Source organism: Crinia signifera, chromosome 1 (genome assembly GCF_055691185.1).
Source record: "Crinia signifera chromosome 1, ASM5569118v1, whole genome shotgun sequence".
Classification (NCBI taxonomy): domain Eukaryota; kingdom Metazoa; phylum Chordata; class Amphibia; order Anura; family Myobatrachidae; genus Crinia; species Crinia signifera.
Window position 1 is genome coordinate 247,427,056 of NC_139217.1, and position 72,089 is coordinate 247,499,144.

The window sequence follows — 72,089 nt, forward strand, 5'->3', positions numbered from 1 at the left end:
TGCTCATTCATGCATATTTACTAGCTCTCTCTGTTTTACCCTTTAATCTGTCTGGTCATGTAATTAGTATTTTGGTGGAAGCTCATTAGTGACTGTTAATTATTTAATTCTTAATTATTATTTCATGTTTCGCCAAAGATCTTCATTTCCTAGAACATGTAGCAGTAGTAGTAGTAGTAGTACGTTTATTTATAAGGCGCCGCAAAGTGTCCGCAGCGCCGTACATAGCAAACAAAAAAAAACAAATTACAAGGTAACGTACAGGGTGTGTAGAAAGATACAGTATAAATAGGGGTATAGCTGGTAGAACTAAAATCAGCATCAGTTCAGAAGTAGGTGTCAAAATAGTCAAGGAGACCGAAGATGAAGTAGAGGAAGGGAAGAACAGGACAGGAGCACAGGTGAGGTAATGAGGTAGGGTGAGTACGTGAGGAAGGAGGGCCCTGCTCATAAGAGTTAACATACTAAAAATAGGTGGGTGGACGAACGAAATACAATAGGATAAGTAGGAACGGAGGGGAAGGGAGGCAGGATAGGAGGATCAAAAGAGGTTAGGAGGAGGGATAGGCTAGTCGAAAAAAGTGGGTAGCAGTCATTAAATGACTATCCACTAACAAAAAAGATTATCCCTAAATATATAACCCATGAACTCCAGCATCAAGTTAAAAAATAAAACATAGAAAAGAAAAAAATAGCTGGTAACCAAAATTGTCAGATGCTTCAGCACCATACGCTTGTAGAAAACCTCTCTGCCAGGTTCTATAAAATGCCTGTGCAGTGCTATTTTTCAGCAGGAACCAGCAGGAACTCAGTTCCTGAACCTGTTCTGGGCTAAAATGTACTTTTGATAAGATAAGTTTTTTTTGTAAAGTCCCCTGTGAGTGCCTTTGTTTCTAAATACAATATATACATCTCTCTCTCTTTCTTTCTCTATATTTAATTATTTCATCTATCCACCCCAGACCCGGTGACAGGGTTGCCTACCCTCCCTGAATGGCCTGGAGGGTCCTGGAAATCGGAAATCGCAACATTTTAGCCCCGCAGTGCAATGCCTGATATGAAAATTATGCGATACCTCTAGACACGCTTCCAATAATGCAGCCCGTCCAAGGCTCTGCCCCCCCCCCCCCCTTTTTTTCCAAGGCTCTACCCCACCACCCTGCTTCACTGAGCTGGATGCCCAATGTCCCCCCCCCCCCCGGACAGTAGTAGTATTTCTATATAAGCAACAAAAAATCCTGTCACTTACATTTCTATAACAGATTAATATACATACATTTGTTGCACCAAATGACAAGAGGCTCATAACCTTACCAACTGCAGAAATTTCCAAAATTTAAATATAAAATCTAAGTACAATAATTATCAACTTTTAAAGCATAATATTAATTAAGCAGTTTTATCATTTATAGAACAGACGCTTACATTGACTTTTAAGCACACAGTAGATGCTCTGCAATGCAATGTAACTTTATTTCCTTTTATAAGACACCTTCCCAATAGTTCTGTATAACAGCCCAAGGTGCTGCATGTAAAAAGAAATCACAGATTTCATTGTTACCTACCTCTGACAGTGGCATAACCTGCCTCAATGTCACCCAGTACATATCCATAAACACCTATGTATGGTAATGAGGTCAGTCATTTTAGCTGTGCTTACTGAAGTGGCAGCATCTACCAGTAACACCTGCTGTAGTAAGCCTAAGGATAGGAACAATACACAGGACAATGCAGTTTCATTTCCTAATTCTAAATAAATGTTAGAAAACTAATTTCCCAAAGAAATTGTTTCATTTTGTTTAAACATAGGAGGTTATTCTGGTTGGTGCGTTAATTTCCGAATTCTTTCAGAGCGGACCGCACGCCACGCTGTGCGGACATCGTACGAAGAAACGCCCAGCGGTCCTCCGCATTCGGACGGACTCACACTTTAAGAAGAGGGCATGTTTATGGACGACATCCAAACCTTGCGTGTGCGGTGGACACACACATATTCTGCACGGTCTTACAGCGTCTGCACGGTCTTACCGCGTCAGAACGGACGGGAACCTGCCCGTACGCACGGATGCGGTGTATTAACACCAAACATACTACTATCATCGGAACTCATACATCACACACACGACACACTTAAGCAATTAGGCTACCTCATTAAAAAGGGATTGTTTTTAATGGTCATCTATTATTTTTCGAATTGATAATTAAACACTTTACTACCACTTTAGATTAACCCTTACATCATGCAAAGTTCAAAACATTCTTTCTTGGCCCTTTGCGCCCATGTGTTATATATGCATATTACATCATAAATTATTCTTCAAATGCAAACACACACATACACATCAACACACTATGTACATCTTTACATTACCCTTCACTTTCAAGCACTTGTATGCAATAAACCCATCTATATACTGTATATACCTTTTGCACCTTACATAAATATACAACACTATTAATACCTATACTGTAAATTGATACAAAAACACACAGACCACTTCTAACTTTCATATAAACATTTATTGAAATAGAAAAAAAAAAAAAAAAAACATTTAAAGCAGCAGGTCACAGAGGTCCTGCACATCCGCTGCCAGGAGGAGCAGGTGCTGGCGCAGCCTTTGGAGGGCCCCTCGCACACCCTCGCCTTCTTCCCTCTGGTCATCTGTGCGCATGTTAAAGGGGATTCAACATTAAAGTATGCTATTCAGGTTGACATTGCACATTGTGATACCTACATTCAATCCTAACTACCTACAGCATGATAAATCATACATATCCACAATTAAATAGCCAATAGTGTTTTAAATTCAAATAAATACTGTACTATGATGGTGACACACACACACAGTGGCTTATACTACAGAATATGTTACTTATAACATTGCCAATGTATGTTTCAAAATCACACCAACACTTGAGCCTCACTTACACTTGTCCTGCCTTAACACTCACCAATGTACTAGAAAGCAACATCCACTAGAACTTGTCACATTTTGACATATATATATATATATAAACCTGCATGTCACTGCTCAATGCTAAACTGCATGATAGATAGACAGATAGATAGATAGATAGATTACATACATACCACATTAAAAGGCTGGGCTAGTCCCTCTACCCCTTACTCCATGAATCATTGTCACATTGCCAGATAGGTGAAGGTGCAGCACTAATCCTCTCCCATGCACCAAACATTTTCTAAGGAAAATCCATCCTACATAATTGCTTTAAAAAATACATGGCAACAACACAGGCCCACTGGCTAGAGGGGGGCCCAGGGGCACTAGCCACTTGTGACTCCATTATAAATCAGGCCTGGCCATACTCCATTTATGTATTATTTGTTCTTGTATAGAAAGACCCTTCATAAATAATCACTCATCACCTACATGAGAATCCAGATGCTACGTTTGCAGCAGGGCCCTATTACCCCAAAGTGTGTCTGTTGTTATCCATTTGTTTTTACTAGTCTTTACTATATTAAAGCAAAATGTAATCAGCTGTGCGACATAACAAACTGTACCTAAATAAGTCAGTAATGAGGCATTACGTCTACTTACCACTGCCTGCCAGCTTCACACCCATTTCAGGCTCCACGTTGCTGGGTGGTGGGTAGTTGGGTAGGGGTAGGGATGGGTCATCTTGACCAGGGTAGATGGGTGGGGAAGGAAGGGAAAATGAGGAGGTTGGTGAGTGGCTAGTGTTCCGCCTCCTGGCGGCCCTCCTCCTCCACCTCCACCTGGCCCGCCTCCTCCACCTCCACCTGGGCCTCCACCTCCACCTCCTCCTGGGCCTCCACCTCCACCTGGGCCTCCACCTGGACCTCCTCACGGGCCTCCACCTGGGCCTCCTCACGGGCCTGTCTGGCTCTCTCCCGCGCTGTGGGTAAAAATAACAAAATGGATGAGTGTCATTTAACAGTCAAATTTATATTACAATTACATATTCTATCCACATTACTGCTTGTGAAAGAGGAAGTATCACACATATACTATATGCCATTTCTAAATCATCAACACCCACTTGACCTCATGTAATATAATTAGTTAATAAGGTCAAAATGAAAGCATTCACTGTTAATTATGTGTGATTTGCATCAATACTTACAGCGTTCAAGACGCCGCCTCAAAAGCTGGAGTAATTCCGGCTGCCGCCGACGCAGGTCGGACCATCGCCTCTCCAGTTGGGCGACGGTCCTCCGCACCTGTGTGCGGGTGAAGATTCGGCGCCGGGCAGCAATGTAGGCCCTTGTCCCTATTAGAAATATAGGGACCTGCCCGTCCCAGCCTCCGCTCCATAACGGAGACTAATGCCAGCAGCTCCGCAGTACTAAAGGGTGCTGCGCACTGATAAGTCGCCATTTTAGCACTGGCACATGACAAATATTCATGTCCTGTGATTGGTTGTTTTTTGTAGTATTTGGTATTAACTTTATTATTCATATTGACATGAGCATTGTGTATGTGCCCAACAATCGGCTAAAATATCGCATCGCCAAACAACCCTTGCCATAGGTTGGCATCACTGACCTGGCCTTCGCCACACATACAAAGCAGACAGGGTGAAAGAAGTAGGAGATCCAAAATACTCACCAAACATGGGTGAAAACAACAGGTTAAATAGTGTGCCACAACTACGCCCCTGTGTACTTCCGAATGACGCCCATATTACGCCCATATTTCCCGGGTGAATACAGTGCACTTTTCTATACGGTATTAGTGAGAACGAGTAGCGTTGCCCATGCATGCGCAAACGGCTAAAAAATGCCATCCGAAAGAATTTGGAAAATTACGCATCGACCCAGAATAAGGCCCATAGTTTTTTTTTTCAAATATGTTTATTGAGGACAAAAATGAGTATACCATCAAAAACATTTGAATACAGTTGTTCATCAGGTGTTAATATAGTCCCAGTTCAACTGGGTCATTAATATGTAATGGTAGCACTTGTCATACATCCCATTGAACATGGAATAAACCAATAACATTCTTTATCCTACGTTTTTCTCTATTTTCTTTGTCTGAATGGTGGAACAGGAAGAAAGAATAAGACAAGAGGGGGGGAGGGGATAGGAGAGGAGAGAGGGGGGGGGGAGGGGGGGGGATGCAGTTACCTCAATCATCACATTTTTCGATACATCTTTGGTATACATTTACAATGAGTTTTCTGAAATCTCAAGGATTGTGCAAATCTCGGTTTTCTGCGGCGGCGGTCGACTGTTTATGAATGGGCCCCATGTGGAGCAAAATTTCCTGGTTGAGGAAGGAGAGGGGTGTTTCAGAAGATCATATCTATCATAATAAAGGTACTTTAGTAGGAGGGACTCCACTTCCAGAGTCGTGGGCAGGTGGGGTTTTATCCATGCGTTAAGTATAATTTTCTTCGCCACTGTAACAATAAGGGTGAGAGTTGGGATCAGCTTAGAGGCTGGAGGGGGAATGGGCCAGGAGTCGAAGTTGGCAAATAATAGGGGTAGTGGATCAAGGGTTGCTTGGAAGTGGAAGTGAAGTCTGATATATGTCACAATCTTATTCCAGAATCTCATTATGTGCCTGCAGGACCAAAAGTTGTGGGCCAATGAGGCCTTAGGGGAGTGGCATTTCAAGCATTTACCATCTTCCTCTGGGACAAAGAAACTGCGCTGGTGTTGGGATATATATGCTTTATGGAGGCATTTCACATGAACCTCCTGTAGCACAGATGATTTTAGAATTTTTAATGTTTTGAGGTGATATTTAAATAGTGCGTTGGAATCCTGTAAACTTGTCAGGTCTCTTGACCATGACTTATTGACCTGTTCCTGGTGTTTGGCTCCTGGGAGCGCTGCTATGGGATCATATAACATCTTCGACTTAAACTTACCCTGTTGAAACTTGGCCAAGACTCCGGATAGCATCAATGTGACAGGCTCATTGGGGTTGAGTGAAGGTAATGAGCGGGTGTAATGGGTTAGTTGGACAAGAGGGAAGAATGAAGCGTAGGGTAAATTATATTTCTGCTGTAGTTCAGGAATAGTATAAGGGCGTCCTCCCGGATCAAAGACCTGGGAAATGCGTTTTAGACCCTTATGGAATAGGCGTCTGAAGCCTGCACAGTCTACGCTTGGGGGTAGTAAAGGGTTGCCCCATATGGACAGCCAGGGAGATATCTGAGGTGTGTGACCTAGTGTTTTTGATACTGACCACCATGCCGCATGAATCTCAATGAAGAGTCTATTTTGGGCTATGTGTTTGGGCTGTTTGGTTTTTGGGGTGTGGAGGAGGGCACTTGGGGAGTACGGGGCAAAGATAGCACAGTCTAGGTCAAAGTCTGAGTAGGTTCCTAGTTCAGTCAGCCAGCCTATTGCAAATCTGCATAGTAGGGATTTGGAATATAGATTTAAGTCAGGAATGTTAAGGCCTCCCATGGCTTTGGGGAGGTGGAGTTTATGTAGTGATATTTTGGCCTTTTTCCCGTTCCAAAGGAATTTGGAGATCTTGGAGTTAAGTTTTTTGACATCCGCATTGGATATTTTCATAGGGAGCATCTGGAGAATATAGAGTAATCTAGGGATAATCATAGATTTGATTACCTCCGCTCTTCCGAGCAGGGACAGTGGTAGGTTTGCCCAAGCTTCCAGGGAATTAGCCATAGAGGATAGCAGAGGGTCGAAGTTGCTGGAATACAGTTTATCTAGCCTATTTGGGATTTGAATACCCAGATACTTTATCTGGGACGTTTGTGATTTTATAGATTGGAGATCTATGCCGGCAGGGAAGATCGGAGGGGGGCCTTTTAACATCATGAGTTCTGATTTTGTTATGTTTATTTTATAGCCCGAGAATGAGCTAAAACTCTGGATTAGTTTGAGGGCCACGGGTAGGGAGTGTATTGGGGAAGTGAGAAACAAAAGCATGTCATCAGCAAACAGTGAGACACGGAGATCAACCTTCCCCACCCGGATCCCCCCAAAGGTTGGGGTTTGGCGCAGTGCTGTGGCCAGGGGTTCAAGGGCCAGGGCGAAAAGGAGGGGTGACAGGGGGCAACCCTGCCTCGTCCCTCGAGCTATGGGGAAGGGGTCCGAAAGAGATCCATTGCACATGATTCGTGATGAGGAGTTGCTATATAAAGAGCGTATTAATTTAATGAATGTGTTCGGGAAGGAGAATTTTCTGAGGGTGTCGAATAAATGGTCCCAGAGGACCATGTCAAACGCCTTTTCTGCGTCCAAAGAGAGGACCGCCATCGAGGCATCCGACCTGGCCCCCTGGGAGATGTGGAGGGTTGATAGTACCTTTCTAATATTTGTCACTGGGTTCCGACCCGAGACGAAGCCGGTTTGGTCTGGGTGGACCAGGGAGGGCAATAGTTTTTTAAGTCTCTCGGCCAGAATCTTGGTTAAAATTTTGTAGTCTATATCCAGTAGGGATATAGGTCTGTACGACCCCGGGTCGGATAGATCGCGTCCCTCTTTTGGAAGGACCTTAATAGTTGCTAAGTTAAAATGGGATGGGACCACATTGGTCTGCATAATTTGGTTATACATATTTACTAGGGCAGGTGATATTTTAGGGGACATTAATTTATAGTATTCTGGGGTGAACCCATCAGGTCCTGGAGCTTTCCCCAGATGTAGGCCTGCTATAGTTTTTTGAACCTCTTCTAATGTGATTGGCTCGGAAAGGGTTTCTGCATCTTCGGGAGATAGTTGGGGGATAGATAGGCCTTCCCAGAATTGTCTAGCTTGGTCTGTATCTGATTGGGGAGCAGCATAAAGGTTAGTGTAGAAGGAGGATAATTCTTGGGCAATTTGAGAGTTGGAGGTGGTTATAGTCCCGTCAGAGCGTTTCAAAGGATGCACCACAGATGGGGCGTGATGTCCCTTGAGCAGGTTAGAGAGTAGCTTGCTGGACTTATTCCCAAATTTATAAAAGCGGGCGTTAGAGGCAAAGGTGTGGAGAGATTCCGATTTGATAAATAAGCCTTCAAAGGTTGATTTGGCTTGTTGGTACTCTAGTTTGGTGGCTGGTGACGGTGAGTTTTTGTAGCTTATGTATTTGGCAGATAATACAGTTTGGGCCTGGGCAAATTCCTGTGCAATGGATCTCTTCTGGAAGGAGGTTTGGGAAATTATTGCACCTCTCACTGTGGCCTTGGAGGCCTGCCAATATAGTGAGGGATTGTTCAAAGCAGTAGGGTGGTTATGGGATGCATAGTCATCCCAGGTTGCCTGTGCAGTTTTCTGTAGGGAGGGGGAAGTCGAAAGGTGAGAGGGGCATCTCCAAGTGATGATCGATCTTTTTTCAGGGGATAGGCGAATTTTAAGCCATGTTACTGCATGGTCGGACAGGGCAATAGGTGCGATAAAGGAAGTTATGAGTGCTGGAAACAGGGAGGTTGAGAGTAGTAAATAGTCTATTCGTGATAGGGTTCCGGCGGAGGCAGAGAGACATGTGTATTCTTTCTCTGTGGGGTGGAATACTCTCCACACATCCATCAGTTGCAATCTGGCCGCCAGGGCCGGAACCCCCAGTCTGGGTAGTGATCTGTAGGTCGGTATTTGTTTGTCTAGGTCTGGGTCAGAGATTAGGTTTAGGTCGCCACATAATATGATGGGTAAGTGGAGGTATGGGGTGAGAACGTGTATGATATCTAGGAAAAATTGTCTAGAGTAGGTGTTGGGGGCATATACATTTAAAATTACATATTGAGTCTGTGCTATTGTGATGCGGCATAGGGTATATCTACCGTTCGGATCTGAATACAGGGGTTCGGCCGTGAGCGGTGTTTGTTTCTTCGCAAGAATCACAACTCCTCTGGATTTGGAGTTTAGGGAAGCTGATGCTAGAACCTGCCAGTTGAGCATCCGGAGCTTGGCCGTCTCAGGCTGTGTGAGGTGGGTTTCCTGCAGGCACATAATATCGACATGCAATTTATTAAGGTACATTAGGATACGCTTCCTCTTTTGAGGGGAGTTTATCCCGCCCACATTCCAGCTACCTACAGTCAACGTGGACATGGGTATGTATTGGAAGGGAGCGGGACAAAGTGGCACATAATAACAACATTATCAGCGAGATATGCAATCATTTTGAAGGTCTTGTAACTGCAAGGGAGGGGTTTGTGGGGATGGATAGGGTAGGAAGAGATAAAGAGAGGGGGGGGGAGAAAAAACAGTAATGTATAGACTTCCGGAAATATGGACCCAGCAACCATACCGTATCACTGGTAGCTCGGGTCTGAGAGAGGAGAAATCTGGAGAGGTGCCTCCACCAGAGCACTAGCTCCACACACACAACCTTAATTATTAATATTATGCAAATAGTAACAATGGCTATAACAACAGCCAACATCAATTTAAAGTGACTTAACCAAGTGAGTGTCACGCCCGCCACAGGCGTAAAAAATGGGAAGGGGGGCTTCTGTAAGTGAAGTCGGGATAGAGGGGGGATGGGGGGGTAAGGGAAGTTATGGGATTTGGGGAAGACAGACAGGGAAGGCATTTTGATATATAAGTGGGAACAATAGGATCTGGTTACTCGAGAGGCCAGGTGGGCCCAACCAAAGAGTTCTCTATGTATTTTCCAGCTTTGAGTAGTCCCATTTTACTTATAGATTGAATTGGGGGGGGGGGGGGGGGGGAGGGGGATGGGGGGGGTATTTGGATTTGGAAGTTTCAAATACCGGCATCTTAGGGTAGGGAGTAGGAGTTGAAGAAAGACATATAGGTGTATGGGGTTCGGTGAAAAATTTGCTTCTGGGTTCTCCTGGATCAAGGGAAAACAGTTCTCCAAAGCGTTCATGTGAGGAGTGAATCAAAAAGGAAAAACTTGCATAACCAATGATGTACGTATGGGGCATCCCCCTTCAGGCAGCTCTGATTTTTATAAGCTTGTTGTTGGAGGTGATCATGATGGATCGTCTGCCCAGGAGTGGGTTGGTCTAGATGATTCTTCCCGCTCTTGCAGGTAAGCTTCAGCGTCTAAATGTGAGCTGAAGTCTTTGAAGGAGTTGCCCTGAAAGACACGTAATCTTGCCGGATATAGCATGGCAAACTTTACACCATCCCTTATTAGTTTCGCACACGTGGGTGCAAAATCTCTGCGGGCCTTAGATAGTTCAGCGGAGAAATCTTGAAAAATCAGGATTTTATTGTCCTGCCACTGGATATCCCTCTGTTTCCTGGATGCTGACCATATTAATTCCTTGTGCAGGAAATTTAGGGGTTTGAAAATTACTGCACGTGGTTTGGCGCCATCTTGTGGTCGAATGGACCCCAGCCTGTGAGCCCTCTCTATCACGAGGTCTTCGCATCTATCAGAAATTTGCAGCAGTTCTGGAAGTGTCCCCCTGATAAAGTCAAATAGTGCTTGCCCATGTACAGCCTCTGGCAATCCAACAATGCGCAGGTTACATCTGCGGGAGCGATTCTCCAAATCCTGCACTTTATTGTGCAGGTATAATATTTCTTTCTGAGCATTTTGTACTGTGTCCTTTAATTCTGCAATGTCAGCGAAGTTTGCCCCCACTGTCTGCTCAGTGATCTGTGCTCTCTGCTGTAGTTGGGCAATCTGTCGATTAATGTCAGCAGTCTGTTCCTTTAAGAGGGGTCCTATGGCTGCCCTTATGGCTGTCACCATGTCCCCATAAGTAACTGGAGCAGTCAGTGGTGGTAGGGGTGTTTCAGGGGGACAGTACTCACTGCGCTGGGCATCAGTGTCCGCTTGTGGGGAGCTTGGGTTGCTGCACACAGAGGAGGTTTTGGAGACAGAGGAAGGTGAAGCTGGGGAAGTTTTCTTAAGTCCGGCGTCCGGCGCCATCTTGGAAATCGGAGCAGGCCGCTCTCTCTCCCGTTTTGTGCGGCTGGAGGTGCTGGGCATCGCGCTGGTGTAGCGCTTCATACAGCGGGGGGCTTCAAACACGGTTAGGAGGTGGCGGGCGGGTAATTGAAGGGCTGTTAGCCGCGTTACATGCGGCGTGGAGTGCCCTGGTGTCGGAGCTCCCCTTTCCCGCTACCGCTGCATTCGGGGGCGGGGCCGGAAGTCTCATAAGGCCCATAGTTATGGCATCCATGTCAACCATCTCATCTTTTAGAATTGCAATAAGATTACCAATAGTAAACATGTTTCTCTATATTTCTATATTCAAAGGCTCCTCACACTGATTCTAGGAGAGAGAACATAGGGGGTCATACAGTTAGAAACTGCATCCAGAAAAAAATCTGTAACTACATTATGTACAATATGTTTGCTGAGCTGCACTCAACATACAGCATACTGTCACATGCACTTGCTGCATGAGAATATACATACAGCGTATCAAACTATCAGTGTATGATGCATTTTAATGTATATATATATATGTGTTTATTTTAGCTATGATGTGCAAACAGTTGCCAGGTTCCCATGAAAACCAGTTGTTAGTGTATAGTCCAAAAGAGGTCACAATATCACATTCAGAATAAATTGTAACCACTGTGATGTCACCCACAATACACTCACAGAAAGAAATGTTAAGGTACTTATGTAGTATCTGGGCTGCCGATTTCTAAATCGGGTCGGATCGGGAGATCGCATCGCATCGCATGCGACCATGCGATTCGATGCGATGCGATGCGATGCGATGACCCGATTTTTCCATAGGAATCAATGTTAAAATGGACTGAGTCCATTTTAACATGGAATTCAATGGGAAAAATGGGTCCTTTTCATACCCCTACTATCCAAGTGGGCATGGAGTTGGATATAAACCTGTGGCGAGCGTAGCGAGCCACCGAGCCCGAAGCGTGGCGAGCGAAGCGAGCCCCGCGGGGGGACGAATACCGTCCCCTCGCGGGGCTCGCTTCGCTCGCCACGCTTCGGGCTCGGTGGCTCGCTACGCTCGCCACAGGTTTATATCCAACTCCATGCCCACTTGGATAGTAGGGGTATGAAAAGGACCCATTTTTCCATAGGAATCATTTTAACATTGATTCCTATGGAAAAATCGGGTCATCGCATCCGATATCGGATGCTATGCGATGCGATGCGATATCGCATCGCATCGCATCTGATTGTATGCCTTAACTTAAGGCATACAATCAAAAAATCGGCAGCCCAGATACTACATAAGTACCAATGTTAATTATAGAAATGGTTAAAGGGGGGTTAGGGGAACTCACCAGCAGCAAGTAAAAGCAAGTTGTATTGTATTTTAAAGCATAACCAAAATAGGACCTTCATCCTTAATAGGACCATCATCAGGTAGACCAACCAGCAAGCTGCTGGATCTGTTTGGTCTTTTCACCTGTTGCACCGCTGCATCTCCACCGCCGGAACCCACTCACCGCCTGCTCCCGGTGGCACTCAAGCACCTCTACCACCCGGCGTAACACCTGCCAACTGCCTCAACCTGCCGCACGGCTGCTTCCTGCCCCGATCCCCCAAGTAAATCAATGTGGGGGACAGGGGTGTGTTTCTTTTATGGATGCCAATGCCAGGATCCCCAAGATTGAGCATTTTTCAATCCTGATACCCGGGATTGAAAAAATGCCCCAGGAATGGCATCCCTAGTGAGTACCCATTCAAAACTTGGAGGACTGAGTTTGAGAACTGCTGCATTAACCACTTTAGTGCCAACATTGCAGTGAGAGATGTGCAACATATCTGCTTAAAATGCCAGCATCACTCACAGCAACTGGTCTTTTTTTGGTGCAATGTTTAACAAGACTTCAATGAATTGACTTCAGACCATTTGCCGGCAATAACTAAAGTGCTTCATAGTCCTCGACTTCAACCCTGGCGTTTTTAGTGGATATTTTGCACATCTCTGACAGGAAAGGGTGATGATATTATTGTTATTTTAGTAACATCAATAAAATGTCTAATGCATTAAGCTGTTTAACTGTTAAGGCCCCATACATTATGCGATTTTGGGCCGATTTCACCCGATTTTGGCACTTTGGGCCGATAAATCGGATGAAATCGGCCAAAAATCACATGTTTGTGACATCTGATCCAATCTGATGCGCGTTCCCGTGCGCATCGGATTGGATCAGGTTGTCGGACCTGCTGAACATAAGATATATCGAGATCTGACCCATCACAGGCACATCGTGGGTGCTTTTTAGCACCCACGATGTTTCAGATCCGATATATCTATATGAAGAACTCCGGGTACCTTCTTCAGGTGCGCGGCCATCCTCCAACCCCCAGTCAGTGTAGCAGCAGCAGCTGGAGCACGTCACAGGCGCGACAGGAGAGGATTGCAGAGGGCAGAGGGCGGCAGTGATAAGACTGTTCCGTGCTGCTGAAGCGCGGCAGCAGAGCCCGGACCCCCCTCTCCCCAGCTAAATGTGAGCGCGGGCAGCAGAGCCCGGACCCCCCCTGTTCTCCCCTGCTGAATGTCAAAACTGTCAGCAGAGCCCGGACGTATGCAAGGTATGCAAGAGCCACAGAAGGAGTTTTAAGTAAATAGACAGTCATTACACAATTTTGGGATCTGCTGCTGGACTGAAGATGCAGCTTCAATTCTACTATAAAACATTATACATTTGAATAATCCTCAGGTTACTTGGGTTGTACGGCAATCATACTGAACATGCCCCATTTTCTAGAACGCTTCTTGCCGCTGTCCTCAAATCCCAGTGGCATGTCATGATCAACAATTGTAATAAAGGACACATGCAAAATGCTTCAATTTTTTCAAATAATTATAACACTGAATACAAAAAACAAGTAGAATCAGTAGGTGCCTGGGTGCCTTCCAGTATTCAGAAGCAATATGTAGCAGTGGATTAGCGGCAGCACTCACGGGACTTGTACCAATGAATTCTAGCTAGAAAACGGTTATTAAAACCGACACGTTGCCTCCAGACCAATGTTTCTGTGCATTAATTGGTACAAGTCCCATGTGTGCTGCCGCTAATTCACTGCTATATATATATATATATATATATATATATATATATATATATATATATATATATATATATATATATATATATATATATATATTGTATGTATGTCCATGGTGCATCACTCCAATAAAGGGAGCAAAATGTTAAAAACAGTTCCTTTCAGATGACAGCAGGGGCGGTGGCGGCACAGTACAAAAAGACACCAACATGGAGTATAAGCCAACGTTTCTGAGCCAAGTGGCCCCTTTATCAAGGTGCAGAGAGAATCGAACCTCTCTTATATAAATACCTGAGTGACTTGTTCGTGTCTCCCACTGCGGCACCATGCCTGGTTAGCCGCTGATTAGCCGGCCGCTGATTGGCTGAGAGTGCGCTATCTCAGCCAATCAGAAGGCGGATAGTCATTTGACATGATATTTTAAAGATGTAATAGCCGCCGCTGCCCGCCCGCTGAGTGACAGCATGAGGATTATCACCGCTGCCCTCCCCACTGTCACTGGCATCCCCCGCTGCAAGAAGAGACGCTGCTGCCAGCAAGCTGCACAGTGAGAGCACGGTGATGATCACGGCCGCCCGCCCCACTGTCACCGGCATCCCCCGCGGCACCCAGAGATGCTGCTGCCAGCCCCCACTGCCGCCGCTGCTCACCGGCACCGCCGGTGCCCGCCCCCCCCCCCCCTGCTCCTCACCGGCCGGCAGCTCCCTGGTTTATTTTATATGTGATAAATCTTATGCGATTTATCACATGTAAAAAATGGCACATCAAGTGCCACATTGTATGTGAGCTTCCCGGGGAGCTGCCGGGCGTCTCGCAGGAGAATTGGGTCCGACTTGTCCCTAGGACAAGTCGGCCTAATGTATGGGGGCCTCAATACCTGCAAGGTATAGCCGATAAATCTCATGGCACATCCAATATGTAGGGGATGGTAAAATGCGCTAAAAGAAAAAATTCTCTGCAAATGAGCCCTTTGTATCTGGATCTGAAAGCCAGCATTCCCTGTGCTTGTTAGGAGTTAGGCAGCACAAAACACTGCTGCCTAACTCCTAACAAGCACAGGAAATGCTGGCTTTCAGATCCAGATACAAAGGGCTCATTTGCAGAGAATTTTTTCTTTTAGCGCTTTTTACCATCCCCTAAATATCTTGTTATAAAGAAGCTGCTTAAACCACATAGCGCAGTAACCACCCAAATAAAAATCTCATCCAATATGTGTCAGATAAATTACGTGATTAATCACATGTGATAAATCACATGTGATTTATCTGACGCAATTGGATGTAAAAAATGGCACATCAAGTGTCAAATTGTATGTATGCCTCCAGGGAAGCTGCCGGGGAAGTTCAAGGGAAATCAGATGCAATTTTACAGGTCAGATAAATCTCATAGTGTATGGGGGCCTTTAACTTACATTAGGTGTAAACAGGGCTGCCGAGAGGTATGCCAGGCCCCGGTAAAATGTGGCCACCTCCATGATTAGTCCGTGCCTCCAAAATTATTACGAGCAGAGTGAAAAAACCCTCTAAAGTCGAGAGGGGGGGGAGGGGGGGGGTGTTATTATCTCCCTACCCCTTCAGCAGCAACATACACCTGTGTGTATGCTGTATGCCATACGTGTGTGCTGCTGCTGCCTGGGAGTGACGGAGGGGGTTTGGACGAGGGCCCCGCGTGGCCCCTCCAGCAAGCCCAGGCCCAGGTAATTAGTACCTGCTCTCCCTCTCTCGGTGGCCCTGGGTGCAAAAGAAAAAGGTGCTTAAACAGATTTTTAAAGGCATAAAATGATAAAAGGTTTGTATACTGTTATTGTATACAGTTAGTTTCTATATAATTGTTCAAAAATGTGTTACAAATTCTCATTTGCTTTTACAGTGTGACCTTTTCCAGCTCTGTGTAACTACATTTAGGGGATCCTGAATGTTGCCAAATCATTTATTTTTCGTTAGCGATGCATTCATGGTATCTTTCTCCAATATTTCTCCATATTACTAATTATACTGATTTATTTGATCACATAAACCAGTGAAACAGATTTAATACAAACATTTAATAATCTAAAATAAAGATAATTACATTTCATAATTGGTGTTAACTTTAAAAAACCTGATTGAAAATAGCTTAATTTAATTAACATCATGATTTCAAACCATTATTTTGTAGAGTATTATTTCTGAGGACAACATTTCTATTCAGTTTTCAGTTGCTGTAGATACTGTAAGTAGATAAGACATCTCTTGAGCCCTTAATCTGTATGAGAAATGGATGTAACTCACTTGAGGCAATCTCTGCAGATAGCTGAATGTGATTAAGGCGTCACAGGGGTAAATCAGTCCATATACACTGTAGTTTATAAAATATATAAATGAAATAATAATTTGTATAATCCTAAATGTGTCAATTGTGTTTCCAAAAACTAAAGTAAAGGTTTCTCATCGGAGATATAAAGGCTGATAATGATAGCTGGAAAATAAGATGTTGGACAGGACAATCTTGGTAACAAGGAACAAATCACAGAGCACAATCACAGATAGGGGCATTTTGCTTTATTCTGTTGCCCAATGCAGCCCTTATGCATTGATCATGCTCATTGATTGACACAGTGAGCGTAATATGGGCAGGAGCAGAAGAATAATGTGCTTAATTTCCCTCTCAGAGCTCAAGGAAGCTGTGAGGTAAATGTAACAAATGCCATTATGGGGAAGAAGTATTATCAGCGCTGTTATACAGTATGTGCTAATACTGCTTCTGCACCATGTATGAAGGAGGAGATGTGCAGCAAGTGACAGGAGCGCCAAAATAACATCACTGCTGGCACATTAAATCCAAGATGGAGCAGTGCATGCATACCTGTCAGGGATGTGCAGTCAGGGGAGGCAGGGGAGGCAGAGCCTCCCCTGTCATAATGATGTGAATAATAAAAAGAAGATATTTATATATCTTCTTTTATTATTTTCATCATTTCTACCCCTCCCGCTGTCTCCCACCCTCTTACACTGCTGCATGTGAGGGTGGGAGGCAGCGGGAGAGGTGCCTCCCGCTGTTAACATTAAAACACCGGGCGGCGGGGGGCGGGTAGGGGAGGGCAGGGGGAAGGGTGCAGCAATGGGCTATAAAAGCCCATTGAAAATGAATGGGGAAGCGGCACTCATACTGGTGCCGCAATGACTGGGGCACCAGTATGAATGCACGCCCCCAGATGTGATTGGGTCAGCGGATCCAGTGATGGATCCGCTGTCCAATCACACACATGCAGGGCCCACCTGCATAGGATGCAGCAGCGCGACAGCGTGGAGTCCGGCGCTGCTGTCACCGCCGAGGAAAGGTGAGTCCGCCGGGGGAGGGGGGCACATGTACGCCCTGCTGCCTGTGCCCGGCCGCTGCATATACCATATAGCATGGTATGCGGGCGGGCGAGGGGGGGGTGTCCCGTGCGGGGAGATCAGTGCCTCCCCAGGCAATGACCTCACCGCACGTCACTGATACCTGTGGGAGCCACAGCTTTCTGTAATCACAGCCATCAGGACAAAAGGCGATGCTGGAAATTCCTGCTGCAGCCAGGAGAGGGATTGCTGGCAGCAAGGTCAACTGATTTGTTCCCTCAAACATGAACTCATATCAGATCAAAAATTTTAAAAACTGTCTGCCAATGTGCATCTGGAACACATGTAAGAAAGCTGCAAAGTCTGAGACAAAATGGGCTCTTCACATACTGTATATAGATATACAGGATATGCATATACAGGTTGAGTATCCCGTATCCAAAATGCTCGGGACCAGGAGAATTTTGGATAACGGATTATTCCGTATTTCGGAATATTTTAATATTCCAATTATGTATTTTGAAGTATCTTGCATGTATGCTGTATAAACACATAAAATACACACAAATATATTTTATTACCACATAAAATACACACAAATATATTTTATTTGTTCAAAAAACAAGGTTTCAAAACATAAAAAAAAATTTGTGTACTATCTCAGATATTGAATTTGAATGCCAAGCAATCATTTTCTTGCACATATATAGTGCCAGTTACATATCATGTCACCAGTAGTGCTGTTACAAATGTCCCCAGTGGGTTTTAAGCAAAAAAAAATAAAAAATTTCACTTTCTGGAATGTATGGTTTTCGGAATAATTCGGATAACGGATACTCGGATACGGGATACTCAACCTGTACACATGTTGTGGCATGTGAGCCTAATTAGTGCCACAGGATGTTAAACTTTAGGTAATTAGTGATTGTAGGATGGAAAAGAATGAAGCAAATAAATTAATTTATATATATATATATATATATATATTAATAAAAGTGTTAATAAACTAAGGGCCTGATTGCCATATGTAAAGTATTGCTCAGGCCACATGTGGACCCCCTATTAGGTGTAGCGCATACATTTGGATAGCTCATTTGGCTCACTATGCTTCGGGCCATTCGCCTCAGTCAGCTACTGCCACACTCGGCTCACTTTACTATTCGCAAAGTTAACATACTGTAGATAAAAAGGTACAAAAAGTCCCCAAAATTTAAATAATCATGCATGAGCGATCGTCTAGGACTCATTCTTCTAAAGGTGCCCATACACTAGTAAGATTTATCTTCAGATCTGGCTGGTTGGAACAAAAACATGGTTATGGATGAGTGCCAGTTTGGCAGTTTTCCAGCATTTCCAAGCAAATGGTCAACTGTCATTTGCTCTCATCCATAACCATGTTTTTGTTCCAACCAGCCAGATCTGAAGATAAATCTGTGTGTGTATGGGCACCTTTAGACTCATGCACAGAACAACCATCACACATCGGGGGAAATATATTAAGCTGGGAATTCTATTTCACATGGGATGTTGCTATGGGCAACCAATCAGTACTATCTATTATCTTTTAGAAGGTGCTAAATAAATGAAATGTAGTGTCATGGGCTGCAACCGCAGCAGGTACTGTATGTTCTTTGTGGAGTTTCTATGTACTCACTGGATCAGCACTCCACGTTTTGGCTGATAAATCTTGCCTTGTTTCCATGCATACCTTAGTCTTTGGTTTATAGGTATCCTGTCAGCACTGAGAACCTGCCGGTTATGTTCCTGTAATACTCTTAGTTGGTTCCTGGTTCCTGGTGATTGCTATCGGCAGTTGGCAGAGGCATTGGTCTAGCCTGGTGACAGCATCGCTGAGGCGGTTAGGTGGTAATCCTATCTGTAATACCTTGGTTATAGTTTTGTTTATTGCAACGGATTTGCATTATAGCAGCAAGGGCCGCAAATCCTGTGTTCAGCTCCTGTTTGCAAGGTTGCATATTCTTATGTATGTACTGTATATGTGCGGTGCCTAGTTATCTTTTGTTATTGAGTCAGTTTTTCCTCTTACCAGTACCCTGACTCGGTTGGGACTTTGTGTCACCGTTAAAGACCAGGTGGCATCTGAGTACAGGGTGAAGCTAGTATGCCCTGTAAAGGCGGCTATTAGTGGCAAAGTCTAAGACCAGCAGAGGTGCCAGCAGACTCAGGGTATAGTAAGAGAGTCAGGGTCAGGCTCAGGTACTGCTTTGGCTTCACCACCTCAGCCACAGAAGCACAAATCAGGCTGTAATCAACCTCTTACAGATCTGCCAGTCATAGTAAGGGTCACCCCAGATTATCATTACATGTAGATTCTGATTGGTTGGCCATAGCAACATCACATGTGAAATAGAACTCCTTTCTTAGTAAATTCCCCTCATCATCAGATTTGTACATAGAACATTACATACAAATCTAAATCAATCACTGAGAACATTGTTGTTAATATTCTCAATAGAATTGCAAAATTGTGTTTTATTATTGATTAGTTCAGCACATGTAACTATAACTGTAAATACAGGTATGTTTGGACACAAAACATTTAGTATTTGGTGCATGGTCTTAAATGTTAACCTTCCCTCTGTATAAGTGACAGGGGTACATACATCTATGGTAGTCAGTGGCGTGCACCATGCATGTCTATACATGTACTGAAGTGTGAGAATTGCTTTTCGCACATGTGAAATAGAAAGATGATAAATAGCTGGTACAATTTTTGATAGTAACCTTCTACTCTGCTTATATCATTATCACATTTATCTATTCATATTTCATAAATAACTTGTGTTGTCATTTTTACACTTTTTGAGTGCACATGACAACACATCCTATGTTATTGCCTCCAGCTCATATAGTGCCGGTTGAGTAATAACCCATGTGCTGTTACTAAATTGTGATTAATCATTCTGCCTTGCATCTGTGTAGAGCCAGCAGCTGGAGCTGCGTAGTAAGAAAGCGGAGTAGAGAAACAAATGTAAAAGATATTCCTAACGGGACTGACGCATGCTGAGATGAAACGTTCCCTGAGTGAGCCCATCAACAGAAGCTATTGGCACTGAAAATGTTACGCACTGTTTGTTACATTGTATATTTTCAATTGAGAAGATTGACTCTACTACTCCACACCCTTGTTAGGATATAACAGTCATCTACGGTCTTTACAAAGAATCTACTAGCAACAGTCAAAACAGTACTTATTTTTATTTTGCCCAGTACTATATTTTCATGGACATAGTATCCCTTAGTGATGGTTGTTACAGGACAGTCCAAAGTTTAGGTACCCAAAGGGGCATGAACTACAGGATGGGGGGTATAGCCGTATTTGACAGATCTAGGCATCTTCAGTACACCTGAAGGTTGGAACTCCTTCATCTTAAAGTAGTACCTGATCTGAATTTTTTTTTACCAGTTTGGTCCCTGGTATCCAGAGACTGCAAACTGAAGGCACAATGAAGGTAAGACCTACAAATTTACTGGTCTTAGGGATGAATTTGGGGTTGCTCCCCCTGGGTTGGTGTTGCTGAGTTGCCTTCGGGTGGCACGCCTTAACATTTATTTAGCACTATTTATTTTCCACTAGTATACTTTCTAGCACTTTCAGTTACACAAGGGCCCTTGATGAAGGAGGTAAGACTCCGAAACAACTGTCAGGCTGGATGGGATGATATGTTATTGGCATGCAGCTCTCCCTGGGATTGATAAGTACTTCCTTCATGTTTTTTTGTGAATTTTTGATATTTCACACATACACTTTTCTATCTGTGAATTTACTGATTCATTGTTTTTTGCATGTAAACGATTATCTCTCTTTAATTCGTTTTATTTCTTACCAATGAATTAAAAAGGCAATTTTTATAGTTTTACCCCTTTCACACAGAAACTGAAATTCCCGAGTGAAGCAGTTCCTCCCGGGAATTTAATTAAACACAAGGGTAGTTTTTCTGTGTGAAAGGGTCGATCCAGATCTTAAACTCCAGGTCTCCAACTCTGCAAATGACATGGGTTGGAGACCCAGAGTTTAAGATCCCGACCAACCCTTTCCCACAGGTGTAATAGATAGTGATAGATAGTGTAATAGAGCAAATCTTCGGGTCTAAAAAATGTATGCACATAAGCTGGGATATACAAGATGGAAAAAAGTCCGGTACCTTGTGACTGGGGTATTGGCCTTGTACCCCAATCCGTAACCATGTACAAGCAGTATTCCCAGCAGTAAAAACAGCAAGCACGCTCCTCTCCTGGAGGAGAGGAGCGTGCTTGCTGTTTTTACCTCCATCTTGTATATCCCAGCTTATGTGCATACTTTTTGAATAAATTTATCAACATTGAAAGAGGGATTTCTGTCTTTTTATATCTATATATGCGAGTTGACACCTTCCATGAGAGGAGATCCCCAAAAAGATACAGAGATGCGTCTGTAATATTAGTTCTATGGTACGCATCCTCCACCTTTGAAGATTCTGTTATATACACGGGATTTTTATTTATACATGCCTTTATTTTTTTTGCATATCTTACACCTCTGAGAAACACCGAATAGTTGTGTCGACAACCTTTCATCGCCCTTGGTCCATTTCTCCAAACAAGCTTTCCCAATACAGGGTTGAGTGGTGACCCTTCTTCTGTGGACTCAGCTGAAGAAAGGTGTTTGCGCCTTGGGACATTTTTCTCTGCTTTGTTTGTGTAAGTCTAAAAGCTTACGTATTTAACTTTGAAACAGCCAAAAAGCCCATATACTACCCAACTATAAACAATATTCTCAAGATTTCATTGCTCAAAACTTCAGCAGGGACATAGTAAAAAAGTACAAGATTAAGGACCTTTCTCTAGAAACATACAGTATGTCTAGCAAATCTGTAAATTAAGCATTAATGGGGCAAACCTTGAGGCAAGTACAACTGTAAAGCATAAGGTATTACCGGACACCAAGAAGCAGATGTTGGCAACATGTAAACTAATTCAAAACTCATTGCATGCTCCACCGGATGTGGTATAGCACACTCAGAGCAGCAGAGAGGAATGCCGGGCCCCAGTAAAATTTGGGGGGGGTGGCCTAAGTGTGGGAGGTGTGGGCACCTCCCGCACTTAGGCCATGCCCCCAAACTGTTTAGAGGAGGGGGAAAGAAAACTCTAAAAACTGTAATCTCAGCAGCAGCACACACCTACAGCATGTGCTGTCCTGACAGCAGGCTCAGCATGACCTCACACACTGTCAGTTAGACACTCATGCTGAGCCTGCCGTCAGCACAGCACATGCTGTAGAAGTGTGTGCTGCTGTTGCTACCTGGGAGGGACGGAGGGGGAAGGGAGGGTTTGGACCAGGGCCTGCAAGCCTGGGCCCAGGTAATTAGTACCCACTCCCCCCCACTCTCGGCTGCCCTGAGCACACTGACAGTCAGGATTCTGACAGTCATTAGCCCGATGTCGGAATCCCGACTGCCGGAGCTCAGACAGTGGGGCGAGCAAAACGAAGCCCCTTGCAGGCTTGCTGTGCTCGCCACGCTGCGGGCACAGTGACATACTACGCTCACCACCTACAGTATTCTATTCTCCCTCCCTCTATGGGGGTCATGCCTGTGTGTCGTGGGTTTTAACAGTCGGGATTCCGACGTCGGTGTAATGACTGTCGGATTACCGACTGTCGGTCAGTCATCCGGCACCTGCTCCACCAGGATTTACAACCATCTTAGTATATAATGACACTATACTTATCCACCCAAGGCAGGGCAATATGGTCACCCTTAACTGTAATATGCTCTCCTGTACAAAAAGCCATAGCCACCTGAATGATGTATTATTTATTTACAGTTTCTTATATAGCGCAGCATATTCCGTTGCGCTTTACAATTGTATTGCCAGGGTCTGGCATAATGGATGTTGTGTGCCCAGGTCTGTGCTTGTGGCACACTGCACACAACACTATTATGTCTCACTCCTGGCTCCAGAGTATGAGATGAGCCAAGCAGTTGATCAAGTAGTTGATTTAGGGGCCATGAATCTGTTGCAGATCAGCAATTTAGTTAATGCCTGTGTTTTATGTATATATCCTCAATCCTCATGGGTTTGGGCCATAAAATAACTGAAACCACTTATATAAAGCAAAGGAGTCTTATGTAATCAAATATGGAAGGATATGGCACTCTATGTTTTAGCTGATAATAATAATAAAACATAGGACAAAGCTAAATTGTCTATTTACAATTTTGTCTCCAATGACAAGGAGATTATTAATTATTGACATCCTTCACATTTTTTTGTGCTTTAGTTACATTTGCAGTTTGCATTTATTATTCAGGCTAATATTATTATCTTTCTATATCTGTAAGGAGTCATTGTAGTTTTGCAGTGCTTTATAAAGGGACCGAAGGAGGTTATTCACATCTGATCACTATTGTGTGAATTTGCAATCCTATTGATTATTGAACAACTGCTCATAGGGCAGCACGGATGGTGTAATGGTTAGCATTACTGCCTCACAGCGCTGAGGCCATGGGTTCAATTCCTACCATGGCACTAACTGTGTGGAGTTTGTATATTCTCCCCGTACTTGCGTGGGTTTCCTCTGGGTACTCCGGTTTCCTCCCACAATCCAAAAATATACTGATAGGTTAATTGGCTCCCAACAAAATTAACCCTAGAATGTATGTGTGTGTGTGTACATGTGGTAGGGAACATAGATTGTAAGCTCCTGGGGCAGGGACTAACGTGAATGTTCTACTATACTCTGTAAAGCGCTGCAGAATATGTATGCGCTATATAAGAAACTGTTAATAAATAAATAATAGTGCACATGAGCGAGACCAACTAGTGACAAAAATATCTAATCGCCCTCCTACCTCTTTGTTCGTTTGTTTCTACCCAGTTTGTTTACTCACTGTTGTTTCCAATTGTAAAGTGCAACGGAATATGCTGCGCTATATAAGAAACTGTAAATAAATAAATAGAAATAATCACAATCCCTTTGCAGTTTCATGGACAGGAAGTCGCTGTTTGGGGGTGGAAATCTACTGTTTTCTGGAATGTCATAAAAAATGCAGGCCTGGCCAAGTGTTTAAAGGGAGGGTTTCTGTGGTGACTAAAGCAGAGTTGTGGTAAGGTCAGCCTTTCTCACATTTGCACAGACAGGGAAAGTCATTAAATGGTTAGTGAATTGCGTATGTACTGTATGTGCAACAGTATCGAGGATTGCAACATTTTTGCAATTCACTAGCAGATTTACACAGGGTGGGATTTCACTCTGGGCAGCAGATAACCACTCCGGTCTTCTGCAAATTTGCTGATGAGCGATCACGTCTGAATTAGGCCACAAGAACTAAAACAGCATCAGTGAAGTTTAACAGCTGCCCTTACTCACTGCAGAAAAATAGACCAGAGGAAGGTTACATATCCTAAAAAAATTTCATTTTATTGCACATTTATCTGGTTTTACCTAGAAAATGATTAGCTACAGTAGATTAGATGCTTTGTGCACCACGTTCATTTTGGTAAATATATTAGCATGAATGATGTTCAGTGGCGTAAGTTCAAATGAGGCGCCCGGAGGCAGTATAGATAATGGTATAAATATATATATATATATATATATATATATATATATATTACACACACCTCAATGCTCTCCAAGTTCCTACTGCAATATACACTGCACTCACTTGGCATCACGTCAGGTGGTGGTCCCCCTGCTGCAGAGCTAGTGTGGGCAGCAATGATAATTGAACCTGAGGCATCATGATTGACTGCCCGGAGGAGGAAAGACGTGGATCCCTGTGTGTGTGCACAGAGCAAACTCAGCGCTGCCGCTGCGTGCCATCACCGAGTATGCTGCTCACAGGGATCCACGTCCTTCCTCCTCCGGGCAGCCAATCAGGGTGCCGCAGGATCAATTATCATTGGACAGCTGAGCCGTCGCTCAGCTGTCCACACTACGAGCTCTGCAGCAGCGGCACCGTCAGGATGCCGACTCAGTGTGTATTACAGTAGGCAGTGGCGTAACTACGGAGGGTGCAGGGGGTGCAACTGCTATGGGGCCCGGGGCTTGGGGGGGCCCGAGGGCCCAGCAGGCAATCCCCTGCACCCTTTAGAATTAATATACTTTTTTTTTTCATTGATAATGCGGCCGCGGCGCCGAGTTCAGGGCTTGCAGGGAAGGAGGTGGAAAACAGAGAGGCCGGGTAGGCACTGCGCAGCTGCCTTCTCTGTTTTCTATTTGCCGGGTCTTGTGCAGTCAGCCTGTACAGTCCCGGCAGTCTCATCCTCATCCAGTGTACCCAGCGGAAGAAAGATGTGCCGGGGCCCATCCAGCAAGCAGCTACTTCTGGCATTGGGAGTCAGGGACAGCTGCCTGGAACATCTGCATCAAACGGGCAAACAGGTAGCGGGAGGCGGGCGGTGTGGAGTGCTGGGGTGGTCACATGCCGTTTCAAAAGCAGCGGCGCCGGCTCGGTGGATCGCAGGCTGCTTCCCTTGGCTGCTGATGTTCCCCCGCTCTCCAGCTTGTGTATGCAGGGGTGTGCAGAGCCTGCCACCCCTCTTGCTGGCAGCTGCACAACTGATGCCTCCACCACTGACTACCTCAGTTCCCCTTGCTGCCCAAACCCCCCCCCCATAAATCACAGTCTGCCCGCCCCTGCTCCCAAGCATGTCCTGCATATCCCCTTGCTCTCTCCTGCATGTGATGACTCACCATCGGGTATGGGTAAAATCCGGAATCGGATAAGACACCGGAATGCCGGACTGGACATCAAACTCTGCATTCCGGAGCTTGTAGTATCCGGTCCGGGGGTGTCCTGTCCGGGGATGCTCCATCTGATGGGGCTGCTCTCGCACCTGTCACCTGGGAGAGGAGAGGGGGGAGAATACAGCCTCACCGCATGGTCCGGGGGTATAATAAAAACTGGAACGGTCCAGACCACACGGGGAGGCTGTAATCTCCCCTTCCCCATTTCCCTGGTGTGAGCAATCACAGGCATCCCCCCGGACAAGACACCCCCTGGATGGGACACCCCTCGGACCAGACACTATAAGCTCCGGAATGCAGAGTTTGATGTCTGGTCGGCGTTCCGGTGTCTTATCCGGGTCAGGTTTTTACTTAGTCCCCTCACCATCTACCTGAAGTAGGCAGTCCTTCTCTTTTGTCTCTCTCCATCCTGTCTCCCTAACCCTCTCTCTTGCTCCCCTCTCTCTATCTCTCTGACAGTGTGTGTGTCTGTCTGTCTCTCTCTCTCTCTCTCTCTGACACCCTCTCTTTTTCTCTCCCGCTCTCTCTCTGAAACTTTCTCTGTCAATCCCATTTCCTGACTATGTCTCTCTCCAGGTTTGGGGGGCCCTTTCAAGATCTTGCTATGGGGCCCATCAAGTTCTAGTTACGCCCCTGACAGTAGGGACTCGGAGAGCATTGGGGCCGCAGTGACAGGAGACCCGTACAGAGCAGGGGTTCTCCTGTCACTCGCCCACCTGATGGCTAACGCCCGGCGGCAAAAGTCTCCATTGCCTCCGGGAGTTACGCCACTGTAAATGTTTATTAGAAATAAACTTTAAATAAGGTAAGACTCAATTTAGATCTCTGAAGACAAAGAAAAACTTGGCACACACTGGAGGCAGAAACCATTATTCCCCACTCATGGTTTTGAAAGCAAAACATACATGTAAGACATTCTGGGTCAGATGCACTAAGCTTCAAAAGTGATAAAATGGAGAGTGATAAACAGCCAGCCAAGGGAATAACTACTATATGTGCAGGGGGTGCAGCTGCTATGGGGCCCAGAGCTGAGAGGGGCCCACTTTGCCTGTTAAAGTATCATATGTTGTATACATTTTTCAGCATTAGGTGATAATTAGGGGCCCTTACAAACTTTTGCTATGGGGCCCACATGTATCTAGTTACGCCACTGCAGCCAGCCAATCAGTTCCTACCTGCTATATCACAGACTGTGTTTGAAAAATGTCAGGTAGGAGCTGATTGGCTGGCTGTTGATCACTCTCCATTTTATCACTTTTGAAGCTTAGTGCATGTGGCCTAATGACAGTGTTTCTTGAACTGGTACCTATGCATATTAAGGTGGGGTGGAGGAGAGAAAATATCACCAAATAACGAATAGCAATTTCTGGGGTGCTGGTACTCCCTCCTGCCCAGGATGCTAAAATTACTGTTTACAGCAGTGGTTCCCAAACTGTGCGCCTAGGCTCCCTGGGGTGCCTCAGGAAACTTGCAGGGGTGCCTTGGGTTGGTGGACCAGGATCAATTCATATTATTTATGGTCAGTGTACCAGGCAAAACCAGTGCTTGTGGCTGTCAATCATAATATATGGGGACAAACAGAAGCAAATCCTGTCCCCCACCAGATAACTGTGACATATAAACACAATGCACTTCATTTAATGTGTTTTTCTGAATTTCTCGATAAGAAGCATTTGGCCTAGGGGTGCCTTGAAAATATTTTGATGCTCTAGGGTGCCGTGATTCAAAAAAGTTTGGGAACCCCTGGTTTACAGCTCTTGTGGTACTGAATTGACCTGTTATTATACATATTAACAGTAACTCCATAATTCCGCCAAAACCTACTTTTGTAATCAGCACTTATAGAGCCTGATTCAGACCTGACCGCTATGCTGTGTATACTTGCAGTCTAGTAAACAGGTCAACACCACCCCCCACTGCCAGCACCACCCACATCCCCTTGCTAGCATGTGTACAAGAACATCCCCTCGCATGAGGCTGAAGAGGAAAGAAATCCTTTAATTGGCAGCTGACTTTTATTACCGTAGGAGATCGCTGGAAAGTGGCGGGTGCTGATGTTATGTGATGTCATCTGCCCACACTGAGTAGGCATCGGCCCGCCTGCATTCCCAGGGGTACGCCCATGAGACACTGAGCATTCCCCTGCTCCAGCCATTCACTCATGGGGTTTGCACATATGCATAAACGCGCATGCACAAACCCCCCACCATCGGACAAGGGGCCAAATTCGGACACAAACGAATGGGTCTGAATCAGCTCCATAAAACGCAATTAAACCTAAAAAATATTTCTATCCAAAGAAACTTTACTAAAGAAGAGTTAACCTTTATTCTCTTTCATCTTATTATTCTACTTTATTCTTTCAAAATTCTTATCTTTGTCTGAGAACTCAAATGACTGTGCTGAATATAAATATTCTTATATTCAAGTATGACTGACATAGACTGCACCATGGGGATATGAAATAAAGCTGTCATTCTCATTTGTAATAATTATATTCTCAGCTCAATGGTTTTATAATGAACATTTCACATCTCACCTTTGGTTTCTTCCTTGTTATAGAAAGTCAGATTTAGAAAGGAAAGCCAAATCTGATAGCAAGGTTATACTGCTCTTGTCAAGGTTATTGACCATTAAGAGCACAAGAGTCAAAATGCATGTAAAAGAAGCACAATGTAGCATGCTTTATTTTTCCGTTTCAGATTTTACATAATACAGGAAAACTTTTCTTACATAAAATATTAAAAAAAAAAAAATACTTCTAGAAATCAAAAACTAATAATACGGTGGATAATTTACATTTTGCGTAACTATATATAACAATTTTCTTTATATTATATTGGTAACAGCTAAATTTTAGCATCTGTGGAAAAAATATTAGTATAGAGCAAATGAAAAATGCAATTTGAGAGTATTTTAAGCATCATTCAATCCATCCATCGTTGATAATATAGAAAATATAGAATACATACGCATGACTGGTAGTGGGGATGCTGGCGGTCGGAATACCGATGCTGGCATCCTGATGGAGGGAATCCTGAAGAGGTCAGGTACGTATATTTCATATTGGCCTTGCCACTCCTTTTGGTGTGAGAGATCCACTGACTCTTCTGGGAGTCTCCTGGACTCACTGGCAGAATAGGTTGGTTTAGTTGAGGCATATTGTGGTTAATCAAATTACCTTTGATTGACTCATGGGTGTGGCTATATGCCCCATAGGGTTGTGTCCAAAAATCCACAAATGTGTTACAAGATACAGTAGGATGACGACTTAAAATATCATTGGCGTTTACACACCATCAAAATGGTATCCTGACCCTCGTACATATGTGGATTCAGTTAATTGGATTGACCCCCATTAGGAAAATAAATTATTGGGTGTTGCTGATGTGTTTTTCTCTTTTATTTTTAGGGATCGTAATGAGTTATATTCTACATAATCTGATCAACTGTTGGACATTTGTAAGTAATAGTGAGCATATTTACCCTACCGTGATTTTTATCTATTTTATATTCTAAAATAAGTCTGCTCAGTGGAACAAGGACATGCTGCTTTTTTCATTGAGACTTTTTTGTGTATGTAGCTTCTACTAGATTTGCATTAGATTTCTTTTACCATATTATCTATATATATAAAAACTAGGTGATTCATCGCGCCCTCCGGGCGCTCTTCACACCGTCGTGAGGGGCTTCGCCCCATTAGAAGTAGAAATATGTGAGTGTGAGATGTAGTGTAATTGTGTCTGAATAATGTGCGTGAAGTGCATTTGAGTGAGAGCCTAATTGTTTTTAAATGAAAGTGCTTAGAATTGCAAAGGGGGGTGTAGTATGTGATAGTGTTATGAAGAATTTTTGTTTTCTGAAATGTTACCTTATGTAGTTGTTGGATATATGTATTTGAATAGAATTATTTTGTATAAAGAGTTTGAGAACAGGTTGTGTTGTGTGAAGCTTTGCTTGTAAACATTGTCCAAATTTAGGAAAGAGCTCTCATATAAATAAGGTTAGTAAACTTACATTTTGTAGTACTTCGACATGTTACATTTGGAAAACTTCTTGGAAAACCACATTTTTGGTAAATTGTCTATTGTTAGAAAGGAGTTGTCCTTGTTCATCATTTGGGGTAATGTGGACTTTAACTTGATTTGGTTGTCTTGATCTTGATAAAGCCACGTAAAGTTGTCCATGTGAGAAGACTGAAGTTTGCAGATGAATTCCAACGTGATTGAATGTTTGTCCTTGGGATTTGTTAATAGTGATTGCATAGGCTGGAATGATTGGAAATTGGCGTCGTTTGAGGATAAATGGCAATGTGGTATCTGTTGGAGCCAAATCAATGCGAGGAATAAAGACAATGTCACCTTTGTTGCAATCGGATATAATTTTTGTAGTTATGAAGTGAGTTGCTAAGTTTTCAATAATTAATCGTGTCCCATTACACAATCCTTTTTTGGGGTTAAGGTTGCGAAGTAGCATGACAATAACTCCCTTTTTTAACAGTAGGATATGTGGAGGCATTCCAGAAGGAGTTTGCTCATGTAGAAATTCCAGGGGGAAGTTTAAAGTGTCGTTGGGGTCTTCACTTACGACAGAGTCAGCGCTGTAATAAATTTGTGGAATTCCAGGTATTAATCCAATAATGTTGCGATTCATTTCAAGTGTGTGGGCATTTGTTGGAGCAAGAATTACTCTTTTGGAAAGTTCTTCGACTGACATAGTTTGTACATTGTTAAAAATGGTACTAATGAGATTGTCTGTAGTTAGCATATGTTGTGGGATTTCAATGATATTTGTTAGTGATATTTCTGGTATTGGTGGTACAGTTCCCATTCCAACTTGTAAAAGCCATGTATTATGTTCTAGTTGTCCTTCACTGCGCATGTTTGTAGTGAGAGTTAGATGCCTGAAATGTTGCCATAGGTGACTGGCTTTTATGCAGCATTCCATGATATCCGTTTGTGTTCCTCTTGGCACAACAGGAAGTGTCTGTCTAAAATCACCTCCTAATACAATAATTTTGTTTCCAAATGGTTTGTTATTGTTCATAATTTCCTGTAGAAGTTTGTCAATGCATCGAAGACCATGTTTGGGGAGCATAGTTATTTCATCAATGAGAATGACAACAGCTTGCCGTAATAGTTCTGCTTCTGGGGACGTTAGTCTCATGCAAGAAACGGATGTATCAAGTAGTGGGACAGGTAGCTTAAATCCACTGTGAACAGTGCGTCCACCTTTGAGTAAAGTAGCTGCAATTCCTGTGGTAGCAAACGGTAATATAATGTTACCTTGACCTCGTATATATGCAATGAGCGTAGTGTACAGGAATGTTTTGCCGGAACCTCCTGGCCCATCAACATAAAAGCAATGGTTGTGAGTGTATTCATTTTGTACTGCCATGACTATGGTGTTGAAAGCAGCTAACTGCTGATTGTTAAGCATTGCAATGTTGTGATTTGCTAAAATTTGTTCTTCAAGGACATTATATGCTTGTTCTTGTGGTGCATTTCCGGTGGGAATTGGCAAGCCAAGCAGTGCACATGACAATCCATGTTGTTGTAAAATGGAGTTAATGTGGTGGAGTGCTTTGCTTTGGGCTATGTGTTGGGTAGTATTGTGTTGAAAGTCAAGAGTGAATTGAATAAGGTGATCTTCCCACAACCTTAGTGGTTCAGCAGGCTGACAAAAGCAACATATGTAGGCGAACATTTCTCGTAACTGTTTTGGCATAATGTATGTGGCTGCATCTGTTAAAGAGTTATGCCATTCGTTATCTGATGCAAGAAGTCCATGTGCTAAAGCAGCAGCTTTAAAGGTTTCACAAACAACACCATTGACAGTTTTCAATGCTTGGAAACTGATAGCCCCAGGAACATGTAGCAGTAACATGCGAAGGTAAAAGCGCTCTTCATTTTTTATACTAACGGTAAACATGCGTGCAACAATTTTGTCTCCACCGCGTTTTCTGGGTTGCCAATTGCCATGTGTGAAAACGTAGTAATGTGGGATTTCAGAGTACAGCCATTGCTGTGCATTGGGTGTATTTGCATTGAGGTAAAACCATGCTTCAAGTTTGGTTTGTGTAGATTGTGCAGCACAAAGAGCTTTTTTTTCTTGACCTGGTTCAAATATGATTGTTTGCTGGTTGGGGAGATGTATTGGAAGTCTGATGACTGTGTGAGAGCGATCATGCATTAATGATTCTCGTAGTCGCCAAATAGCTTCTGGTGGGCTTACATAGCGACAGTCAATAAAATTAGTTATTTCATTGTAGTGAAGTTCTGCTTCGCCATTTGGTGTAATGGCCACATTAGCACAATCAAAACCTTTAAATATGTATTTGTATATGTACTTAATAGCTGTGAGTGATGTGCATACTTCCACTTTGATGTGAGCATTGTATTTGAGTGATAAGTACGGATTGTACGGTACGACATTTTGGTTTGACATAAGGAAACCTCTAACTTGTACTTGTTCGCCAGGTCGACGTTGGTAAAGAGGATAGGCATTACTGTTTAAAGTGGTTTCAGTAATGAATGGCTTGGGAAAAAGCTTAGAACATTTTCCATCTTTCATGCAGGGTGCACGTGGATATTGTGTGCCGCATGGACCATGTAGCATACATCGTGTGATAATGTTGCGTAAGACAGGATTGTCTTTTGATGGAATTTCGGCAGACACTAACTGATTGATTTTGTAGACTGTGTTAATTTTGTCCTCTGGTCCTCTGGTCGCAGTGTAAGAAGTATGTGTGCATGTGGTAGTCCCCTTTTTTGGAATTCAATGGTATATACAAAAGCTTTGGCCTGGCCAAACACAGCATGCTTTGTTATATCATTGATGAGAGAATGTAGCTTAATTTGAAAAACACGTGCTACCAAGTCTGGTCGATCTGAAGTCTGTTCTCCGGGTCGTAAGTTGTCTTTTATTTCCGTCCAAGTTGGATTAGCAGTGAAGGTAACAAAAACATCTGGAGCTCCTCACTTCGAAAAAATAGACATTGCGTCACAGCAACGCTCTCGCATGTGTCTTGGTGATCCTTCAAAAGTTGAGGGCAAAATAACAGGCACACCAGGTTGCATGTTACAATTATCAGCCATGTTTGCAAGGTGATCTGCAAGTCCCTGATACTGTTCAGCTCGTAAACGTTTTTGATTAAGACGAATGTAATTTAATCGATTCGCTTCAACTTGAAGGTATGAATCGACTAACCACTGTTGAGTTAATTTGCCAGCAGACATGATGGGGCTGAATTCGTGACGAATTGCTGTTAAGGCGGCCTTGTACTGTAACATGGAAACATTTTTGTTAACTGGATTAAGTTTAGCTGTATTGTATGACTGACATTGCCAATTTGGTTGCCATCCCGGTTCACCATAGGGGAAAAGAAGTGCATATGTCATTGGATCCATGTTTGGGCTTAAAATATTTAAATGGATAAATGGTTGGTTTGGATTGTCTGGGTTTTTGGGATATGTCTCGTTTGAATGGTGGCTCACCATCTTCATTGACAAAGATCATAGCTACTTCGTTGGATGTTGGTGTGTTGTATCGTCTTGAATCTGATTGTCGATCACGTTTTAGCGCCATGCTTATGACTGGAATGGTTTCTCCTTTTTCAGCGGCAATTATCATTTGTTGATTTTCAACTTGCCGCATTAGGTGATAGCTTTGGGCAAGTCGATTGTGTTGTCGAAAGAATCGATCAATTTGGTCCATGATATTGTGGCGACAATCCTGATTGGCTGCATGAAGTTCGCGAACGTTGGCTGCTTGTGTGCTGCCAAGAACGTATAGTTGAGCAAACTTTGGAGATTCATTATTGATGGGTTGTAGGTGTGAAGTACGATGATATGTTTGGCCTTGGACTTTAAAAACATATGGTCCGTTACCTGGCAAAGGAACAATGTTGGCTCCCATAGATGCAAATGAAAGAGCACTATTGTACGATCGAATTTTGTCTTTGAAATGAAGGTAATCCGGGCAAAGTGGGTTGGATAGTAGGTTGGTTAAAAAGTCTGGATAGTGTAATTCAAGTCCATGAATGTCTTGTGGCTTTGGTAATTTAACTTTTCCTTTTTGGCAACAGTGAGTAAATTTACCATCAGATGGTCGCTCAGCTATAAAATTCAAAGATCCACAAAACTGGCACATAATGTTAAATGGTCTGCAAGTATGTGGTGTCACTTGTTGTTCATGAAACATATGTAAATTTGTGGGTGTTGCAGTATTTAGTGTGTGCAGTTGACAGGTGTCTTTGTCAGTATGTAACTGTGTTGTAGTATTAGTTAATGACGTATTGGAATTGGATGCAAGTGTATGAATATGTGTTGTAACATTGTGGTTTGGTTTGCAAACTGTTAAATTGTCTGATGTAAGTAAATGTTGAGGACATAGTGCATTGTTAATTTGAGGTAGTTGCTGTTGACACGATGTTTGTGGAGTAATTGTATGTTGGTGACATTCTGAATGCACGGCCTTTTGAAGTAGATTTGTTTCTTTATGTATACCTTGGTCTATGGGTTGTTGCGCTTGTGCATTAACGTTTGGAGGCATTTGAAGTAGTTGAGAAGTATTTTTGGTGCGTTTAAGTTTTTTTGAAAGAGCCTTAGCATCTCTAATTTTGTTTAGCGACTCTTGGCTTTGCCTAGATAACCATCTGGCTTGCCTTTCTGCATTTTTTGTTTTTGTAGTAGTTGTTGGTGATGTATTTAGATCGTATGCAAGTTGAAGATTAATTGGTGTTAAATCTTGGTTTGGTGTTGAAATTGGTAGATGTTCTGTTGGAAGTAAATGTTGTTGACATTGTACAATGATAATCTGTGGCAGTTGCTGTTGTAGCGTTGTTTGTTGAGTAATTGTGTGGATGGACCATTTGTTCAATAGTGTTTTTTTCCTCGGCTTGCCGTTGGAGTATGGGTTGCTGCGCTTGTGGATTGACGATTTCAGGCACTTGAGTTTCATCTAATGTTATTTGTGTGCGTTTTCGTCTCTTTGAAAGAGCATTAGCAGCTCTAATTTTGTTTCGCGACTCTTGGCTTTGCTTAGATAACATCTTGCTTTGTATTCTGCTTTTTTTGTTTTGGTAGTTGTTGTTGGTGATGTCTTTAGTTCGCATGTAAGTTGTTGAATATTTTGTTGTAATTCTGGGTTAGGTTTGGAAACTGGGAGATGTAGTGTTGGAAGAAAATCTTGGTGACATTAAACACTGATAATCTGAGGTAGTTGCTGTTGTAGCGTTGTTTGTGGAGTAAGTGTATGTGGCTGACAGTTTGGATGCACCATTTGTTCAATGGGTTTTTTTTCCTTGGTTTGCCGTTGGAGTATGGGTTGCTGCGCTTGTGCAGTGACGATTTTTGCCACTTGACTTTTTTCCAATGTTTTTTGTGTGCGTTTTAGTTTCATTGAAAGAGCATTAGCAGCTCTAATTTTGTTTCGCGACTCTTGGCTTTGCCTAGATAACCATCTTGCTTGGCGTTCTGCATTTTTTGTTTTGGTAGTAGTTGTTGTTGATGTATTTAGATAGCATGTCCGTTTTGGAATATGTGTTGGTAAATGTTGGTTGGGTTGAGAAAGTTGTAGATTTTGTGATTGAAGTAAATCTTGGTGACATTGTACATTGATAACTGGAGGTAGTTGCTGTTGTAGCGTTGTTTGTTCAGTAAGTGTACATGGCTGACACTTTGGATGCACTTGTTTTTCAATGGAGGCTATTTCATCTGTTAGGCGTTGGTCTTTGCATTGCTGCGCTTCTGCATTGATGATTTCCGCCTCTTGACTTTGCTTCAATGTTTGTTGTGTGCGTTTTCTTTTCATTGTTAGAGCGTTAGCAGCTTCAATCTTTTGTCTGGACTCTTGGCTTTGCTTAGCTAACCATCTTGCTTGGCGTTGTGCATTTTGTTGTTTTTTTTGTAATAGAGGCTGTTTTTGGGAGTCCATAGTGATGTGTTTCTTCCCTTAAAAAGTCATTGTGTTATTTACAATAGTAGACAGTGATAAAACAAACAGGGAGGAGACGTGGAGGGAGGAGGGCCCTGCTGCAAGCGTACAATCTATAGAGCTAATCCAAATTAGTAGTGGCAGAGCTGTTGTGTATGCGTGTCAGCGCACAGTTTATGCTATGGTCCTTTGTGGAGTTTGTAAGTGAGGGGTTAGGGCTCCGGCTATTGATTTCCATCCACAGCTCATGTCTCTGCTCTGAGTTCAAACAGCACAGTAACATACAGCTTGTGTGTGATAGTGTGGCAGAGGTAGCAGAGAAGAGAGGTGGTGATCTGTATTTCAGGAGGTAGTGGCAGCAGTAACTGCCTGTGGCTGTCACACTGTGTAACAGACATTGGCGCTGGCAGTATGGAATGTGTTATGCTCCTTCTTCCTGTTGTTACTGCTGGTTTTGTCAGTGATCAGTAGCATAGTACCCCCTTTTGTTTTCACTGAGTATAGAGAGCAGTGTCTGCTCTGCATTGCAACTCACTTATCTCTTCTCACCCATATCAGCATTAGGGCGGCTGGCATCCACTGGTACCAATACTCCACTACTCATTATGGTGCACATGTGCACTTACTGGAGGAGGCTAAAGGCATGGAGACATAGCAGCATTAGGGCGGCTGCCAGCCACTTCTACTGATGCTCCACTACTCATTTTGGGGCACATGTGCACTTACTGGAGGAGGCTAAAGGCATGGAGACATAGCAGCATTCGGGCGGCTGGCATCCACTGGTACCAATGCTCCACTACTCATTATGGTGCACATGTGCACTTACTGGAGGAGGCTAAAGGCATGGAGACATAGCAGCATTCGGGCGGCTGGCATCCACTGGTACCAATGCTCCACTACTCATTATGGTGCACATGTGCACTTACTGGAGGAGGCTAAAGGCATGGAGACATAGCAGCATTAGGGCGGCTGGCATCCACTGGTATCAATGCTCCACTACTAATTATGGTGCACATGTGCACTTACTGGAGGAGGTAAAAAGCATAGAGACATAGCAGCATTAGGGCGGCTGGCAGTCAGTCCTACGGATGCCTGCACTACTCATGATGGTGCACATACTGGAGGAGGCTAAAGGCATGGAGAGAGGAGGTAGCCTTATAGCTAGCCACATGAGCACAGTTAGGTATATGATGCGTGGTGGGAGGGATGTTGATGTGTGCTTGTGGGTGGTCATTGTAATGTGTGTTGGCGGATGCAATGTAAATGTGTGCTTGGTAGAGTGACATAGTACTGTGTGCTGGTAAGGGTGGTGGGCATTGGAATGTGTGCAGGGTAGGGGGGGAGTGGTGGGCGTTGTTAGCATAATATGTGTAAGGTAGGGTTGTGGATGTATTGTAGTGTGTGGGGTGAGTGATGTGCTGTGGTAGCATATTGTGTGTAAGGTAGGGTAACGACTATAGTGTAGTGAGTGGGGTTCAGTGTAGCAGTAGTAGTGTAGTGTGTGTATGGTAGGGTAGCAAGTGTAGTGTGGGGTGCAGTGTAGCATTGGAAGTGTAATGTGTGTAAGGTAGGATTGCTACTGTAGGGTACTGTGTGCGGGGAGTGGGGTGTAGTGTAGTCGTGTTAGGGAGGGTAACTGGCATGGTTTAGCGTGTGGTGAGCACTGTAGTGGCATTAGCGCAGTGATTGTAAATTAGCAGTGAAAGTGTAGTGAGTGGGATGCAGGGGCACAGCAGTAAATTAGAGAGTGTGGGGAGGGTGTTGTAAGGTAAGGATGGTAGTGTAATGTATGGAGTGTGGGGTGCAGGGTAAAGGTAGTAGTGTGCACAGGCATGGGCTATAGGATAGCAATGGTTTGGTAGTTTGTGTGGGGTGTAGGATAGGACTAATGTAGTTTGTGGTGTAGTGGTTGCATGGTTGCTGCAGTAGAGTAGTGTGTGCGTGGAGGAGTGTGATGTTTGTAGTAGGGGGGCTAAACTTATATTTTTATGTAGTGTGCAAAGCAGGCTAGAGCCGGATGTGTGTTGGACAGGGCCTTTCCTGAGTGGTTGTTGCAGCAGCACAACAATCGCCGTACTTGCGTGGATTTTGTCTGGGTACTCTGTTTTCCTCCCTCAAAGTGTAAAATTTACTGGCAGCCTAATTGGCTCACAACAAAATCACCCTACAATGTGTGTGTGCGTGTATATGTGTTAGGGAATATAGATAGCAAGCTCCACTGGGGCAGGGACTGATTTGAATGTTCAAAGCGCAGTGGAATATGTGTCCGCTATAAAATAAATTGTTAAGAAATCAATTAAATATATAGTGTGAGATGAAATGTTTAAGGGAATAGAGGTGTGTTTCGAGAGGTGTTGGTGGTGTAGTGTAAAGGGTTGGTTGGTGGTACTTACATATGGTCGGGGAGAGTGAAGTATGTGGGAAAAGGTCCTGTATAGTGTAAATAGATGTGAGGATGTGTGTGGGGTGAAAGATTTAATAGAGATATAGGGTAAGTAGTGTGAAGTCGGTAGTATGTAGTTGGGTGTATTAGAAGCATGGATGGGTGTGTGTGTGTGTGTGTGTGTGTGATGTTGGGAGTATTGGAGGTGTGTGTGTGTGTGTGTGTAGAGTTGTGAGTATTGGAGGCATGCATGTGTGTGTGTGTGTGTGTGTGTGTGTGTGTGTGTGTAGAGTTGTGAGTATTGGAGGCATGCATGTGTGTGTCTAAACCCTCACAATATAGTGTGAGATTACATGTTTAAGGGAGGCGAGCTGTGTTAGAAGAGGCGTTGTTGGTGTAGTGTTATGGGGTGGTGGGTGGTAGGTACATATGGTGGTGTAGAGTGACGTTTGTTGGCAGCAGGTTATGGAGAGTGTAAATAGATGTGTGGATGTGTTAGGTGAAGTAGTGTGAGGTGCATGTGTATTGCAGATGTGAGTGTAAAAGGTGAGGTTGTGTGTTTTGTGAGTGGTGTAGGGTGCAGGAGATAATAGAAACATAGGGTAAGTAGTGTGAAGCCTGTGTCATGGAGTTGTGAGTATTGGGAGGCATGGGTCGGTGCGCGTGTGTGTGTGTGTGTGAGTATTGGAGGCATGGATAGGTGTGTGTGTGTATTGGAGGCATGGATGTTTGTGTAGTAGTGAGTATTGGAGGCATGCGTGTGTGTGTGTGTGTGTATGTGTGTGTGTGTAGTATTGAGTATTGGAGGCATGCATGTGTGTGTGTGTGTGTGTGTGTGTGTCTAAACCCCCACAATTTAGTGTGAGATGAAATGTTTAAGGGAGGAGAGGTGTGTTATAAGAGGCGTTGTTGGTGTAGTGTTATGGGGTGTTGAGTGGTACTTACATATGGTGGTGTAGAGTGACGTTTGTTGGCAGCAGGTTATGGAGAGTGTAAATAGATGTGTGGATGTGTTAGGTGAAGTAGTGTGAGGTGCATGTGTATTGCAGATGTGAGTGTAAAAGGTGAGGTTGTGTGTTTTGTGAGTGGTGTAGGGTGCAGGAGATAATAGAGATATAGGTTAAGTAGTGTGAAGCATGTGGCATGGAGTTGTGAGTATTGTGAGGCATGGGTCTGTGCACACGTGTGTGTGAGTATTGGAGGCATGGATGTGTGTGTGTAGAGTTGTGAGTATTGGAGGCATGGGTGTGCGTGTGTAGTTGTGAGTACTGGAGGCATGGATGTGTGTGTGTGTGTGTAGCAGTGAGTATTGGAGGCATGCATGTGTGTGTGTGTGTAGTAGTAAGTATTGGAGGCATGCATGTGTTTGTCTAAACCCACACAATATAGTGTTAGATGAAATGTTTAAGGGAGGAGAGGTGTGTTATAAGAGGCGTTGTTGGTGTAGTGTTATGGGGTGGTGAGAGGTACTTACATATGGTGGTGTAGAGTGACGTTTGTTGGCAGCAGGTTATAGAGAGTGTAAATAGATGTGTGGATGTGTTAGGTGAAGTAGTGTGAGGTGCATGTGTATTGCAGATGTGAGTGTAAAAGGTGAGGTTGTGTGTTTTGTGAGTGGTGTAGGGTGCAGGAGATAATAGAGACATAGGGTAAGTAGTGTGAAGCCTGTGTCATGGAGTTGTGAGTATTGGGAGGCATGGGTCGGTGCGCGCGTTGTGTGAGTATTGGAGGCATGGATAGGTGTTAGGTGTGTGTGTGTATTGGAGGCATGGATGTGTGTGTAGTAGTGAGTATTGGAGGCATGCGTGTGTGTGTTTGTGTAGTTTTGAGTATTGGAGGCATGCATGCGTGTGTGTGTGTGTGTGTGTGTGTAGTGTGTGTGTGTGTTTAAACCCCCACAATATAGTGTTTGATTACATGTTTAAGGGAGGAGAGCTGTGTTAGAAAAGGCGTTGGTGGTGTAGTGGTATGGGGTGGTGGGTGGTACTTACATATGGTGGTGGAGATTGTCGTTTGGTGGCAGCAGGTTATGGAGAGTGTAAATAGATGTGTGGATGTGTTAGGTGAAGTAGTGTGAGGTGCATGTGTATTGCAGATGTGAGTGTAAAAGGTGAGGTTGTGTGTTTTGTGAGTGGTGTAGAGTGTGAAGCATGTTGCATGGAGTTGTGAGTATTGGGAGGCATGGGTGGGTGCACGTGTGTGTGTGTGAGTATTGGAGGCATGATGTGTGTAGTAGTGAGTATTGGAGGCATGCATGCGTGTGTGTGTGTGTGTGTCTAGTAGTAGTAGTGAGTATTGGAGGCATGCAGGGGTGATAGTGCGGTAAGGGAGGAGAGGTGTGTTTGAAGCAGCGTTGGTGGTGTAGTGGTATGGGGTGTTGGGTGCCATAAGCCTACTAAAGTAGTAAATGCTGCATGTACTGGTGCTGTTTACTACTTTAGCACACCTATTATGTCACCCAGCACCCCATGGTGGGAGAGGCATTGTAGTGGTATGGGGTGGTGGGATGGTAGTTAGGGAGCTGAACAGTGGTAGTCAGCGTCAGCAGGGGTGACAGTGGGTTGGTACTTACTGTTGGTGAGCGGCAGCAGGTCATCCAGAGTGCAGGGGCTGGGGGTGGGTGCACGTGTGTGTGTGTGAGTATTGGAGGCATGATGTGTGTAGTAGTGACTATTGGAGGCATGCATGCGTGTGTGTGTGTGTGTGTGTGTGTAGTAGTAGTAGTGAGTATTGGAGGCATGCAGGGGTGACAGTGGGTTGGTACTTACTGTTGGTGAGCGGCAGCAGGTCATCCAGAGTGCAGGGGCTGGAGGGTGGCGCTGGATGGTATAATGTCCAGGACAGCGTCGGGCAGCGGCAGCTTTGGTCAGCTTCAGGCAGCAATGGCAGGCGGCAGGCTAGCGGTGCACTGTGCACCTGCGATCCGGGCGTCTGTGGGCGGCCAGTGTGTGCGGAGGCAGTTCTCTGGGCTCAACACTGCGTCCGGGTGTGGGGGGATGCGCGGGCAATGTGGGCGGAGCCAGCGCAGTGTGTTGATCCGGGCGGGTGTGGGGGGATGCGCCTTTGGACGGCGTGCAGCAAGGGGCGGGTGGGCGGCCAGTGTGTGCGGAGGCAGCTCTCTGGGCTCAACACTGCGTCCGGGTGTGGGGGGATGCGCGGGCAATGTGGGCGGAGCCAGCGCCGTGTGTTGATCCGGGCGGGTGTGGGGGGATGCGCCTTTGGACGGCGTGCAGCAAGGGGCGGTGTGGGCGGTAGAGGGGGGTGGGGTTGGGGGCGTGTTGTGCACCCGTGGGGCAGGGGGGGTGGGGGTGTTTGCGCTGAGGGGGTTGGTTGTCGGTGACTTGCTGCAGCTGCCTGGTGTAGAAGCCAGGGCAGTGTATGACGTTGGCCAGGTCTGTGTGTATGTGGAGCCCCGCCCACCGTTAGAGACTGGGTTTGAGTGACAGATCTGGCTAAATATATAAGAGATTGATGTGTGTATGTGTGTATGTGTGCATGTTCCCTATGGACTCCAAAACGGCCAGACCGATTTTGATGAAATTTTCAGGCAATCTTGAGCTTAGCCCAGCGGGTGATCCTGTAAAGTTTGGTAATGATTGGATCAAAATAATTTTGGGGGGTTTTCTTCTGGCAATTAATTGATCGCGCCACGAATGAGATTTTATTCCCGCCGAATTTATGTCAAATGCAACTTAATATTTAAGCCATTGTTGACAACTTATTCTCAAATCTAACAACCAACTACAAAAATCCGGATTGGCTGTGCGACCGTGCAATTTTGGCACCAAAAAATAATGATGTCAACAAGCTCAATGAGCAAATTCAATTGAAACTTCCCGGCAAAACAGTCAAATACAAATCGATCGACACAGTAATGGTCAAAGAACTAGCCGTCAATTATCCAATTTAATTTTTGAATTAATTGGAACCACCCGGAATACCACCGCACCTATCAACATTGAAGGTTGGATCACCGGTGATGCTTATTCGCAAGTTAAACGCACCAAAGTTGTGCAACGGAACCAGATTGACCATCGGCACTGTACCTATAGATATCTGCTCAAACTTCATCACATGACCGCCCCCATCCATCCTCCAGAAGTCATCTGGCTATAGATAATTGGTGCTTCCCGTGCAAAGCCAGGGCGGGTCCCTAGTCCATAATAAAGCATTACGGTACAGGTTTTATGATCTTGCTAAAATCTATCTTTACTAAAGTAAATTTAAATAGAACCACAAGAGAGCCAAGTACAACTGAGCAGCCTATCACAGCTTATATAACTCCTCCATGGGTCTTAAGATCTCAGCATAATCACAAGTATCCAGGAGGAAAGGTAAAACCAGTAAATGGAAGATCTTTATATTGCCCTTGGTATTTACTAGACGGCTGCTATAGAGCTATCACATTACTGGTATGTTTGGCTCAAAACCTAGAGATCCTTTTCTGATGTTTTAGTTGTCTGCAGTAGCTGTGTATACTGAGTAGCTATGATCATCCAATTTACAGGCTCGAACAAATACTAATCCACTGGCACAGGAACAAGATACATGATAGAGACTGAGGGAAACAAAACATACACTGACTTTATTATTATCAGCTACACATCGGCAGCTCTAAAGTCAACTGCTGTGGAAACCGAAGGGAGAATCAGGCAAATTCCAGGAATACAATAAAACATTTTGATGTATATTTCCGTAAACCTTGAGCTTAGTTAATACAGTTGTGAACGCTGTGATTTTGCTTTAGAAATTTTGTTTGAGGAAACCGTTTTGTCTCATATTTTCCTAAGACACTTTTATGCATAGCAGGAAAGCATTAGAAGGATGTGGTATCTTCAAAGGCACATGTGTATTACTTGGCTGGTAGAAACCCTTACCTATTTTGCATTTTTTTCCACCTGAAAAAAGCTCTCCTTAGAATTGAATTTTCTTACACATTAAGCATTTATTTGTGGATAAAAACATCTTTTTGTTACTTCCTTTAGCTCACTTTTTGCTAGCGCTGCATAAAATATACCTTTGAAAAACAAAACATACCTGAGAAAATAAGTGAAAGAAAGCAAGGTTAAATAATTCAGCTGGAGAAATAATACTAGCAAAGGTTCAAAGCTGAAGAGATTTTTCACATTATTCGGCATCTTGAGAAAATGTTTTCCATCAGAAATGTATTTTGCGGCTTTTTTGTTATCAGTTTTTGTTAGTTCATTACGAAATACTTTCTCATCTTCCAACAGTAATCATTGCACATTGCACAATGGGCCTAATTCAGACCTGATTGCAGGACTGCAAATTCACAGGCTGGACGATTATCAACAGACTGTGCAGGCGTACGACCTGTAGTATGCATGAGGAAGGCCGCACTGCGATTATATCCTGCTAGTTTCTTTTTTTAATCGCTGGTCGTTAACAAGTTTACTGACAGAAAGCCGGTGTTTGGGGGGTTAAATGTCATTTTATATAAAGTATTGTGTTGGATAACTTACAGCTAGATGGTGACTGGTTGCAATGGGAAATTGCTCTCATAACAATGTAGGCACTTAAAGGGTTAAAGACCAATTGTCCCAATTTGAGGGGGATGTCCTGCTGTGCGACACATAGAAAAATTATTTTCCTGATTGTGCCCAACTAGTATATTATAGCTCTTCTAGTTACCAACCTATCAAAATGACGGTACTACCGATCAGTGCTGGTGACTGTGCACACCAGGAAAGATCAATGCTTGAATTGCTCTGTCGGGTACCATATACTGGCTGCTGATGCACACACCACTTGAATTCCCCCCTAGGGGTGAAAAGCAGTGATAGCCTTTTATAATATAGGGTACAATATAAATGAGGATATGCCCACTCATATCCAAGTAAAAAGCTTCTTTAAATATTTTTACTGTCAATACAGTATATATATATATATATATATATATATATATATATATATATATATATATATATATACAGTATATGTATTATTAATAAATATTATAAAAGTACTTTAACCCTTTCAGTGGTGTGTTTTCTTGGGCATGACACAGAAATACTACTGAAGGGGCTGCCACTGCTCTCCTACGGCTGCTGCTGATCCTCTTGGTGCGTTCAGACGAGCTGGGGTGTTAGGGCCGTTTCACATGCTCCGGCTCCTGGCGGGCAGCAAAATGGCGCACGGCCAAAAGTCGTGCTGTCCCCACTCAGAATACTGGACAGCAATCTGTCCTTTCATACAGGACGGTCATGGCGCTGCCACCGGGTAGCAGCCGGATCTGCCACTGCAGAGGATGGCTACCGTGCCGTGGCGGTCCATCCTCACAGGTCAGTGTGTTCTGAGAACGATGGGGGCCTTTCACACACACCGGTCATTTGGTGTGCGGTTTTAGCTCTCCACCGCCACCAAACTGACGTCACTTTAGTTTCCACCCACAAATTTACACAGCACCGGCTCACTGAGCTGTGCATATGAAAGAAATAACTGTCAGGCAAAAAGCCGGACAAAGTGTTTCTGGCTTTTTGCCTTCTGGTTAATACCGGTGTCTGTGAAACAGTCCTTAGGGTGCCCGGGTGAATGGCAATGGACAGCAGCGTGCGATCAACGTGGGGAATGTAAGGGATGGGAGTAACGACATGGGGGAGGAGCGGCTGTGTGGGTGGTGTTGCCAGATGGTGCACCACTAAAAATACCACTAGTGCACTCCTAGGACTCAGTGACATTACCAGAAATTTTCTGGGGAAGCCAGCACCGGTGGCGCAGATTACCCCACCAAAGGGGTTAATTCACAGCCCATTTATGCAAGTTTTAGAATCTCTGAGATCAATATATCCTTGATATTATCCAGCATATAACATGTGGTGCAATATGGTAGTTAATTTGTAGTTTAAATGATCTCAAAAGTTTTGAGCATTCCGCTGCAAAATGTTATAAAAGACTGCTGGCAAGTGTATTTGTAATCAGTACAAGAAAAAAACTATCATGGCCACAAATAATACCTTTACTGCTGATTTTGTTCTATCTGGCTGAATTTTGGAGAAGAGATAAACTTTTCAGTAAGTTTGTATTGTGCCGTTTACTGTCCATTGATGGATAAAACATAATTATGTGATAGTTGTGATTGCTGAAATAGATCTTTCTTTATCTGACAAGTCTGAAAGACACAGTCTCTTTTGAGTGCCTGTAGTTACGGAGAAAAAAAAAAAGAGAAAACATTGAAAATGTAGTAAATGCATCAACAAGGTTAGAAAATCACAATATGACTGTGAAAAGGGTTTTTTTTTTTTTGAGGGGTTGAATTAATAAAACATTTAGGGCGAGATTTAAGCCTTGAAAAGTGATAAAATGGATAAAATGGAGAGTGATGAACTACCAACCAATCAGCTCCTTCCTATAATTTTTCAAACCTCTGACATGGCAGTTAGGAGCTGATTGGCCTGTGCATCATCACTCTCCATTTTATTCCTTTTCAAACTTAGTGCATCGGGCCCTTAATAGTTAAAAGATTACCGACATGTTTGTATTGTCATTCCTGATATCATTCCTAATCAATATCAGTAGAATTCCTAAAACAACACAGAATGCCCATTGGGTCTCACAAACCCAGCACCAGTGTTCGTGTCACAAAATATGATGAAATTAGAGGGTTAAATGTGGGATATAATGGAAACATCACAATTACAACAACCTCAAACACAGCAGCCCAGGAATAGATCCACACGACAATGTGCTCTCAGGAAAGCACACTCTTCATCATATGGCTGAAGAGATGATCTGTCTCAGGGGAGGTCAAAGGATGGAGAGCTGGTCTGTGTCCAACATAAATTGATATCCTCTGCAGGAATTTCCTGGATGGCACTGGGAGTGGCTGCCTTCGTGAGGGCTCCCAAGTATTCTTATTTGGGATATTCTAATAGCGAACAAGGTCATTGCATTTTGCTCTAGGCGAAATAGGGTTTTAAAGATCTTGTTCTCTTTTACAATATACGGTACTTGTGTATTTTGGCGGCGCCCATCGCATCGCATACCATAACACATACGATGGTATGCGATGCGACGCGATATCGTACGATAGTGCACGATGGCATACAATTTTGAAATTGTATGCCATTGTACATGGCATACAATGCCATACGATGCGATGCGATGCGATTAAACATTGTATAAGCACCCTAATGGGTGCTTATACAATGTTAAGCACCCAAATGGGTGCTTACAATGTTAAATGCACCCCCACGCCACCCCCCCACTATAAACGTGAACCCGAAGCGTGGTGAGCGCAGCGAGCCCGCGAGGGGCGGCGGTACGCGTCCTACGACCTTTTCATACCCCCACTATCCACGTCGGCGTGGAGTTGAGAATAGAATAGTGTGGCGAGCGCAGCGAGCCACCGAGCCCGAAGCTTGGCGAGCGCAGCGAGCCCCGCGAGGGGACGCAGATACCTGTGAAGCCCGCGAAGGGACGCGTTTACCTGTGAAGGTATCCGCGTCCCCTCGCCACGCTTCGGGCTCGGTGGCTCGCTGCGCTCGCCACACTATTCTATTCTCAACTCCACGCCGACGTGGATAGTGGGGGTATGAAAAGGTCGTAGGACGCGTACCGCCGCCCCCTCGCGGGCTCGCTGCGCTCGCCACGCTTCGGGTTCACGTTTATAGTGGGGGGGTGGCGTGGGGGTGCATTTAACATTGTAAGCACCCATTTGGGTGCTCAAAAGCACCCTTTAGGGTGCTTATACGATTTTTGGTCGTATAGGGGGTCAAAATCGCGTCGCATCGCATCGTATGCCATCGGGTGCATGGCATGCGATGCGATGCGATCTGATCGTCGTACGACGGACATCGGGGGCGCCGCCAAAATACACAAGTACCCAATATACAAATAAAAATACTTTGGGTGCCCCCTGTGTCATTCAGTAAAATGGTGAATCCTTTTTTCTGGTTACCAGTTGGCATATACTTACTGATATGATATAGAGGAGCTATAATACACTAGTTAAATCCAACCAGGAACATATTGGGCCTTATTTTGGTTCATTCTTTCTGACAAAATCCTTCTTAGATGGGCAAAACCATGTGCACTGCAGGTGGGGCAGATGTAACATGTGCAGAGAGAATTAGATTTGGGTGGGGTTTTACTTCAAAGTGAGATCTATATTGCAGTGTAAAAATAAAGCAGTCAGTATTTTCCCTGCACAGAAACAAAATTACTCACCCAAATCTAATTCTCTCTGCACATGTTACATCTGCCCCCCCTGCAGTGCACATGGTTTTGTCCATCTAAGAAGGATTTTGTCAGAAAGAATGAACCAAAATAAGGCCCATTGTGACAAAGTTTGGAGGTATGGGAAAATTGCTTGGGCTGGGTTCCATTCCTAAGATACAGTATGATCAATATGGTATGCAAATATTGCGAGATAAGAGAAAATCCCAATATCCTGAATATCATTTTGGTCTCAATCATTTTGGATATGGGAAACTCAATTTTTACTGTATAATGAAAGATGGGTTTCTAAAGTGGTATGATTTAAAACTTAAATTATATATTTACTAATTATTATCCAGTTCCCCTTTAGAACTGTGGGCCAAATGTATTAAACCTTAACAAGAGATATATTGGAGAGTGATAAAGAGAGATAAAGGACCAGCAAAGCTGCCCCTAACTGCCATGTCTTAAATACAGCCTGTAACATGGCAGTTAGGATGTGATTGGCTGGTCCTTTATCTCTCTTTATCACCCTCCACTTTATCTCTTGTTAAAGCTAAATACATCTGCCCCTGTATGTCTCATGAGATTTCTCCTGAGATCACAGGATAGGCATACCTCTATGTACCTGTATGTACTGTAGGTGAAGCAGTTTGTATCCAAAAATGAGGTACATAGAGCATTATAGTTACATAGTAGTTAAGGCTGAATAAAGAAGTGCATCCATCAAGCTAAACCTTCTTTATTAAAGTGCTTGATCTACCGTATTTGCTTCATCCCTTATATAACTGAAATCTGATTTAATTATATACAGATTTTAATTGTTATTTGTAATCCTGGATGTTTTTGCCCAACAGATGATTGTCCAACCTTATTTTAAAATAATTTATTGTGTCTGCCGACACCACATCTCCAGGAAGAGAGTTCCACAATTTAGCTGCCTTGACTGTAAATTTTTTTTTTCTTTTAAGGGTACGAAATCTTCTTTCCTTTAGTCTAAACTAATTCCCACGTGTCCTACAGTCCTTCCCCAAAGCAAAGAAGGTGCCTGACAGTTCATTATATTGGCCCCTGACATATTTTTACATGTTATTATATTAAAAAAGCATTGGCACATTTATATCTTAACTGCAAATAAATCACTCATGCGGCCACATCATGATTGCGACTAGCCGTAACCACCTGCCACTTGTTTGCGGGAGATTGCATATTGCTTCTGGATTGCATATGTGTACACAGTGCACATGCGTGTCTGCAAGTATGCTAGTCACCATAATCAACCTGCCATTGTCGTAGTTAAAATAAAGGGTGCTATCAGGGGGTGTGGTGCCAAGCTGCCACTTGAATGGGGATGGTTAGTACCACAGCAAAAAGTGCTGCTGAAATAACCAATATAAAAATACACAATTTAATCAAATTAAAACATATACCATATATGCATGATAATTATAAAAGCAAGGGATAATAAAATAAATATGGTAACAATGACAAAGGAATATTAGATGAGTGGAATGATGACCAAAAGATATGAAAAAGTCACTTGCAATGTCCCGTTCCTATAATGCCACCATGAATATATCGCACTTGGAACAAAAAAGTATATAATATTGGTACTAGCTCAGATGGTAAGAGTGTTCCCAAAGGAATAGCCATAGTTAGCAGCAAGAATGACCTTGGACACATCTGTATGAGCTAGCAGATAGAAAATGCTGCTACCAAACATGCAGTAAAAAGGACTAAACTTTGCTATTTGCCACTGTGCCACCTCTGCTAGCTGCCCCTGTGCCTCCTATGCTAGATGGTGTACAAATGTTGTTGCTGGGCACACAAATATTGTCCATGCAATTAGTTTCATTGACATGACAGAACCATATGTTTATGTGTTCGGGTTCAGGCACTGTATTAAAAATAATGTGCGGTTGTATAATTTATTAAACTGCCATCCTTCCACTACAGTTCCACTCTGTTTCTCAGATGTGCCATGTTTTAAGTTGAACTTCCATGTGCCGCCCACCCCAAAATGTTGGGATTTTAGCTGTTTATGATATAAAAAAAATGTCAGATCCAAAACCAACACATACGTATAAGGCAGTTTGGCAAAACAAAATCCAAAACCAAACTATGAAGACGAATTAGAACCAAAACCAAACCATCAAAAATGAGCCAACGCACATCTGTAATGAATACTATTGGCAATGAATCCTATTAAACATGGCTACTTTTCTGCCCTTAAGGGCAGTAGTACAGCCTAATGTGTCCAGTATGTTTGCCCAGTTTGTCTTATATCTCTCTTACGTAATATTTTTTAAAGCTCCTTCAAACATTTAATATTGAATTAAAATAATTATACTTTTAAAATGTTCTGCAAGGATCAGGTTTTATGCATGCAGACAAGATCATTTCAGCAGCAGGCAAGTAGCATAGACTGAATATACCACAGCAGGAAGACTGATTGTTTACTGGGACTGATGTTCTGGATGTATTACTGAATGAGCCATCAGAAGGGGGGAACATCTTTTGAGAAACTCTGGGTAAAGGATAACAGAAATGGTGCTAAGGTCTGTCAAGACAAGAGTCAGTCAAAGAAAACTTGTGTCCAACACAAGTAAAAAGGAAACTGAATGTTAATGGCTATGTCAGAATTCTCTTAAGACAGAATGTTGGGCCCTTCACAAAGGCTGTCTTTTGCCTCTGTTGTTAATGGGAATCATTTTTTGATGGCTGTTAAATTATTTACGTTTTTCTGCACTCACTGTAGCCACAAACTTTTCCCTTGACAAGTCAACCTATGGAACAGATTGAACTGACAACAGATACTTCAGCATAGGTGACTGCGCGACAGGGAATATCTTGACTTAATAAATAAAAAAAGTTGCTATTTCTTGGAGAGCATCTTTATATAAGAAGTTTCAATGTTTCTTATATTTATTATAGCTATGTGTTTACAGACTTATTTCTGTACGTTGTATAATTTTACCAGTAATATACAGTTATTTTCCATATATCAGTAAGAAAATTCTTCTGTAATCTATCATGTTTTTATTACAGTTTTGAACTTTTTTTCCAATAATGTTTTATACTTGCACAAAGAAGATCCTGTAGAGTTGGAACATCTTGTGCTGAACTGACGATAGCCAATGTGGTAAACAGATTGTGCCGGACTGACTGAAGAAAACTGTGGTATACTGTAAATGCCTGTTTTTTGCCAGGAGTTGTGATAGTGGTAGTAAATATAATTTATAGTATCCAATTTATGCAAAATATAGGGGAACATTTACTAAGTCTTGGATGGCGATCAAGTGCACGGAGATAATGAGCCAATGAACTAACTCCCAAATGTGATTTCCAAACAGTCTGTAACATTTCAGGTAGAAGCTAATTGGCTTTGACTTTACCTCATCCACTTTATCTCCATCCAAGGCTTAGTAAATCAAGGCTATGAGTCAGTGAGAAAATGGGTCAGGCAGATGTCCCAGGTACTCCTACAGCCGACCTTCCTTGCTTATCAGATTGTGTAGCCTTGTGGTCCAAGTAGGAATCCCCAAAAGAACAATCACCAGGAAGAAAGACTAGAGACAAGTTAAAACTATATAAGCATTTTTACTGATTATAAAAATCTCCAATATTTTGACCCAAAATATTAAACCCTAGACAAGCCAAGTGTGTGTATTTTTTTCAAGATTTGATTTTACGTTTTAACTGGAGACCAGGTCACAAAATTTTCAAGGATTTACCCATCAACCTGCAGATCTCTTTATTCCATCTTTCTGGCAGAAACTATAGTTTTAGCCCTTACTAAAGATCTATACCAGCAGTCACACTTTGCTGAAAGACAAGCCCCAGTAGAGACTTTTTATGTTTCAAAAACTCAGATGTGTAGTTCTACAGGAGGCATCTGTAAAATCTCTGGACATCTAGCAGTGTTCCGTACCATAAAGCTTTTATTTCATTCAGATCGGTGGCTTTAAATTTCTGAGGACAGCAGTAGATTTATAATAGGTATTCGGCCTTTGGATAGCTTATGCCATTGCTATTTTCTATCAGAGAGTGGTCGCATACAGTATATCCAATGACTTTTATCATGGAGTTATTTCTTTCAAATGGATGTAATACAATTAAGTGGACAGGTTTAGCAAAATGGTCCTCTTCATTAAAATATCAAGTCTCCCTTTTTGCTCAGATGTTAAAACTTCATGAGATTCTGACCAACATTGGAGGATCACAGTTTGCTTCCCACATATGGAAAGATTTTTGTTTTTTGCAGAAATCGCTTTACAATTTTGTTCCAATTACCATCCATAAATGAATGGGCAGGAGGTGAGGCTCAACATGAGTTTGGAGCAGTATAGTATTTCAAATGTTATTCAGTATACCAGCAGAATTGGATAGATCTGCTACCATAAGCAGAATTTGCTTACAACAATTGTTCAAGTATTTTATCCAGGTCCTCTCCACGTTACTGTTTGTAGAGCTATACCACCGTACTCACCCAGATGCCGCTAATGCCATCATTCCCCTCCTAATGTCCTTTATGCCATCTGACTCTCCTAGCACTTATTTGGTGGCATTATCATACCACTCCTAAATCACATGTATTCCATAACAGTTCACAATATGCTCCTTATATTATACACCATCATATGTCACCAGACCCCTCTACATCACCATAATCAATATATTCAATAGAACTCCGATCTTATTTATTTAGCAATGTCTGGTAGATAATGGATTTGTTGCTATGGGAAACATCCCATTTTCAATAGAACTCCTACAGTATCTTAGTAAGTTTACCCCTGAGTGTCTGCATATCAGTCCATGTGCATTGATAAGCATGTATTTACACTATTGGAGGCATTTACAGTGAAGCCACCTACAACAGACTGTGTACACCTCTGCAGTGAGCTACATAGGGATATCTCAAAAGAATCCTAACTGCAAATGTTTTCTAAAAACAAGATTTGTAGTGTACCTTAGGCACGGACATGAAACAATGACCGTGACATGATATTAAATCAATTAAAATATTTCCTTTTGTTGTGTATCTAAGAGAAGTCCACTGATACTGTATATAGAAAGAAAAATATTTGATGGGGTGACACATTCTAAACAACTTGCATACTGTCCATCTTTGAGCAAGAAACATATTAATACATGCTAACATAGGGCCTTATTCTAGTTCACTTTTTCTGACAAAATCCTTCTTAGATGGTCAAAACCATGTGCACTGCAGGTGGGGCAGATGTTTCTTGTGCAGAGAGAATTAGATTTGGGTGGGGTTTTACTTCAGAGTGAGCTCTATATTGCAGTGTAAAAATAAAGCAGTCCATATTTACCCTGCACAGAAACAAAATAACTCACCCAAATATAATTTTCTCTGCACATTTTACATCTGCCCCCCCCCCCCCCCCCCCTGCAGTGCACATGGTTTTGTCCATCTAAGAAGGATTTTGATAAGGCCCATAGTTTCTAACGGGGTTATTCTGTTTGGTACGGTGAAACGTATGTACGGTCCGTCACACCGTGCTTTTTCCGTACGCTCGCGGTGAGCGTAAGTCCGCCCACAGAACAGCCGCACACGGACGGTCACAAACACCGACAATGGGGAGTGGCGTTCACTTGAGCGTACGCCACCGTGCATGGACAGATCTCCCTCTTAGCCACCGATACCTGGCGTACATCAGAGCGTACGCCACAGTGCACGGACGGATCTCGTCCGTTTTCCCACCGACACCTTCCGTATATCTGAACGTACGCCACATGCAAACATTTTCTAATATTGTTCAAAATAAGACTTTAGAGTGTGATAGGCAGATGTTGGGATACTTTGTTAGAGATATGTGATTGCAATAATGTGCTTGGTGGCATCTTACATACAGAGTGGGCTACATAAAGTTCATAGCACATATGAAAGTGCATAATGTATGTTCTTGGGAAAAAAAATACAGATTGTGTGCAAAATAGTGGCCATGGCCTTAGGACATTGCTCCACCATTGCAAGTAGAAATTGAGTCCAAAAACATCATTGTTGCTCTTAGACGTGGTTTATGTGTCTTTTTCATAATAAAAAACTGGCATGTTTGTGTTACAGTGAAAAAGTTGACACATGTCGACTCCTGTGAATTGAGTGTAATGCTTTTTAAAGTATAAAAAAAACACTTTCTGAATGGGTGTAGATGGTTATAAAATAACTACCTGGACATATATAACCAGGTATTAGAATGAATATTACCTAAAATGAAACCAACCTTTACATGTTGAGAAGTGTAGAAAGATATGCTTCCAATGTGTTTGAGGGCTGTGTGTGGCTTGCAGGTAGTGAAATCATGGTTTTCACTTAATAGCATGCAGCATTGCTTATTACATTCAGGTGTATGTGTTTGACTAGTAATCAGCGTTAATTAGCAGACCCAGGCATCCGCTCTCATGCGGTATCTCTAGGGGTGGTCAGGAGCAATCTTTGGCGTCCACCTGTTTTTGGGCCAAAATGCACGGTGCATTCACCGATGGAGGCGGTTGTGGCACTGTGCATTTTGTGTGCACACCCCTGTGTACGCCCATGTTTACGCCCAGTTTTCCTCATTATTCCGGCCGCTCCCATAAAAACGCCCACATGCCGCCCACAATGACCGTGCTCTTGCGGACAGGTTTTTTCGCACAGAGAGACCCATCCGTGAGCTGTGTGAGGTCGCTGCACATGCACATTGCGAAAGATACGCATGCACAGATGAAAAAAAAGCCTGATCCGCTCGCATACGGTCCCACTGTACCAAACAGAATAACCCCCTAAGTGTCTCCAAAATTGTGAATTTTTTGATTGACAATTTTAGTAAACTAAAGTTATATGACAGTATATTTATTTCGACAAAAAAAAAAAGTTATTTTATACAGTGACATTTAAAAAAAATATAACATTTTAGGGCAGGGGTTCCCAATCTTTTTCTTAACACGGCACCCTAGAGCAGTGATTTTCAACCTTTTTCAGGTCGCGGCACACCAGACAAGACTTCAAAATTGCCAAGGCACACCAACATTTTTTAATCAGATATTCCAGATATTTTGCATACCATAATGCCAGTTACATGTTATATCACACACATTAATGGCCATTACAAGTTATGCCACACATCGTGATGCCAATTACAAGCTATGCCATATACCGCAATGGCCATTACACATTATGCCCGGACTCAACAAATTTCTTGCAAACGAGGGATAATATGGACAGTGCGCGCCGTAGGCGCGCGCCAAATTTTTTAACATAATGCCAACACACCGCACACCCATTATATAGTAAACCACATGCCATAATGGCCATTACATGTTATGCCACACACCGTAATGCCCATTGCACATTTTAGTGAACTTTGTAATTCCGATTACACATAAGCCCACACATGATGCCCATGACATACTATGTAACACTCCGCAATGACCATGACATACTATATAACACTCCGCAATGCCCATGACATACTATATAACACACCGCAATGCCCATGACATACTATATAACACACCATACACATTTGACACATAAGTGCCACTTACCTACATGCTCAATGCCAGGGGCTTCATGCTCGATGCCAAGGTGGACTGAATTTGCTCGTTGCCAAGGGGGACAGAACTGTGCAGTGGCCCACTCCTGGCTCCCGTCCGCTATTTGCAATTCAATGCACCGCCAGTAGTGTGCAGCAGGGAGGGAGGGTGGGAGCAGTAGGGTGGGAGGGTATCTGCAGTGGGGTGGGAGGGTGGCTGGGAGGGTATCTGCAGTGGGGTGGGAGGGTGGCTGGGAGGGTATCTGCAGTGGGGTGGGAGGGTGGCTGGGAAGGTATCTGCAGTGGGGTGGGAGGGTGGCTGGGAGGGTATCTGCAGTGGGGTGGGAGGGTGGCTGGGAGGGTATCTGCAGTGGGGTGGGAGGGTGGCTGGGAGGGTATCTGCAGTGGGGTGGAAGGGTGGCTGGGAGGGTATCTGCAGTGGGGTGGAAGGGTGGCTGGGAGGGTATCTGCAGTGGGGTGGAAGGGTGGCTGGGAGGGTATCTGCAGTGGGGTGGGAGGGTGGCTGGGAGGGTATCTGCAGTGGGGTGGAAGGGTGGCTGGGAGGGTATCTGCAGTGGGTGGAAGGGTGGCTGGGAGGGTATCTGCAGTGGGGTGGAAGGGTGGCTGGGAGGGTATCTGCAGTGGGGTGGGAGGGTGGCTGGGTGAGTGCAGGAGGGTGGGAGAGTGGGTGGGAGTACACCATACTAAGTTAGCCAGCCGATGGTTAGCCGGCCCGCTCACCTCACTCCCCCCCACCTCCTCCTCCCAGTGTGCGTCCGTGTGCAAACCCCCCTCCTGCCTGTGCTTACACGCCGACGACCCCTCCCCCCTGTCAGTGTGCGTCCAGTGTGCCGCTCACGGCTCCCCCGCTATGTACGGGAGAGAGACGTGCTGTGCTGATATGTAATATTCATATCTCCCGCTGCTGGACCACAAGCTAATGGGCGCTCGCGGTCCAGCAGCCACCAGTTGATTGGCTGCTGGACCGCAAGCGCCCATTGGCTAGTGGTCCAGCGGGATATATGATTATTGCATAGCAGCACAGCACGTCTCTCGAGTCCCGGACAGTGCACAGCGGGGGAGCCGTGAGCGGGCGGGCAGTGCGCACATGGACGCACACTGACAGGGGGGGCGGATGATGCCGAGCCGCCTGCCCGTCCCCCCTGTCAAAGTGAAACTCCGCTGGTGTGTCGCCGTGACCCGAGGCATGGCGGCACACCTGTCAGCTGGCCGCGGCACACTAGTGTGCCGCGGCACACCGGTTGAAAATCACTGCCCTAGAGTATCAGAATTTTTCCAAGGCACCCCTAGGCCCCAAAATATATACAGTAGGAGCAAGTTTCATCTTTGCTCCTTTGGCCATGGCTAGCCATGGCTATTCTATTGTTCTCAGCTGCAATACGTATTGTATTGCAGCTGAGAACAATAGAATAGCCATGGCTAGCCATGACCAAAGGAGCAAAGATGAAACTTGCTCCTACTGTATATCAAATTAAGTAGATTGTGTTTGTATGTGGTTCTTAGGTTCAGTTATGTGGTAAAGGGCAGGATTTGGTTCTCATTGTACACATTTTATGATTGGAAGCCACCAGCACTGGTTTTGTCCAGAAATAATTGATCATAAATAATTTGAATTGGTCCTGGACGACCAACTCGTGGCACCCCTGCTGTATCCCGAGGCACCCCAGGGAGCCTAGGCACACAGTTTGGGAACCACTGTTTTAGGGACATTTTTTAAAAGAAAATGTTTTATAGTTTAAAAAAAAGTTTATTGTGTTTGATTGGGGGGTTGGGTGGTATAGGGACAAAGGGCAGGACAGAGCGGTAACAGCAAGGGGTGGGGCCAGGCAGAGTGGAGGATGGGAAAGGTTAACAAATGGGAGAGTCACAGTTTGAAGTGACCTAGCACATTCAGGTTCCAATATAGTAGAGAGTATACAGCACAGACGGTGTAATGGTTAGCATTACTGCCTCACTTCTGAGGTCATGGGTTTGATTCCCACCATGGCCCTAACTGTGCGGAGTTTGTATATTCTCATAAGTGGCTCATAACAAAATTAAGCCTAGAATGAATGTGTGTGCATGTACATGTGGTAGGGAATATAGATTGTAAGCTCCACTGGGGCAGGGACTGATGTGAATGTTCAAATATTCTCTGTAAAGCACTGTGGATATGTGTGCGCTATATAAGAAAGTTATAATAAATAATAATAAATACAGATTTAGAGAAATCGGGCAGCAGCTGTATTTTTTTATTCAATTATTGGACATGCGTGCTTCATTGCTGACCAGTCACTGCTATAGCCACAGCGATCAGGACACAGCTGAAGATACTGTAAGCCACTGCTGCCATGACGTGTTGTGCTGCTTTTCAGTAGTTAGATGGGGTGGTGTTGCAGGGCTTCCTGATCACTTTTAAGACAGTTAACAGGACATACTGGAGGGCAGAGCAACGGAATCCCGTAGAAGTGCAGGAGAGCTGCGGATGTAGTGGGAAGAAGCTTGTGCTGCAGAGCCGGCTGGGGGAGCCAATCATTGTAGCCAGCAGCATACCTCCCAAACCTCCCTATTCGTGGGGCAGTCCTGTTTTTTATGGGAATGCCCTGCCCGGGGCCGGTAGTGTCCCGTGGTGGTGGTGGGCAGTTGGAAGTCCCCCCTACCGGCCGCTGCTTTGCAGTGGGAAATAGAGGCTGTGTATACAGCATTTATTCATTGAAGCAGTGAAGCACAGGAGCTGCCCCTAAAGTGATGGAAAATTGGGATGACTTTGCTGCGCGATCCTCCCGTCCATTAGGATTTTAAAGTTGGGATGTATGCCACAGTGATCAGGAGCAATGGGTGATGTAGTTATGCAAAAATTGTAATCAAATTGTAAAAAGATCTATTCTCAGATCATTTAATCTCATATAACCTGATTCATATGTGGTTGCAACAACCATGTGTGATTATGAGCAGACTGCGCATTTGTTGTGCCCACAGTGCACACGCGTCAAGATACCTTTGTAATGCCGCTTGCAGCGTGGAATCAGTAATAGAATAATAGATAGGAAAAGGCCATCAGGCCTCAATTTATTTGGTACTTGTTTCCTAGCACGGCGCCCATCGTATGCCATCGCATACCACTAATTAAGGTATGCGATGGCCACGGAATACATGTGAAGTAATCCGTGTCCCCTCACGGGGCTCGCTGCGCTCACCACGCTTCGGGCTGGTGGCAAGCTGCGCTCGCCACACTATATAAAATCTACTCCACACCGACGTGGATAGTGGGGGTATGAAAAGGTTGGAGGACGCGTACCTCCGCCCCTCGCGGGCTTGCTGCGCTCGCCACGCTTCGGGTTGGTGTTCATAGTGGGGGTGGCGTTAACAATGGGCATGCATTTTACATAGTAATCACCCATCAGGGTGCCTGTACAATGAAAAAATCGGGTCTGATCGCATCGCATCGTATGCGACCGGGTCGCATTCGATGCGATCAAAACGATGGCATAAGATTAAAATTGTGGGCGCCGTGCTAGGAAACAAGTACCATTTATTTATTTTATTTATTAACAGTTTCTTATATAGTGCAAACATATTCCGCAACGCTGTACAGAGAATATTTTGAACATTCACATCAGTCCCTGCCCCAGTGGAGCTTACAATCTATATTCCCTACCACATGTACACGCACACACAGACATTCTAGGGTTAATTTTTTTGAAGAACCAAATAACTTACCAGTATTTGCATTGTGTGAGGAAACCGGAGTACCTAGAGGAAACCCATGCAAGCACGGGGAGAATATACAAACTCCTCACAGTTAGAGCCATGGTGGGAATCGAACCCATGTCCTCAGTGCTGTGAGGCAGTAATGCTAACCATTACACCAACCGTGCTACCTCAGTGAGTCAATGTTCATAAAATTTGCATCATGGTTGTGTCAGAGTAAGCAGTTGCTGAGAATGTTGGGATGGCTCCAATGGGTATCTCTGTTCACTTGGGGCGGCTGCTACACTTTGTTCTGTCACTAAAATAGATTGCATTTGAATGATGATTGATTATAGATTATTTATGAGACTGAATTTTTATGAGGTTAGGGCAAGATGATATGTAGATGGCCAGTATAATAAAGTTCTGCAATTCAAAAAAGTTGATTGAGACTAATGCTGTTTGCTAATCATACATTACTTTCCTGTTGGGTCTGCCAACAGTTGTTTTGAATGCCCCTTTTTTGAGAACACTTTCATTTGTCTAATCCCAGTCTAATCTTGAGTACACCTAATGGTTAGCCTTTAAAACTATTTGTCTCTCTTCACGTAGAGTCAGTTTTACTAATGTCGACACAAAGGCAATAATTAATGTACAGTACATGTCATCTTGAGTTCATATTCCTGCCATGTTGAGCTCTTATTACCATATTTCTGCAATCCTGCATTTGTAGTCATGGACTCTTTGCTCCTTATAACATGTGTCTGCTACCCTAAGGACCTTATTTGGGTTGATTCGGTCCTCCAGGCGCACGCACGAAGGACCAATGTTTTTCTTTTGCGCATGCGCATTTCTGCACACTCAGTTTTACCTGACACTCAGTTTCCATAACTGCAGAGAACTCCCCAGTGTTACTGCGTATTCTGCATGCTCAGAATTATTGGCTGTTCCATTTGCACCCTCTTCATGGCTGCCTCATTATCAGTATCCCTTTCCATGGCTTCACTACTATAAAACCTAATGCATGGACATTTGCATTTTTCATGCCATATTTGCTAACTTATATAAAATAATATTAAAGCCTCTGCGTGAGACACAAATACAAAAGCATACTTTAGTAACTACAGTGAGACAATTGAAAGTTTCAACCTTTCTGAGTTTATTAGTGTACATTTTGAAGAAACATAATGGTCATCTACTATGAGAAGATGATAAATTCCAGATGACATCTACACTAGCAATTAATTTCAATATGTGAGTGAATGCAGTTACCTTGTCATACTAAATGGACATTTTCAGTTTATTCAACATGACACCAAGGAGTAAATGTAATAGATTGAGTTTTTTCATGAGTTATAACTCATGGAGAGAGAACTGCAAGTTTCAAAGTTTGCCAACTCACAATGGGGGTTATTCTGGTTTGTACGCTTGCATGCGAATTTGCATGCGAGCGTGATGTTTTTCATTGGCACATGTGAATTTCTGCACATGTGCATGTACCGGTTGCAAGCGGCCACGGCGAACAGAGTGTTTGCCCAGCGCTCACACCCACCGCTGCAGGCGGGGGGGGGGCGGCAGCAGGTAGTCGTGCCCATGGGAACGCCCAGCGTTTCTGGCCATTCCCATGAAAATTCTGGGCGTTCCTTTGTAATCACCTAGAGACGTGGTGCCGGGGGCGGGCAGCTGAAATCACCGGATAGTGGTAGTAGTGAACTCACATAAGTGTATTGGGCAATCTGTCATCGGGACCCCAATAGGCATACAGTCTGTTGTCTTCCAGGTGCTCGGGTATGTCATATCGTGGACCAGGTGGATAGATTATTGGGAGAGGCTGGGGAAGACCCGGCAGTCTTGGTGCATGTTGGCACCAAAGACAAAGTCAGTGGTAGATGGGATGTCCTCAAGATGGGATCTAGGCAATAAACTCAGGACAAGGACATCTAAGTTAATAATCTTATATATACTGCCAGTGCCACGAGCTAGCCCAGGGAGACAGAGGGAGATTAGGGAGGTTAATCTGTGGCTCAAAGAGTGATGCAGGAGGGAGGAATTCAAGTTTCCTAAAAAACTGGGTGGACTTCTCGTCAGGTGCCATTTCTTTTGTCGCGATGGATTGCACCTGAACAAGGAGGGTGCTCATGGGTAGAATGGTGGGAAGGCTGGAGGAGATTTTAAATTAGGCGGTTGGTGGGAGGGCAATATAGGCTGCTATATTGTGGAGGAAGCAAGAGGAAGAGGGTTGCAGGGTATACGAAAGGAGTAAGAGACAGGCAACAAAATACAAGAATTGTCCGTGATACTGATTTATCATTCAGGAACTTTCTACAATTGTAACAGGTAACACAATGAGAGCAAAGGGAAATTGTGAGATGAAATGCCTATACTGTATCTAAATGTAATGAGTTTAACTTGTCAAATGGGAGAACTAGAGACCCTAGTTTTGGAAGGCATTACCAAAACTTGATGGGACAAATCATAGTGAGAGGCTTACATAGCAGGTTATTAGTTGTTTAGAAAAAATAGATCAGATAGAAGGGGAGCAGGGAGATATGTTATGCTTTAAACCATCCTTAAAACTATACATAAGGGAAGATGTATACGAGAACACAATGGAGGCAGTAGAATCAGTATAGATATGAATCACAGTATAGTATGTCAGGGCTGGGTGGCAATGGGCATCTTGCCAGGGAGCTGTCAGCAGTGGCCACTAAATTAGCGCTGATACTGTAGCTGTGGCCGCTGTTGCAGAGTGCTTACAGCCGCTGGAGGGATCCTGGGGAGAGTGCTGACAGCTATGCACAGAACCGGAGCCAGGACAGCACTTAACTGACAGCTGCAGTGGCTGGACACACTGCCTGCAGGACCGCCTCACTCTCTCACTGGGTGATTGATCAGTGTCTGCACTGGAGAGAGAATGGTGGTTCCGCAGGCAGTGTGTCCGGCCGCTGCTGTTGTCAGTGAAAGGAGCCCTGCAGCTACTGACAGATCTCCCTGGCTCCATGCAGAGGGTTCAGTGCCTCCCCCGGCTCCCTCCAGCAGCTGTAAGCAGTCTGTAGCAGTGGCCAAGGCTATGGTAGCAGCACTGATACATCGGCCATTGCTGACAGGCTCCCTGTCGAGATGCCCACCACCACCGGGTCCGGTGGTTTTTAAAGTTCAGAAACGACAGCATTGAATGGGTAAGTGGTACAAATTGAATACCCAGGCCCAGCGACAGAGGGGGGTCAAGGGGGACAGCTGACCCGGGCCCAGCCAATCTGAAGGGCCCCAAAACAAGCGGGATGGGTCGTAAGACATACCCGACTGCTGCTGCTCCCAAGGAGACTCACTCTCAGCACTGTGTGGGAATATGTGACAGCCTACAGGAGCAGCAGCAGGACAGGAGGCTGTCATGTGTCTCAGGATTCTCAGTGGCCTCAGCAGCACTCAGCCTCTAGTCTCCCCCTCAGATGCCCGGCATCACTGCTCGGCGGGTGGGTGGAGCTACATGGGTCCCATCAGGGGTGGGGCTAAATGGGTGGAGCTATGTAGCTGCTGCTTCAGTTCAGTGCTTCCTGCTATTGAATTTGCTAGGGAGGGGACACAGAGTAGAGGCTGATGAAATTCCAGGCCCACACAGGTAGTGAGACTGCACTCATATATGTGGGGTGTTTTAGGCTGCTGGGGGGGGATTAGGCCGCAGGGTATGAGGGTTAAGCACCGGGAGTGTCAGAATTAGTTTGCGTGGGGGGAGAGGGGCGGGATCACGTCATCGTGATATAGCACAGGCTGCATGGTGAGGAAGTGCGTCAGTGTGATAGAACACATGGTGAGGGACTGCGTCAGTGTAACATAATGCAGGCCGTAGGGTGAGGGATCAAGTCAGCGGGATAGAGCGCAGGCCACAGGGTAAGGCAGCACATCATTGTGATAGAGCACAGGCTGTATTGTGAGGGAGTGCGTCAGTGTAATAGAGCACAGGCGGCAGGATACGGGATTGTGTCTGTGTGATAGAGCGCAGGGTGAGGGATTGCATCAGTGTGACATAATGCAGGCCGCAGGGTGAGGGATTGCATCAGTGTGATAGAGCTCATGGCCGCAGGGTAAGAGAGTGCATCAGTGTGATAGAGCGCAGGGTAGGGGGTATGTCAATGGTCCAGTTTGTGGTGTGAGGGTGGATGTTCGTGTGATAAAGAGAGGACGCAGGGTGAGGGAGCGCGTCCAGTTTAGGTTCAAGCATGGGAGGGAGTTTGTAGCGTTTAAGAGGGTAGCGTTCATTGATATCAGTGTATGGGGCCCCATGATTTCTGTTGCCGGCCCTATAAATACCCCCCTTAAACTGTAGTTAAACTCTTTGCATTAAAGCAGGCATGTCCAACCTACGGCCCTCCAGCTGTTGTGAAACTACACATCCCAGCATGCCTTGCAATAGTTTTAGCATTCCCTAATAGCAATACTATGGCAAGGCATGCTGGGATGTGTCGTTTCACAACATCTGGAGGGCCGCAGGTTGGACATGCCTGCATTAAAGGGTTGTGGCTTAGGCAGTGTTTCTCATACTTTTTTGAATCACAACGCCCTAGAGTATCAACATTTTTTCAAGTCACCACTAGGCCAATTTTTTATTTTTTTAAATAAATTTAAAAAATATATATTAAATTAAGTACAATAAATTGTGTTTGTATGTCATCCTTAGGGTCAGATATGTGGTGAGAGGCAGGATTTGTTTCTGGTTGTCCACATATTTTATGACTTTCAGGCAGCCACTAGCCCTGGTTTTTCCTGTTACATTGACCATAAATGATTTGAAATGGTCCTTGACCAAGGAACGCCTAAAAATGTCCTCAGGCACCCCAGGATGCCACGGCACTCAGATTGGAAGGGGTAAATTTACCTAATATACTAAAAAACACAAACAGTGGAGTTGCCCAGAGCAACCATTCCAGTTCTATATATCATTTCCTAGAATGCCATAAAAGAACATCTAGAATCTGATTGGTTGCTATGGGTAACACCACCTCTTGTCTGTTTTAGTACCTTTAACTAAACGACCTATAAAAAGAAAAATTAAAGAGCAGATTTATCATAGAATGTCAAGAGATAAAGTAATAATCAATCAGCTTCTGCCATTTTACAGGCTGTGTTTGAAAAATGACAATTAGGAGATGATTGGCAGCAAAAGCCATCACTCCCAAACCACCCAGTGGGTGGGGGCGACAGAGATGAGAGGTAGGGAGGCAGACAGAGGTGAGAGACAAGATGAAAATAAGGGGTTGAGAGAGGCAAAAGGATAAGTGATAGAAAGACTGGATAAACAATGAAGGCAGCCTCTAAATAAGCATATTATAAATAAAAGTACAAAAAAGCTTCCAAATTTAAAAATAGAGTTCACCATTTTTTTACTGTGCTACTAGGCTGGCCACGGTGTTCCCATCCCTGGTGACTTCTGGGTTCTCAGGGGTTCTCAGAGAGCTTCCTAATTCACAGTCACTCATCTTATTTATTTTCAATGGCATGGCTTGGCTTAGTTTTCATAAAAAATGGCACAGGGCAGGATTGCTTCTTGACACCTTTAACCCGTTAAGTGTCAAGTGAATTTGTCCAAATAGATGTAAAAATTGGCAAGTAAACTTTTTTAATCATCATAATGACCTGTAGAGATTACCTTACTCACAGATGTTGGCACTCAAAAGGTTAATATTTGTGGCACAAGGGAAGTGGGGGATCAGGCGGATGATGACGCTGCTATGGGAAGAGATATGGACTTACTGAAAGTGATGACTAAGGTGCAATGACAATGCTATAGGGAAAGGTAGAGGCAGAGAAATATGGGGCGAGAACAAATGTTGCCCGTGTTCAGCGGCAGTGCGAGATGTCCTCCGAACTCGGACGTTTTTTTAAAGGTTAATTAACTTACAAGACAAACCCATGCCTTGTTAAGTTAATTCCCCTTTAAAAAAATGTCCGAGTTCAGCGGACATCTCACACTGCCTCTGAACTCGGGAGGCATAAAATATAGCCCATGGAGAGAAATTTGTCTGAATAGTATTTTAACTTGAATAATCAAGCAATCGAGTTATAATATACTTGTTAAAAGCTCATCAAAATGACAGCTTCCACAATGTATTTTCACTTTGAACTATGACAGTTTTAAGCCCACAAACTCTGCTCTCCTCCAATCTCTGTTTTCACAGCTCCCTCTCTCCATATCCAGCAAGTGTCCCTGCAGAAATTGTGTTCACTTTCTGTTATGCCATCTTTTAACACACAAAGGAGTAATTTGGTCCATCAAGTGACCTCTAGTGGTCACTAGCAGTACTTCACCTCATAAAGGTGAGGAGTAGTTAGCCATTTATATATAGATATATAATTATTGATGCTTGAGTATTAGTCAGACACCTATCCTTTTAACAGAGCATCAGCTCTCCCCATTTTACTTCAGATTTGCAGATAAGCCTGTTTTGGGCAGCCATAAGTGACGCATATGTGGGATGAGCCTAATTAAACTGAGTGAGTAAAGTGGCATATGAAGAGGCTTGCACTACATTTGGAGATACCAGTGTAGCATCTGGGTTTGTTCTGAGTGGTATATGAAGACTTGAAGACTTGTTCTGAGTGGTATATGAAGACTTGAAGACTTGTTCTGAGTGGTATATGAAGACTTGAAGACTTGTTTTGAGTGGTATATAAAGACTTGAAGACTTGTTCTGAGTGGTATATGAAGACTTGAAGACTTGTTCTGAGTGGTATATGAAGACTTGAAGACTTGTTCTGAGTGGTATATGAAGACTTGAAGACTTGTTCTGAGTGGTATATGAAGACTTGAAGACTTGTTCTGAGTGGTATATGAAGACTTGAAGACTTGTTCTGAGTGGTATATGAAGACTTGAAGACTTGTTCTGATTGGTATATGAAGACTTGAAGACTTGTTCTGAGTGGTATATGAAGACTTGAAGACTTGTTCTGAGTGGTATATGAAGACTTGAAGACTTGTTCTGAGAGGTATATGAAGACTTGAAGACTTGTTCTGAGTGGTATATGAAGACTTGAAGACTTGTTCTGGGTGGTATATGAAGATAAAATCTTGAATGTCATGGGGCTGAGCTTAAACTTCTTCTAGGATCTGAGAGATATTGCAAGTTGTAGGTCCGAGTGGCATATTGTACATGCATATGGTGGTCTTATTCGCTACAATGTTAAAATTATAAAGATACCAAGGTGCTCCATTTTTGAATTTGCCCTGGGAGCCATCAACCCTAGCTACACCTCTGCTGCACACAACTAACATCAGTCCCTGTTTCATCTCTCCAAGATACTGTAGCATAAAATATTGATATACAGATAAACTGTACTGCTCATATAAATTACATATTAATTTCAAATTTGCAATGTCAGTTTAAATATAAAAATATTGCCGCAATGCTAAAGTAATGTGAGGCAGATTTCATGATGATGAATTTATTACATTTATTCTAATTCGTATGGATTACTGTCATTTAGAACATATTTATTGTTCTGTATATTCACAGGTAACCGCATGAAATGTGTACTTGGATGAAGATGTCATTATGAACACAAGCAAGTGTGACAGTGCTGGAATACTATGAACACAGAATAATTGGTGGATGAATTATAGTCAATGAATCCAATATACAAGAAGAAATTGCCCAAGGCAAAATGGCTGGAGAGAAAAATATAGATGCTCTGACAAGACAGAACAGCAAGGGGGAAGACATGTCAATTAGCCAGGTTGATAAACAGAACTGCCTGTCTGCACATCATCATGATCAGATAAAAACTGACATGCAGACTGCAAAATTAACAGGAAAACTGAGATGATATGCAAGATCACCTCTGTAACATTTGTCATACACTATAATTTGAATTTGCACTGATGATTTCCTGATGAATTCCACAATTCCCTTGCCATTATTCTATACATACTGCCTTCTGTAATTTACCAGCAATGCTCCTCAGCAGTAGCTACAGTATCTAGGGACTCCAGGACCTGCTAAATCCTGCAGACATGTATCATCCTTAAGATACCAGCCCTATAACCATTAAAGTAACTCATTTATTTGCCACAACAAAGGTCACTATCATATTTGCCAATAAAGTGAGAGGTCATATTTTATTTTGTATCTAATAACTAAGGGTTTGAGGGACCACACTTTATTTGGGTGATAAAATAAATATCCACCACACTTGGAAACATCTGTTGCAGATACACATTAGCAGAATAATTGCTCTCAAACCTCTCATTCACTGAAGCCTACAGGGTATAATGCAGTGTTCAAAACATTCACCTCCAATGCGATGACAGGAGGGAACGCTGTAATTACTGTAGCTGAGCACAGGTGGATGCAACAGAAAATAACTACTGCAAGAGCAAAATATCATTCACATAAATGTGTGTTACTTTATTGATGGAACTATAGCAATTAGGACAGGGGTGGCCAAACTGTTCCACAAGATCTAGCAATGGACCACATTTTCCAAATCACCTACAGTAGCAGCTATAGTCATTACTAACTGTCACATTTCCAAAAATGCTGCATTCCTACTATAGATTTTCCTTATATGCAAATTGATAGGAATTGAATCCAACCGGAGAAAGACCCTTAATCTGTCCCATAACTAAACGCTTAAAGCATTTCATAACCAATGAGGTCGGTGCAATGGGTCGTTAGTCATTAAAGCAGATTGATTCATCCTTTTTTGGTATTGGGATAATAATTGAACTTTTAAAACACCTTGGGACAATGCAATTTGTGAGGGATGAATTGAACTACAACATAAAAATCCCCCATCCGCTTGGCCATGTTTTAGCCGTATACAAATTTGTATTCCGGTGGAAAATTTACTAATCAGTCGTATTTGACTGATTCAAATTTTCCGATGTCGTATCCGAATCTTAAAATCCGAATCCGTATCAGCTTCAGTGTGTACATTTTTGCAAATAATTTAAAATGGCGTAGGGTTCCCCCCCAACCCCCCCCCCCCCACATTGATGACATTTGCAGTGCACTCTGGGAGCAATTTTAGCACCCAAAATCACATTGCAGAATGCGATAACATTGGGTGAAATCATCACTCGGAATATGCCGGGAAAGGCTCTACAAAAGGAGCCAGTTCTTACAGTGTGGCAAGTGTGGTACTGGGGCTACTGAGCATCTGTGGTCACAATTACAGCCATTCACAGTGGTCATTTCCAGTGGATGGTTCCTGCCAGAACTACCCATATTCTATGATGGGCTACTCCAATATGAAGGGATAAACAGTGAACCTTAATATGGTTCCAAAAATACTATATATTTATTTCATGTAGGAAATTCACTGAACTGATAAAAATAATTATTGTTAAATAATACAATTCAGTCTTTATAGTCGATATAGTTTAAAGAAAATGTTCCATGAGAATTTTTCATTCAGTCCATTCAGTGCTTTAGGAGCTAGAGATCTACAGTATATACTGTACATCTATCGGGTTAATTGGGTTTGCGTACATCCCTAAATCAGACTCATACTGTAGTTAAGATAAATACCATTAAAGGGGAAAATAAACATTATTCAATTTCTTAAAGACCTCTTTACTTAAAAGATCAATTTGTTCTATTCATCCTCCATTAAAATGGCAGGAAAAAGGGCATGCCAATCCTCATTATGTACTTTGACATGTATTTAAGATAAAGGGCCAGATGCACTAAACTTCAAAAGTGATAAAATGGAGAGTGATAAAGAGCCAGCCAATCAGCTCCTGCCTGTCATGTCATAGACTGTGTTTGAAAAATGTCAGGTAGGAGCTGATCGGTTGGTTGTTTATCACTCTCTATTTTATCACTTTTGAAGCTTAGTGCATCTGGCCCAAAGACTTGGGTTCGGGACCTATATCAGCCATATACTGTAGCTCATACATACATACATACATACATACATACATACATACATACATACATACTAATGAGTTATATCCATGTCCTGGGGCAGAGAAGAGTTGAACGCAAATTCCCCACATTTGCTCTCAGTCTTACTCAGTGTGTACAGAACTAAATGCAGTGCAGAACCCATATATTAACCCATCATGCCTTACACATCGATGTACACCTGGTTTGCTGTTTGCCATCATCAGTGTGCATTTGCACCACCCTTTGCTTGGTAATATGCTTGGAAACATTTATATACTGTACACTTACAGCTAAATGGGGCCTACACATGTGGAGATTTATTTACAGTTTCTTATATAGCGCAGCAGATTCCGTAGCGCTTTACAATTGTAGACAGTGATAAAACAAACTGGGTAACAACAGACAGACTTGGAGGTTAGAGGACCCTGCTGCAAGCTTACAATCTATAGGGATATAGGAGGGAAACACAAGGACAGTAATAGCATAGCAGTCCCACCAAGTAATAGCATAGCAGTCCCACCAAGGTCCAGAAGGGAAGCTATATATACATAAGTGCCTCAGAGGGTTATGCTTGTAGAACTTAAATATGATAAGCTTGCCTGAAGGGGTGAGTTTTCAGGGAACACTTGAAAGTTTGGAGGCTAGCGGAGAGTCTAATTGTGCATGGAAGGGCATTCCATGGGTTGGGAGCAGCCTGATGAAAGTCCTGTAATAGTGAATGGGAGCTAGTGATCCGTGCAGCAGAGAGACGCAAATCTTGTGCAGAGCGGATTGGTCGAGATGGGAGATATTTTGTGATAAGTAAAGAGATATAAGCTGGTGCAGTATGGTTAATGGAGATACTAGATCGCGTAGAACACTCAGCAATGTCACTTAGCACACAGCGATGTGTGCTAAGATCTGTCAGGGCCAGTCTTTTCCAATGAGAACACTGGCCCTGACCAATTAATATCACGCATGCTGAATGTTAATCGCCGGGCGAGAGGGACGCACAGGGCCACTCATCGCTATTGCTAAGGTGATTACTTAGAAAATGCCCCTAAATTGTTCTGTGTGTAGGCCCCATAACTCTGCCTACCCCGCAGCTGTGTTGACAAGCTCTCCCTGAATGTAGAATCCTTGGAAATCCTCCATTACAGTCCAGTTACTCCTTCTCAGTCATACAGTAAGCGGAGCAGTGATAATATACACACACCTTTGCATCGCCAGCATGTGTAGTGGAAAAGAATGCAAGATACACTCTGCAAACAGGTGGATCATTAATCCTGTACCAGCACCCACCTGTGCTTAATAAGGTATGCTGTCAGAATTAGTGTCACATGCATTCTAGGGACAAAGGTGTAATGAGGAGCACTTCCCTGAAAACAGAATATCATGTAGGCACTCATGTATAAAAGTCTGGTCAAAATTGATACAGCTTGAGCATCCTTTATCCAAAATGCTCGTGACCTGAAGCATTTATGATAACAGATTATTCTGTATTTTGGAATATTTTTATATTTGAATGAGGTATCTTGCATTAATGTTGAATAAACACATCAAACACATGAAATACAAACAAATATATTTTACCTGTGCATTATTCAAGGTTTTAAAACATGTCATTTCTTAAAGACCTCATTCCATTTTGGAAACTGGTTTTCAAAATAGTTTGCATAATGGATATTTTGATAAGGGATACTCAAACCATACTATTAATTGGAGAATTAGATTTGTTTATTTAAATAAACAATACGGGTGAAATTAAATATGATGAGAGATTCAGAAAGTGAGAGATTTTGTAAGAAAACTCCAGTTTTTTTTAAAGCGGCAATCATTTACACTTTAAACTCAAACTGGTTTTGCAGTGTAAATGCTGCTTTTAAAAAAGCTGGAGATTTCTTACCAAATTTCTCACTTTCTGAATCTCTCATCCTATTAAATTTCACCCTATATGTTTTTCACTCTTACACTTTTAAACCTTCTTATTCAGTATTTTTTTAAGCTACAGCAAACTTTATTGATTGTCATTGTGACCCCACTGACCGATCCATCATCTCCTAGACCTAGAGCATTTCTCTCATATATGTTGTATTCTCTTTTTTGTATGTGCAAACTCTGCATTCTGTAGCAGTGCACACAGACATAGCGGACTATAGTCTAGCAAGTGATTAAAATGCATTGCAAGCCCTGATTCTATCCTACTAATTTTATTATACATGCTACATAACAATAATATGGGTTGCTGAAAAGAAAAGCAATATGAGGGTTGTTTTTCTAGATAGAAAAAAAAATGAATCACTCCACATAATTTTTCTTTGTTGGCAGATCAATCCCTTGAGAAAAGCAGCCTGGGGACTGTATTATGTCTCATTGCTAAAAAGGATGTTTCTGGGTCACAGATGAGGTCAGTCATAGGGCAGCATTGAGAAGCTCGGCCTGCAGCTGCTGCTATTGCTGTCTCTGGCATCACTCTAGGATAGATATATGATCTCAAGCTCTGGAATTGTTTTACAATGAATTATACAATAGAATGAAGCAGCCACTGTGCGGAGATAAATAGCAAAGCGTCTGTTCTCGTAAGCATCCACTTGATCTAGTTATATATTTTAAACTATATTTTAAAATTCCTTTTGAGTGGCAACTGTATTAAATGTGTGTAAAACAAATCAATGCACATTACACACAACGCAAGATAATCGCTGACATCATTTATTCTGTTTTCCATTTCGTCAAGATATATTATGATTTCCATAGAACTCACACAATATGCACCCTAGTATACTTGAAGATATTAATCACTGTCATTTGACCAGAGCCCTTTGTAATCCCTGAAGAGAGTGCTCTAGCGGGTTTAATAATGAAGTGCAAGATTTCTGTACTAACATTCATGTTAGGTGCTATTTCAAATTCCGGTAGAGTACTTAGTATAGAACTAGGAAAGGCTTATGTCAAACAGGCGCCCTTTAAACATTGGTGCTTTGTCATCTCTAAAAACATTCATGTCAAATTTAAAATGCTTAATACTGTAGTGTTGAAAAAAGCTCTGCACTCTTATGTGCTTCTGTTTTTTAAGCAGTAAAAAGAGCTCTCTTTGACAGGGTCTGGTATAATACAATTGTTTCTTATGGAATATGACATGACTGCGTTTTACACTTTGGCTGTAGGCAGTATATAAAGAGCTGCTTAAATGCTCAAGAGATGATTGTGTGGCACCCTTTGCTTCAAATGCATTGTTGTCTATGAGCTTTGTTTGGAGCTTTTTGTTTGAGCACAACACTAGAACACATGGAGAGTACAGGATACTACAGCTACATAAACAGTACGCATGAATAATATCATGTTACTATAGGTGGCCTGTTACTATTCTGATTGCAAGGGAAAATTAGTTGCCATTATACAGTTGATAGATTTAACGATTACATTTTACTTTGTATCTACCGTAATATTAATGTAAATAAAAAGATTATGTGTGTACTGAATTGTGCTGCATTACAAATGGTCCACATCTCAGTAATTACTATATGTCAGCTGAGCCACAAGTAGTCCTAAGAGT

The 72,089-nt window shown here is 43.4% G+C and overlaps 1 pseudogene; it reads right to left on the reverse strand.

The window, feature by feature from the left end:
* Positions 1-29,987: 29,987 nt before the first annotated feature.
* LOC146068755 (uncharacterized) lies at positions 29,988-33,187 on the reverse strand (annotated as a pseudogene).
* Positions 33,188-72,089: the final 38,902 nt, after the last annotated feature.